This window comes from Manihot esculenta, chromosome 8 (genome assembly GCF_001659605.2).
Source record: "Manihot esculenta cultivar AM560-2 chromosome 8, M.esculenta_v8, whole genome shotgun sequence".
NCBI classification, from domain to species: domain Eukaryota; kingdom Viridiplantae; phylum Streptophyta; class Magnoliopsida; order Malpighiales; family Euphorbiaceae; genus Manihot; species Manihot esculenta.
Genome location: NC_035168.2, coordinates 10,284,302 through 10,356,390, shown reverse-complemented (window position 1 = coordinate 10,356,390; position 72,089 = coordinate 10,284,302). Strand labels below are relative to the sequence as shown.

At 37.1% G+C, this 72,089-nt stretch overlaps 4 protein-coding genes across 7 annotated transcripts; 2 read left to right on the top strand and 2 right to left on the bottom strand.

Annotated features, from left to right (window-relative positions):
* The first annotated feature begins 572 nt into the window (after positions 1–572).
* On the top strand, positions 573–1,253 carry LOC110620219 (60S ribosomal protein L27-3). The gene has a single exon (XM_021763857.2). It carries the CDS (start codon positions 653–655, stop codon positions 1,058–1,060), a length of 408 nt encoding a protein of 135 aa, XP_021619549.1. The 5' UTR covers positions 573–652; the 3' UTR covers positions 1,061–1,253.
* A 23,567-nt stretch (positions 1,254–24,820) lies between these two features.
* LOC110621320 (UDP-glycosyltransferase 82A1) lies at positions 24,821–26,636 on the top strand. Its single transcript, XM_021765553.2, has 2 exons — positions 24,821–25,328; positions 25,618–26,636. The coding sequence occupies exons 1-2, from the start codon at positions 24,845–24,847 to the stop codon at positions 26,520–26,522; spliced, it is 1,389 nt and encodes a 462-aa protein (XP_021621245.1). The 5' UTR covers positions 24,821–24,844; the 3' UTR covers positions 26,523–26,636.
* Positions 26,637–45,341: 18,705 nt separating this feature from the next.
* Positions 45,342–47,236, bottom strand: LOC110620218 (calmodulin-7). Its single transcript, XM_021763856.2, has 2 exons — positions 47,045–47,236; positions 45,342–45,871 (listed from the first exon to the last, which is right to left on the bottom strand). The coding sequence occupies exons 1-2, from the start codon at positions 47,118–47,120 to the stop codon at positions 45,498–45,500; spliced, it is 450 nt and encodes a 149-aa protein (XP_021619548.1). The 5' UTR covers positions 47,121–47,236; the 3' UTR covers positions 45,342–45,497.
* Positions 47,237–58,886: 11,650 nt separating this feature from the next.
* LOC110621374 lies at positions 58,887–61,039 on the bottom strand. Of its 4 annotated transcripts, XM_021765639.2 has the most exons (4): positions 60,788–61,037; positions 60,259–60,693; positions 59,254–59,358; positions 58,887–59,223 (listed from the first exon to the last, which is right to left on the bottom strand). In XM_021765639.2, the coding sequence occupies exons 1-4, from the start codon at positions 60,921–60,923 to the stop codon at positions 59,015–59,017; spliced, it is 885 nt and encodes a 294-aa protein (XP_021621331.1). In that variant the 5' UTR covers positions 60,924–61,037; the 3' UTR covers positions 58,887–59,014. The 4 variants fall into 4 exon arrangements, with proteins under 4 accessions (XP_021621331.1, XP_043814830.1, XP_021621332.1 ...); XM_043958895.1 differs by having other exon boundaries at positions 58,887–59,358; positions 60,259–60,713; positions 60,788–61,039; XM_021765640.2 differs by having other exon boundaries at positions 58,887–59,358; positions 60,259–60,707; positions 60,788–61,039.
* Positions 61,040–72,089: the final 11,050 nt, after the last annotated feature.

Here is a 72,089-nt window from a genome sequence, read left to right as displayed (position 1 = left end):
TGCCAAAAATTTCAGTGATACAGATCAATCAGTAGAACATTTCATTGTGAGATATTTTAGAATATAATCTATACTAAAAATTTTTTAGACACGTTATAACGATCAAAAAAATTTTGAATTACAATAATTATATCATTGCAAATTTTATTATTAATGACAATTTTAAATATGTTTCGTTAAAAAGATTAATTTCTATTATTTTTTAAAAAAAATTATTTTTGTTGCTTTTTAATATTTTTATATTATAATAAAAATTTAATTTGATAAAATTAAAGTGTCAATATAACTTCTTAATAAATTTGTTAAATACAAATACAATTTTTAACAATTTTAATTTTTTAAAAAAATAAAAAATAAATTTATAAATTTTGTATTTAACAAATATATTTTTATCAATGCTAATATTTCATTCTTTCCCGCATATATAAATATTATAGGATTATTTTATTTTTATTTAGTAAATAGAAAAAGGTAATCCCAATAAGTAAAACAGAATCTATGAGGCCCAATGGACGCAGTAAAAACTCATCTATAGCTAGGGTTTCGATTGATACCACCTATATATAACATCATCCCACCCCTCTCTAGGTTTAGAGAGTTGAGCGAGCGAGAGTGACCACCAGAGAGGAAGATTCCAAGAAACGGCCGGAAAATGGTGAAATTTCTGAAGCCAAACAAGGCTGTGATCGTCCTCCAAGGCCGGTATGCTGGACGCAAGGCGGTGATCGTCAAGTCCTTCGATGAAGGCACTCGCGACCGCCCCTATGGCCACTGCTTGGTTGCAGGGATAAAGAAGTACCCAAGCAAGGTTATTAAGAAGGACTCTGCCAAGAAGACTGCCAAGAAGTCCCGTGTAAAGTGCTTTATCAAGCTCGTCAACTACCAGCACTTGATGCCGACCCGCTACACCCTCGACGTCGACATCAAGGACGTGGTCTCTGCCGACGCTTTGCAGAGCAAGGAGAAGAAGGTTGCTGCTGCCAAGGAGACCAAGGCGAGGTTCGAGGAGAGGTTCAAGACTGGCAAGAATAGGTGGTTCTTTACCAAGCTCAGGTTCTGAGCTTTATTTTCAGAGTGCTTAGAAATTTTTTCTGTGGCTTAAATTTTGTTCCGGAAAAATGGGTATTTCATGATTGTAAGACTTGTTTAGCAGTCATTCCTAACTTGGATCATGTTGTGTTTTATGTGCTTGTCTAGATCTGTTGGATGAGCTATTTCTCAGCATATACAATTTATTACTTTCTTTCTTCTTTTATGGGTTTTGTTTGATTTGGTACCATATTCTACGGCTCCAATTTTATTGCCTTGTTTACAATGCGTCTTTTTTTTTTTTTTTTAAATGGAAATTTATTTGATTCTGGAATCATTTGTTTACAGGTAAGGTTTCTATGAATGCTTATTGAAATGAGTCTGCTATTTGGGAATAGAATTTTTTGGTATGGAGGTGGGATGATATGAATCTTCTGTAATTATGCGAATTGCCCATTAAATTGCACTTTTCTTAGCCATTTTTAATTGTTAGATTGGTTTTGTTTTATTCTATTAGGTTAGTGGTTCTCAATTTATGATTCAGATTGTGGGTTTATTGCTTAGGTAGAACTGGAAATAGTTTTAAAATTTTGTGCGATTGGGAGTTGGAAATTGTTGTGCTTGAATTAAGATGTATTCTGCGGTATTAATCGGTCTATTGATGCTCTATGACTTGCTCATATGAAGAATCGTTTGGATGATGTGTTGATTATTGTAATTTTTATGCCTCCTGAAATAAGCATTTTTTTTTCTTTTTTGGATATGCTGATTTGTAACTCTGCCTGGAGAAGACGTATTGTCATGTTGCATCTGATGTAAAGTTTTGTGATCTCTCATTTTATAATAATTCAATTTAATTTATTTCTTGTTCATCAAATTTCTTGTTTAGAATAAAAAATTTTCATTGAATTATGATAATTTTCTTTTTACCTGTTTTTGTGCTTTTTTCTGCCATAATTCACTTAGTTCATGGGTTGATGACGGATGTAAGGTCCTCTAAGCTTAGTGTTATTTTAGGTGTAGCAGAAATGGTTTATTATTCAAGTTTCCTGAGATGTGGTAGATTTATTATCCTATTTTAATTTGAGTTTTATTACCTGTTTATAATCTGGTATTACTGCTTTTTTCGCATGTCATCTATTCTGGTTTCAAAGTAGTCTAGAAAATTGGAGCCTCACATAACTGGAAGAAAAGAAATCAAAGGGAAAGAGAACCATATAAGAACTACTTGTAAGACTGTTAGGCCACTTTGAAATGGACCTAACCGTGGCCGACGTGGGCTGAGATGGTGGTTGAGAACAGAACAGAAGTTTTGAGAGATAAGAAAGGAGAAAGGAGAGAAAGGGGAGAGAGAGAGAGTGACGGAGATTAGAATAACAGATATAGAGAAGAATTGAGTATTTTATTGATTATTCTGTAGTGTATTCTCTTACAATTCCATGAATGCCTATTCAGTTACAGCAGTTAAACCCTAATAACTGTTCCTACAAAATTACGATTTGGGCCTACACACATTTATCTCTCTCACCCATCAACTAAAGTCTAAATAAGATCAGAAGAGAGATATTGCTTGCTGTATCGAGTTCAGTGGCTGTTAACTATCATCTCCACTTTCACCATTCAATTCACGCTGCTCCTCATTCTTGGATCCATCGGACTGAGAATCCTCATTATTCTTGCCCATAATCAATCCTTTGAATTCGTTCAGCATCTCCTGCAGTCTAGATTTCAGTCTAGTATCCTATCGCCGCTTAGTTTCTAGCATCAAATTAGCCATATCTTTCTTCCATTCTTGAGATTTAGTACCTTCTATTATGACCGAGGACCATGAGCTCTAATATCAATTGATACATTTCTACCATGAGCTCTAATACCAATTGATACATAAGAAATGTAGAGGAGAAATAACTGAATAGAAAGGAAATTGCAAAAATAGCTAAATAGAGAATTTTCTCTAACGTTCATAACAGAAAACACACTATCTATAGTTACAACGTTCATAACAAAAAACACATGTTTCTATGTCCTATGCTAAAAGTGTGGATAGCTAAATCTGCATCATTTAACTAATTTTCTATACACAACGTGCTATTACTTGTTCTTATAGCTAAATTTGCATTGTTTAACTAATCTTTTATACGCATCGTTTCACTTGCTATTACTTCACCTTTCCTTATTTCTCATATTAGCTAACGCATCATATCAGAAACAGAAAGATGTCATTAGCAATCATATCAAGCATATGGTCCTTTTAAAAGACTTACGAATAACTCCATCTTGAACTTGGACTGTGTAGACTTTACCACGGTTGTTCAAAGACTGAAAGAAGTTTAGTTTGATTGATAAAATAAAATGGGTCTGTAGAAGTAATGATACATATGATAACCATGACAGAAAATAAAGATAATTGGTATCACGATGGTTGATAACATTCCACGGCTTTATCGAGGTTGTCTCAGTCTTTGTATATTACTCCTAAAATATTGCAAGCCTCAACACAAGGATTGAATTGGAAAGCAAGTTTATAGAACCCAATTGCCTGAAAATAGAAATTTAGATTAAAAAAAAAAAAGAAGCAACCTAAAACAATCTAAAAATAAAAACGGCTAAAGCTTGTTAACATGCAAAAAGCTATTAAGAAGGGAAGGAGAAAAGTATGACTTTACCACACAATGGGGATCTATTTTAAGAGCTTTATAATACTTTTGAATGCCCTCCTGTGTATTGCTAGAAATTTTTAAGCTTGTACCAAGATTTTGTTAAGACAATGACTAGGCATTCTACAACTGGTTTGTATGAAGGATCTACTCTCAAAGCCTTCTGATAATGACTGCACAATTACAATTGATCAATTCTTAAGGTCAACTCTCACCAATGAAAATTCCTAGGGCATATCATTTTGCAAAAGGACAACCTTACCTTTAGTACAAAAAACATCACAATTAAAATAGGACAAAAAATGCACAAGGGCAACAGGTCGTGTACTAGAATTTTGGATCCTTTTTCACACAACAAATTTGAAATCTGTTCTACACCAGTATTAGAAATCTTATTAGAAACTATGACCGGAGGAGTGTTCTTACTCCCTAGAAATACATATTTCAAGTGCGCAGGAAATGCTTTTGGCTCAATTTTTGGTGCTTGAAAAATAGAAGGGAGGAGTTTGTGATGAGTTTCGGGTATTGGAAGCGAGTTAGAAGCACTTACCTTATACTTTGGTATGTCCAATGAACGGATTGTTTCTACGATCTTGTAATACCCGGCTAGAGTCTGGCATCGGAATTTTACAGTCCGGTGGAATCTTGGATGTCGGAATCCTCTAGAAGGGTAAAAATTATGTTTTTCTAACTTGTTTTAGTATGTTGTAAGGTTTTAAGTGTAAAGAAAATGAGTTTTTGAAAGAAAAGAACCAAGGAAAAATTGCCAGGTTTGGCCGCCGAAAGTGAGGTTCGGCCGCCGAACATGCATGACTTTGGAATCACGTTTGGCCGCCGAAGGTGGTCTGGCCAGCCACCTATAAAAGGCCATAGGTCGGTGAATGGATAAGATTTTACTTTCCATTTCCACGGACATAGGTGAGACCATGATCTTCCTTGGGTGATCTTCATGTTTTCTTCAAATCTTTCAACGTTTTGATGAGTTTTCATGTTGTTTGAAGCTTTTGAGCTAAAAAAAAATCAAAGTTTTGAAGTTTGGAGACTTTGAGGGAGAGTTGCTCCATATCTCCACGTTAGGATCACCTATCCTCTAGATCTTCAAGAGGTAAGTGTAGATCCTTAATTTTTTTTCATGTTTTATGGAGTTTTATGGGTAGAGATGCATGATTAGGTTATGTAAGGTTTTTGGTTGATTGTTGGTGAAAGCATGTTTATGTGGTGAGTTGTGATGTTTGTTGGCGTTTTAAGTAGTTTTGGACCCCTTTGTGTATGTACTTGGGTATATGTTTGTTGTTGAGTTGTTGGTTGCATGTATGAGGAAGTTGGGAGGAAGTTTTGCATGAAACAGAGTAGGGTTCTGCCTACGGGAGAACCCAGTTTCTGCCGTCGAAGGAAGGTTCGGCCGCTGAACATGCTAAGGAGGTGGTTTCGGCTGCCTAAGCTCGCCCCCAAAAGTTTGGACTTTTGGCTCTAGAGGGAGTTTCGGCCGCCGAATGTGCCGCCGAAGGTAGGGGACTTTCGTCTCTGGAAAGGACTTTCGGCAACTGAAGGTGCCGCCGAAAATGCCTGAGTTTCGGCTCTGGAGGGACTTTCGACCGCCGAACCTGCCGCCGAAAGTGTCCTGTCCAGCCTTCTTTTGCATGTTTTCCTTGATTGTTTTCGGATGTTTTAGGGGGGTTTTTAGGGAGTTTTATAGAGATGTTTTTGAGTTAGTTTGGTCCCTCATTTGAGTCCACCTGTGTAGGAACGGACCAGAGGAACCGAAGAGATCAGCAGTGAGCACTGCTTCAGAGTTTTCAGAGTCAGTACACAGTTAGCCAGAGGTGAGTGGAACTAAACTCAATCTTTCTAATTGAGAAATCAAATGCTTTTAGCATGTTTCATGCACCATGAGTATGCAATAGGTTGATTGCATTATACTTCACCAATATGTGCATTGCATTATTTCTTGTATTTGCGAACGGACATAGAGCTTGTTTCATTAGCCCTCCCAGTAAAGTCCTAAGGAGCCCCATTGAGGGCCTGGCACAGTAAAGTCCTGAAGAGCCCCGAGAGGGCCGAGCACAGAGTACTTTGGTACTATTGATTGTATAATAAAGTCCTGAGGAGCTCCTTCGCGGGCCGGGCATTGAGGGATTTTTGATTCAGTTCGTTCGGTATGTGATTACTTGTGATGTGATGCATTCCATGTGAGCATGTTTATTAACATGTTTTTATTGTTCACTCACTGGGCTAGTATAGCTCACCCCTCTCCCTTAACCCCAGTCGTGCAGGATCAGAGTTCAGCAGGGTACATGAAGAGTAAAGAGGTGTGTAATAGCATAGTGTGGACATGTAATAGTATCAAGAGATGTTTTAGTATTATATAAAGTATAGTAGTGTGCTTGACCCATCTGTTTTGTCAATTCCTTTTTGTATACATGGTCTGTTTATAAAAAATGTGTTTTTATGTGTATGAAAAACCCAGGCTTAACATATTAAGAGTTTTAACCCGTCTAGAGCCATGATGAGAGCTCTAGTAAGGGGTTCTGTAGTACAGAGATAGTGCATGCACAGATTGAGCCCTGGTACAGAGCAAAATTTTATATGTTTTATAGAAAATGTATGATCATGTATGAGAATTTACAGGTACTCAGAGAGGATAGTAGGCTTGCTACGGAACCCGGCGACCTTAAGTCGATCTGGATTCTAGCGTCGGTAGCGGTCCGATTTTTAGGTCGTTACAGATTGGTATCAGAGCCCTAGGTTCATATGGTCGGACCTAGAGAGAGTGTCGGGCTCATAGAGGTTATAGTAGGTCAAGCACAATAGGAAATCATGTCCACTAGGATAGGATGTGGCGTCCTGTCTATATGATGATGTGAAATGCCATGATTTATGCATGTGCATTGTTGATATGTGATGTATGCTTGAGGGTTCATGTGTTTCCACATGGACCATATGATGTTAATGTGTTATGTTATGTGTTGTTTTCCAGAGTTAAGATGCGAGGAACTCGTTGATCTGCACGATTGACTAGAGTCCCACCAGTGAGTGAGGGTTCAGATGCTTGTCCTCCTGCGTTGCCAAGGGCAATGTCTCAGAGATCAAGCAGGGAGGGTACGTCAAGGGATCCTAGAAGGTCTTTTGACGAGAGCGGAAGAGGAACAGATAGAGGAGGGAGGTCAGATGAAGTGAGGGAGGCTATGGATGTGGATCCGAGAATAGAGGAAAGTATGGGTATGGACAGGTCGGGAGAGGGTATGGGAGAGTCTCAAGGAGGCACTCAGGCCTCGGGATTTGATTATCCACCCCACTATCCACCCTTTCCACAGGGCCCGGGATATCCGATGGAGGGTATGTCGGATTATTCCAGCTTTACCCCATATCCTACCTACATGCCTTATATGTCTTATCCTCCTTTTTACCCACCATATCCCATGTATCCACCCTCACCTTTCCATCCAAGTACAGCACATCCTGATCCCAGAGATACAGTACCTCCTTCTCCACCACCAGAACCAGTAGCCCCTGTTGTCCAAGCACCTCAACCTAGCTCATCTAAGGGAAATAAAGTGAAAATGACAGAGTATCTGAAGTTGGATTCTCCCAAGTTCAACACAGGAGATGATCCATTTGAGTACCTCAGATCGGTTAAGATGATAACCGATGAGTTAGGAGCTGATGATAGCAGAGCTATTGAGATGGCAGGGTTCACACTGAAATGCAAGAAAACTCGAGAGTGGTTCAAGAATTATGTGGACCTCAGGTTGAACAGCATGTCATGGGAAGAATTCGCCAATGAATTTGCTGGGTGGGCTTTTCCTGACAGTTCCAGAGAGATGAAAGTGATAGAATTTGAACAGCTGAGACAAACTGAAGAGATGAGTATTGATGAATACACTGATAAGTTCCTGGAATTGCTTCAGTATGTGGGTCAGGCTTATGACACTGACCAGAAGAAGGCAAGGAGATATACTATAAGACTTCATCCCAGGTATTCCTCCTTGATTCTTCCAGCAGAGAAGGAGAGTTTCCACTCTATCGTGGATGCCGCCAGAAAGATGGAGGGAAGTGCCATCATTCAGGGAACAGTAAAACAGCAAGTGGCACAGCCTTCGGGTTCTAAGACCCCAGTGCAGCAGCTTCTGGCAACAAGAAGGGAGAAAAGTTTAAATCTAAAAAGGGCAAGTTCTGGAACAAGATCAAGTCTAGTCTGGGTATGGGTAGTGGCTCAAGCTCTGGCACAGGCAGTTCAGTTTGTATGAGATGTGGGAGGCCGCACAGAGGAGTTTGTCGGTTGGGATCTACAGCCTGCTTTAAGTGTGGGCAAGAGGGGCATTTTGCACGGGAGTGTCCTGGAGGAGCTTTTATGGCACCAGCCCAGCAGATGACCTCAGTTAGTGTGGCTCAGCCAGCAGCTCCAGCCATGACTCAGAGCAGTGGCAGAGGCAGAGGGAGAGGGTCATCCTCTTCTTTAGTAGCAGGTTCCCGAGGTGAAGGTCCGGTAGCCCCAACACGGATCTTCACTGTGACACAGAAGGGAGGCAAACACGTCGAACACAGTGGTGTCAGGTAATTTCATCATTGGGTGTTCTGAGGTGTATGCTTTGATGGACCCCGGTACTTCTCACTCTTTTATTGCTTCGAGAGCCGTGGAGAGATTGGGTCTGCTAGTCTCTGAGTTAGAGTGTCCTCTTTGGGTCAGTGGACCCAAATGTGACCCATCAGTGGCAGAGTCAGTCTGTCGTTTCAGTCCCGTGTTCATAGAGGGTAGATGCCTTCCATCTGACCTTGTGGTTGTAGAGTTGACGGATTTTGATGTCATTCTAGGGATGGATTGGCTATCTACACATGGAGCTACCTTGAACTGCAGAGACAAGGTAGTCAGTCTCAGAGACCAGGATGGGTCAGCGTGTGTCTTCAGAGGAGACACGAGGGGTACACCTAGAGGTTTGATCTCAGCCCTTCAGGCTCATAGGTTGCTAAGGAGGGGTTGTCAGGGGTTTCTAGCTCATGTGAGAGAGCTAGATACTCAGGTTAGGGAACCAGCCGCAGTACCAGTAGTCCGAGAATTTCCAGATGTCTTTCCAGACGAGCTTCCAGGACTACCACCTGATAGGGAGATAGAGTTTAAAATAGAATTGATGCTTGGTACTAGACCGATCTCTATCCCTCCCTACAGGATGGCGCCAGCAGAGTTAAAAGAGCTGAAAGAGCAGTTGCAAGAGTTGGTAGATAAGGGTTTCATCCGCCCTAGTACCTCACCTTGGGGTGCTCCAGTGCTGTTTGTCAGAAAGAAGGACGGATCCCTCAGACTTTGTATCGACTACAGACAGTTGAACAAGGTCACTACCAAAAACAAGTATCCCTTACCTAGGATCGACGATCTATTTGACCAACTAGCTGGAGCAGGTTGTTTTTCTAAAATCGATCTGAGGTCCGGGTATCATCAGTTGAGAGTTAGAGAAGCAGATGTGCCAAAGACAGCTTTCAGGACTAGATATGGGCATTATGAGTTCTTAGTAATGCCGTTTGGGTTTACTAACGCCTCTGCAACATTCATGGACCTCATGAACAGAGTTTTTAGCCAGTATCTGGATCACTTTGTTATTGTCTTCATCGATGATATCTTAGTGTATTCCAGAGATGCAGAGGAGCATGTCCATCATCTGAGGACAGTTCTGCAGACTCTGAGAGAGCATGGCTTGTATGCCAAGTTCTCTAAGTGTGAGTTTTGGTTGAGGAGCATCTCGTTCTTGGGGCATGTAGTATCAACAGAGGGTATTGAGGTAGACCCCAAGAAGGTAGAGGCTGTAGCTAACTGGTCCAGACCCACCACAGTGACAGAGATCAAGAGCTTTTTGGGTTTGGCAGGTTACTACAGGAGGTTTATTCAGGACTTCTCAAAGATTGCTGCTCCTATGACCAAACTGACTAAGAAGAACCAGAGGTTCGTGTGGTCGGACCAGTGTGAAGAGAGCTTCGAAGAGCTAAAGAAAATATTAACATCAGCACCGGTGTTAGCTCTGCCCGTCAGTAATGAGGACCTCACAGTGTTCTGTGATGCGTCCCGAGTGGGACTGGGTTGTGTTTTGATGCAGAACGACAGGGTGATTGCTTATGCTTCTAGACAGCTGAAGAAGTATGAGTTGAATTACCCCACACATGACCTAGAGATGGCAGCAGTTATCTTTGCACTCAAGATGTGGAGGCATTACCTTTATGGGGTAAAATGCGAGCTCTTCACAGATCATAAAAGTTTACAGTACATCTTGAGTCAGAAAGAGCTGAATTTGAGGCAGAGAAGATGGGTATAACTGCTCAGTGACTATAATTGCAAGATCCAGTACCATCCGGGTAAGGCGAATGTTGTGGCAAACGCCCTAAGCCGGAAATCACTTGGTAGTTTATCCCATATAGCGGCAGAGAGAAGACCAGTGGTGATGGAGTTTTATAAGCTCGTTGACGAAGGGCTACAGCTAGAGTTGTCTGGTACAGGTGCGTTGATAGCACAGATGAGAGTGACACCTATGTTTCTGAAGCAGGTGGCTCAGAAACAGCATGAGGACCCTGAGTTAGTCAAAATTGCCAGGACTGTTTAGTCAAGCAGTAGTGCAGAGTTCAGATTTGACAGCAAAGGGATCCTCCGCTATGGGAATCGACTATGTGTACCAGATGACATTAGTCTGAAAGGAGACATTATGAGGGAAGCTCATAATGCCAGATACAGTGTTCACCCTGGAGTCACCAAGATGTATCAGGCTTTGAAAGGAGTGTATTGGTGGCCAGCGATGAAGAAAGAAGTGGCACAGTTTGTGTCCGCCTGTGAAGTTTGCCAGAGGGTGAAACTGGAACATCAGAAGTCGGCTGGAATGCTTAACCCATTGCCGATTCCAGAGTAGAAATGGGAGAATATAGCTATGGATTTTGTAGTGGGTTTACCGGCAGCGTCCAATAGGATAGACTCCATATGGGTGATCGTGGACAGACTGACTAAATCTGCTCACTTCATCCCTGTGAGGAGTAATTACTCTGTGGATAAGTTGGCACAGGTTTATGTGGAAGAGATAGTAAGGTTGCATGGGGTTTCAGTGTCTATAGTGTCGGATAGAGGACCCCAGTTCACCTCTAGGTTTTGGCGGAGTCTGCAGAGTGCTATGGGCATCAGGTTGGATTTTAGCACTGCTTTCCATCCACAGACTGACGGACAGTCAGAGAGGACCATCCAGACCATAGAGGATATGCTCAGAATGTGTGTGCTAGATTTTGGCGGTTCTTGGAGGCAACATCTACCCTTAGTGGAGTTTGCCTACAATAACAGCTATCATGCTAGCATAGGGATGGCTCCATATGAAGATTTGTATGGGAGGAAGTGCAGATCACCTGTTTGCTGGGAAGAAGTGGGAGAAAAGGCTCTTGCAGGGCCTGAGTTAGTAGAAATCACCAGCAGGGTAGTGCCCATTATCAGAGAGAGAATCAGAACTGCTGTGAGCAGGCAGAAAAGTTATGTAGATGTCCGCAGGAAGCAGATAGAGTTTCAAGAGGGTGATATGGTATTGCTGAAAGTGTCTCCAATGAAGGGAGTGGTTCGTTTTGGGAAGAAGGGTAAGCTAGCTCCACGATACATTGGACCCTTTGAGATCGTGCAGAAGATCGGAAATGTGTCGTATAAGCTGGATTTACCTACTTCTATGGAGAGAATTCACCCGGTGTTCCATGTTTCTATGCTACGGAAGTTCGTGTCAGATTCGAGTACGGTTCTTATTGAGCCTGGTGTAGAGATCCTTGGAGATCTCACCTATATAGAGCAGCCAGTGCGGATCCTAGACACGCAGATCAGAAAGCTGAGGAACAAGGAAATTCCGATGGTAAAAGTCCTTTGGAACCACCACAATATTGAAGAATGCACCTGGAAGACACGGGAGTCTATGCTCCAGCAATATCCATATCTGTTTTGAGGTTAGTTTTTCTCTTTTTATGTGTTTAATTGTTTGAGGAACATTCGGGGACGAATGTTCTTAAGGGGGGGAGAATGTAATACCCGGCTAGAGTCTGGCATCGGAATTCTACAATCCAATGGAATCTTGGATGTCGGAATCCTCTAGAAGGGTAAGAATTATGTTTTTCTAACTTGTTTTAGTATGTTGTAAGGTTTTAAGTGTAAAGAAAATGAGTTTTTGAAAGAAAAGAACCAAGGAAGAACTGCCAAGTTCGACCGCCGAAAGTGAGGTTCGGCCGCCGAACATGCATGACTTTGGAATCACGTTTGGCCGCCAAAGGTGGTCTGGCCAGTCACCTATAAAAGGCCATAGGTCGGTGAATGGATAAGATTTTGCTTTCCATTTCCACGGATAGAGGTGAGACCATGATCTTCCTTGGGTGACCTTCATGTTTTCTTCAAATCTTTCAATGTTTTGATGAGTTTTCATGTTATTTGAAGCTTTTGAGCTAAAAAAAAACCAAAGTTTTGAAGTTTGGAGACTTTGAGGGAGAGTTGCTCCATATCTCCACGTTAGGATCACCTATCCTCTAGATTTTCAAGAGGTAAGTGTAGATCCTTAACTTCTTTTCATGTTTTATGGAGTTTTATGGGTAGAGATGCATGATTAGGTTATGTAAGGTTTTTGGTTGATTGTTGGTGAAAGCATGTTTTTGTGGTGAGTTGTGATGTTTGTTGGGGTTTTAAGTAGTTTTGGACCCCTTTGTGTATGTACTTGGGTATATGTTTGTTGTTGAGTTATTGGTTTCATGTATGAGGAAGTTGGGAGGAAGTTTTGCATGAAACAGAGCAGGGTTCTGCCTACGGGAGAATCCAGTTTCGACCGCCGAAGGAAGGTTCGGCCGCCGAACATGCTAAGGAGGTGGTTTCGGCTGCCTAAGCTCGCCCCCGAAATTTTGGACTTTTGGCTCTGGAGGGAGTTTCGGCCGCCGAATGTACCGCCGAAGGTAGGGGACTTTCGTCTCTGGAAAGGACTTTCGGCAGCCGAAGGTGCCGCCGAAAATGCCTGAGTTTCGGCTCTGGAGGGACTTTCGGCCGCCGAACCTACCGCCGAAAGTTCCCTGTCCAGCCTTCTTTTGCATGTTTTCCTTGATTGTTTTCGGATGTTTTAGGAGGGTTTTTGGGGAGTTTTATAGAGATGTTTTTGAGTTAGTTTAGTCCCTCATTTGAGTCCACCTGTGTAGGAACGGACCAGAGGAACCGAAGAGATCAGCAGTGAGCACTGCTTCAGAGTTTTCAGAGTCAGTACAGAGTTAGCCAGAGGTGAGTGGAAGCGAACGGACATAGAGCTTGTTTCATTAGCCCTCCCAGTAAAGTCCTGAGGAGCCCCATTGAGGGCCAGGCACAGTAAAATCCTGAGGAGCCCCAAGAGGGCCGAGCACAGAGTACTTCGGTACTATTGATTGTGTAATAAAGTCCTGAGGAGCTCCTTCGCAGGCTGGGGATTGAGGGACTTTTTATTCAGTCCGTTCGGTATGTGATTACTTGTGCTGTGATGCATTCCATGTGAGCATGTTTATTAACATGTTTTTATTGTTCACTCACTGGGCTAGTATAGCTCACCCCTCTCTCTTAACCCTAGTCGTGCAGGATCAGAGTTCAGGGGGAGTTCAGCAGGGTACATGAAGAGTAAAGAGGTGTGTAATAGCATAGTGTGGACATGTAATAGTATCAAGAGATGTTTTAGTATTGTATAGAGTATAGTAGTGTGCTTGACCCATCTGTTTTGTCAATTCCTTTTTGTATACATGGTCTGTTTATAAAAAATGTGTTTTTATGTGTATAAAAAACCCAGGCTTAACATATTAAGAGTTTTAACCCGTCTAGAGCCATGATGAGAGCTCTAGTAAGGGGTTCTGTAGTACAGAGATAGTGCATGCACAGGTTGAGCCCTGGTACAGAGCAAAGTTTTATATGTTTTACAGAAAATGTATGATCATGTATGGGAATTTACAGGTACTCAGAGAGGATAGTAGGCTTGCTACGGGTCCCGGCGACCTTAAGTCGATCTGGATCCTAGCGCCGGTAGCGGTCCGATTTTCGGGTCGTTACAGATCTCCTCATCAAGTTGAGTTGTGTTATTATCTAGGCAGTCCAATGTCAAGTTTTCAGTTAGAACTACCTCCAACTTGTCTTCCTTGCTTAATTCAAATGCTTCTTGAGCAAGAGGATCAACAATATTTATGCTGCAAAGAGAAACATTATCATCAAGATGCTTTATTGCATCGTAGATATTAAATTTTACCTCTTCCCTGTCAAACTCCATTGTGAACGTGTCTTCATGCACGTCGATCGTCATTTTAGCTGTGCTGAGGAATGGTCTCCTTAGCAATAAATCGGTAGAGTTGGATGAACCGTCATCTTCCATGTCCAAGACAAAAAAGTATGTTGGAAAAATTAATTTTCCTACTTGAACCAAGACATCCTCCAATACACCCTTAGGATAGACTATTGATTTATCGGCTAGTTGGAGTGTGATTCCTGTTTGTTTTAAAGGACCTGTATCCAAAGATAAATAAATAGACAGAGGCATAACATTTATAGAAGCTTCTAAATCACATATTGCCCTCTTAACTTCAAAGTTACAAACTTTACATGATATGACAAACATGCCTTTGTCTTTACATTTTTGTGGAATTTTTTTTTTGAAGTACAGCTGACATATTCTCACCTATTTTAATCTTTTCATACCCATACTGTAACGACCCGAAAATCGATACCCCTCTGTAACGGTCCGAACCGCCACCGGCGCTAGGATCCAGATCGGCTTAAGGCCGCCGGGACCCGTAGCAAGCCAAACATACCTCCTATCACCTGGTCAAATCCCATACATGATCAAAACTTTAACATAAAAACTGAAACATATGATGTATAGACCGAACTTGACCTGTATGCAACATAACTGGAAACATAAAGAACCCCCTACTAGAGCCCTCGAAACAACTCTAGCTGGGACAACATAACATACATCAAGCCGGAGTCACATCCAAAGAACCAAACCTAACCTGTGCATGCATCAAAACCACAAACATAAGACCTCCACTAGGGTCCTCATCCATTACCATAGCGTGGTAAACAACACATGCCACAAGATTAGTTCAAACAACTCAACATCTAAAACATTACATACATCATGTATTGAACAGGGACTAACCAAGTCTTAGGGCCAAGCACAGTACTAATCCATAAACATAACTTCACTTACTTTACATTACATTCTCTTACAAATCATTATATCAATTTATAATACATGTCCACACTAAAAGTACTAAGCTAATACTATTACAAGACTTTTACCCTTGACGTCATCCTGGCCTACCTCTGACCTGCAAAACTGGGGTTAGGGGAAAAGGGTGAGCTAAAAAGTCCAGTGAGTAGAAACAAAGAAAACAGTTCATTAATCACATGCTTTCATGAAATGCATTATAGCACAAACAAATCATATCACGGATTGGACCCAACCCCAAAACATCCCTTCCAGTCTCAGTATGCCCGGCCCGGCCGGGTCTCACAACCTTCGTATGCCTGGCCCGGCCAGGTCTTACAACAACTATATATGTATGCCTGGCCCGGCCAGGTCTCACAACATCTCTAGGGCTAGTGGGGTCGTCCTTGGTCCAATCTCCATTAACAGTAAATAATGCAATGCTTCATATTCGTGTAACTAATGCAATCAACCTATTACATATAAACATGATGCATGAGCATGCTTTAGGCATTTGATTTCATAAAATAAAGATTAAGTTTAGTTCTACTCACTCCCACATGCATAGACTAGCTTAAACTTCCTACATCTCCTCACATGAACATATATAAACATACATAAGCATACATTGGGCATAAAACCCACATAAACCTAAACATGCATATCTACCCATACTCCACCATCAAATCCTCTTAAAACTCACTTAAACTTCATTAAAACCTAAAGGAAAGCAAAGATCCTCACTTACCTCTTGAAGATCGAGGGTTGCGTGATCTCTAACTCGGAGGTGTGGAGAATCCAAGCTCCAAAAGCTCCAAGCTCCCAAAACTTGATCTAAGCTTGAAAACTCTTCAAAATAACCATGGAACTCATGAAAACATGAAGGAGATGAAGAAAAACATGAAAACGGCCAAGGGAGGACAAAAACTCACCTGAGCTCGAGAATGGGGAGAAAACTCGCCCATTTCCGATCTGAGGGCCCTTTATAGGTGGCCTGGTTGAAGACCTTCGGTAGCCTAACGTGCCCCCTAAACTCATGCATGTTCGGCGGCCGAACTTGACTTTCGGCGGCCGAACCTTGGCTCGTTCAAACAAGACTTTCGGAGGCCAAAGGCGCTCTCGAAGCCTTTCCATGTTCGGCGGCCGAACTTCACTTTCGGCGGCCGAACCTGGCAAACGCCTCCTTGGTCTTTTCTTTTTAAAAACTCAATTCTTTTTCATTTAAAACCATGAAATCAGTAAAAAAAAAACTTTTAGAAAACACATTTTACCCCTCTAGAAGCCTCTGGCATCTTCAGAAATTCCAGATTCCAACGGAGATTCCGCCGGAAGGTAGGGATTCCGATGCCGGAATCTAGCCGGGTATTACACATACAATTTCCTTTTATTAGTGTAAGGATCTTTTAGAAATTTAGCATACCTAGGTATTTGTTTTATAGTTTCAAGAAGGGGTATATTCACTTGAACTTTGCAAAAAATCTCCAAGATCTCTTTTTCTTTCCTTTTCCTTTTGGGTTGAGCAAGTCTTTTAGGAAAAGGAGGATATGTTACCTGAATTAGGTGTTGTTCTACCTCTGATTTATGGGTTAGTTTTCTGCTAAAATTTTTAATTTTGCTTCTGGTTCCAGGCCTGTCGTATTGCCTTGGGCAAGACTCTTCAGGCTGGCAAATTCCAATTCTTTCCCGCTTCGCAATGTAATTGCGCTTGCATTCTATTTTGGATTTGGCACGATTTGGGAGAGCAGTTTCCCTTGAGATTCCAGCTTGCTCACTGATGTAGCAAGTTGGCTTACTTGGTTTTTGAAATTTTGAATGCTCAATTTCGTTTCTTGTTGAAAAGTAAGAGTGCTATTAGCAAGAGATCGTACAATATCTTCTAGAGACATACCTGATTTTGCATCTTGATAATTTGCTGTTGGTTGAAAATTTTGTTGTCTATTTCCATAACTAAGATTCGTATGATCTCTCCACCCTGTATTGTATATATTTGAAAATGTGTCATACTTATTTTGTTGTCTATTGAATATTCCAATTGCATTAACTTGTCGCTCACCTTCCTGAAGGGTAGGACACATATCTATGGGATGGTCGGCTTATTTGCAAATGCCATAAGTTCGTACATTATTTCCTACGGTCAATTGTTGAATTGCAGCGGTAAGTTGTGAAATTTTAAAATCTAAAGATGCAATACTTACCTCATTCGCATTCTTTGAAATGTCCTTATCTTGGCCATACTGTCTAGAGTTGACAACTAATTTCAAGATTAAAGTTTTACTTTCTTCAGGTTTTATTTTCGCAATGGCTCCTCCACTGGCAGCATCTATTATTCTCCTTTCTAATGGCAAAATTCCTTCATAAAAGTGAAGGTTGAGTTGTTATGAAGTGATTCCATGTTTTGGACAACTTGCATTAATTTCTTATAATGTTCTCAATATTCATGGAGAGTTTCATTTTTTTCTTTGTTTAATTCTACTTATTTCTTTCCTTATAGATGAAGCTTTAGTTGCTGGAAAAAAACCTTTCTAAGTCTAATTTATGCCCAAGTAGTGATTGATCCTGGGAGCAAATAGTAAAATGAATCCTTAGCAAATTCAATCAAAGTAAAAGGAAAAGCTACTAATCTGATTTGTTTGTCAGTTATCCCCAGTGGTCTCATACTTGAACAAACCATATAAAATTCTTTTAGATGATGATGTGGGTCTTTATTCTCCAACCCTTTGAATTTTAGTAACATATAAATCATACCTGTTCGCAACTCCAGGGGTGCATTTAACACTGGGTATGTGATGCAAAGAAGTTGCTCTTCGACAGTAGCTGCTCTGCGACCATCGTGTCTCTTCGGTGGGGCTAAAGGTTCGGTTAGTGTTGAAGAGGTGAGATCTTCGATGGTCTCGCGCAGAGATGTTCGGACAGGCGGTTGAGAGGTTCCCGAATTAGCTTGTTTTTGCAACTTGGTTGCTTCCCTCAACCGTTTTGCAGTCTTCTTGATTTCTGGATCAAATTGAATTTTACTATTTTCAGACCTGATCATAAAAATAAAAACAAACTGTTAAAGGTCCCTAGCAACCGGCGCCAAAATTTGACGGGCGTCGAATCTATCCATTAAAATTGATTTCCCTTTTTCTTAAATTAAAAGATTTTATAGATAGAGTAAATTAGTGTCAATCCCACAAAGACCTTAAAGTTGTCTAAATTAAATGACAAGTAGAATAAAAAAAAATAGTTTAAAGCAAAAAGAGAGAAGAAGAAAATTGTTATTTGAAGAAATTGATTCTAAGAAGAATTAAAGAATAAATAAAATAATGTGATTAGAATTATGAAACAAATAATTAATAAAGAAAACTCAGCCGAAGGTAATTGAAATTGAGAGGTTTGCAGTTGATCATTAATTAAAGAGATAGTTTATTTAATTATCTATTGTTTGTTTATAGTGTTCAAACAAGCGAATCCCACTAATTCTTCCTTATGATTAAATTAATATGCATAGTGCTTAAATTAATTTCTAGTTAACTAATAACCTCGTCAAGCGTGTAGATTTAATTAATTAACTGCTTTAAGAGAGAAGAATCCAAACTTGATCAATAATAACAAGTGAATTATTTAAATCAAATTAATTAATTATTTAATATAAACAAATATGCTAATTACTACTTGTATTACCTCAATTAAACAATTACGTATTTATTTGAATTAATTATCAATATGTTGTCTTCCTAGGAGGTTCATTAGGCCTCTTGAATTCCTAAGAGGACAACAATAGATGTGGTGTTCCTCAAAAATATAAATTAATTGAAAATAGAAATAAGATGAATAGAAATTAAGAACAAAACCTCACAACTTTAACTAAACCTCAATTTGATTAACTTTCAACTGAATAAAAGAGTTTAGTCTCTAAGGGCCATAATAGAATTGCAGAAAAATAAAAGAAAAAGGAGAAGAAGAATTCGACCAAGAAGGAGATGAAAAAGAGAGAGGAAAAAAGATGATATGAGATGATTTTCTACTTTTAAGGTAGCCTTTATATAGGTATTTTTCAAATAAAAAGATAATTATTCACAATTTAAAAGAAAAAGTAAACTAAATCTACTACTCCTATGATGATTCTTATCCTAATCCTGGTCTAATTGTGTTTGCATCTATCTGAAACTGATTTGATCTATATACAGTTGGCAAAAACCGAAATTCTAGAGTCTGTCCGTCGGCTTGGGCTATAGCCTTGAGCAAGACTGTACTCTCCAATCAGAAAAAAAACTCTAAAATGGCATCTTTAGGTTCATTTTCTCACTTTCAGCTCAAAACCTATCGAAAAATCAAAATCCAAGTAAAAACTAATTGTTTATGTCAAAATCATAGCAAAATTATGGAATTTAATATTGAAAAAGTAATGAGTTTTGCAACTCATCATTTTTTATTTTCTTTTTCATCTTTTTTATTTTTATTTTATTTTTTCATGGCATAATATAACTCTTTGAACCTCTAAAATTAATTCTAAATACATCAAAACTATGATATGATCTTTATTATCAGACTATCACTATTTCAAATATATATATATATGTGGTATATAATTAATGGTCTACATCTTCCAACTGCACCTACTCCAAAGATGAACACATATCCTGACTATTTATAATAGTCTTTGTCAGACTCGAAATTGGCATCACTATATCAATTTACGTATAAGCCCCTTTCTCTATAAATCAACAACATTTCTCTAGTTCTTCTCAAGTACTTAAGAATATTCTTTACTATTCTTTACTACAATCCAATGTTCCTCTCCATAATCTAATTGAAACCTACTCATGACACTCAGAGCATATGATACATCAGGTCGAGTATACAACATAATATACATGATGGATCCTATAGCTAATGTATATGGGTTCCTACTCATACTTTCTCTTTCCTATTGTGTTTTAAGATACATAAACTTAGAAAGGTATTTTCCATGTACCAAAGGTATAAAAACTAGGTATTTCCCATGTACCAAAGGTATAAAAAACTTAGAAAAATCCATGCTAAACCTCTTTAGCATTTTATATAGGTATGTTGACTGAGAAAGACCTAGAAATCTTCTTGGTCTATCTTTGTAGATCCTAATTCACATAATATAAGTTACTTCTCCTAGATCTTTCATTGAGAATTGCTTAGAAAAACATATCCTCACTGATTGTAGGATTGAGACGTCATTTCATATTAGCAATATATTGTCTAAATATAGTACAAGGAATAAAACTGTGCTCCCAAGAACCTTTTTGTATTACACAAAATTTATCCACATTTTGTGAGAAATCAAACTTTTTTACTATCTCATCAAAATATATATTTCAGCTCCTATATGATTGCTTCAATCTATAGATAGATTTTTGAAGCTTGCATACTTTGTTATTATCACTAAATATAAATCCATCAGGTTGTGTCATGTAAGCTTCCTCAATTAGTTTTCCATTTAGAAAAATTATCTTCACTCCATTTACCAAATCTCATAATCATAATAACCAACAATTATAACAACCTCAAATCCTTAAGGTTAAATCCTTAAGGTTATTGCCCGACTCAGGAGAGTATTCCTGTACTTAGAAAATAACTCATAAAGAGAAACTAAAATGCATAATAATTATAATGAATTAAAATTATTTGTGAACCTAAAAATTTATTTGATAGGAAAAAAATAATAAAATTAATACTTATTGGCAAAATAATAGACTAGCTAAACTAAGGGCTTGAAAATTACTACAGAAACATAGATTAATGAATTAAAAAAATTAATACATATATGATAAGTTAGTGGAATTCCCTTTATTTAGTTAGCAAAATAATCTAAATGTATAAGTTTTATTTATTTGACAAAATAATCTATTAATTTAAACTTTTTTTATCAAAAGAAAATTTTAAAAGGACCTCTAAATAAAATTTCTTATCCTTTCACTTTTCTTAAATTTAAACAAGTTGAAGAGCATTATTGACAAATATAAAGTGGCATCCAATAAAGTAATCAAATAAAGTAAATCCAACATCCCATCATAAGATCACTAACAAAAAAAATATTATAAGGATTGGTTTGATAGGACAAGAATAGATGAATCTAGTGTCACTTAGCTATGAAGATACCATAACTAAATCTTTATCTTTGGAGATAGACTATGCGCAAATCTACTCCTAACTTGGTGCATAACAGTTGGAGCTTTTTAAAGACTTTGTTGGGTGATTACATTATTACTCTTCTATGTAGTTATCATAAGGTGTTTTATTGAAAAGTTCATATTAGGAAGGAGCTTACTTGCTTTCTTAGTTTATTTTTTTGATTTTCTGTTTCTATTTATGTTCGTACATTACTTTCAACTTATAATAGCGTGAAAAAGAGGTTTGAATTAATTGGTATTTACAAGATTTATATCTACCTTATAGATATATTGTAAAGATTAACTACCTGCTTGTGGAATTCATCCTACATCGGTGGAATACAGAAAATCAGAATTATATATAATAGATAGCACGAAATTACTAAATAACTTGTATTAACCATTTTGGAGAGAGTAGAAAGTGAATCTAAAAATTATTTGGATCAGTTTAAACTAGACTGTTTCAATTGGTATCAGAGCCGCAGCCTAACTTGTGAAATTCTGTTCCACATCGACAGAATATGAAAAATCGAAAAGTTATATAAAATAATTAGCACAAAACTACTAAATAATTTAGATTAATCATTTTAGACTTATTTGAGCCGAACTGTTTCATATATATATGATTAATCGGTAGAATATGCTATGAGTTATGGTATTTACAAGAAAATAAAATTTGATTCCTGAGAATTATTTTCTAATAAATGTTGTCATATGTAACTTATAGATAAATAAACAAATAATAATTAAAGCGCTATCGTTCCTTGTCAAGTTCTAAATATTTATTATCCATATGGGCAAATGGGTTGACGACAGTGCTGAAATTGTCCACAACACACAACCACCCACCAAAAATAATATATATCATCCTTTCCTCATGAATTCAGCACGTTTATTTTTTCGGAAAAAAAAGAAAAGAAAAAAAAAAAGAAGAACACGTTTATTTTGTTGCCTTTCTCATCCTCTTTTCCTTTTCATAAAGGAAAGTAGCAAAATGGAACAGCTCATAGGCGGTATTGATGTAATCATCAATCTCACTTTCTTCATGAAAGTGGGCAATTTGGTTTGCTCTTCTTTTCCAGACAATTGATTGGTCTGCCTATCTTTTTACCTGAAAACCATGTCACCATCGAGATTTATAAATTAATTTTTCAAATAAACTAGTAATTCATTGGCAAGTTTTATTATATTTAAATTTATAAATTTACTTTTACATTTATTTTTTTTATTTTAAATTTATTATTATTATATTATCCAACAATCACCTAAAAAAAATTATAAATTATCGTCCAAACAGAATAACTATAAAAATTTAATGAGCCGATATTTCATTTTTTTTAAAAAATTAAAATTAATTAAGAAACATTGAAATCCTAATTCAGCCAGCTGTCCTATAACTTGAATCTACATAGGAAAAATAATCATGATTCAACTATAAAAACAACATAAATATTATCCATTTAAAATAAAAAATTTGTGAGAATTTAATTGATTTATTTCTTAATAATTTTACTGTTTAAAATGAAAAAAGTCAATTTTTTTAATTTAAACAATTTTATTTAAAAAAATAAACTTTTGCATAAATTTAAAAAATAAATGTCATGCATTTTTTATGAAATAAAAACAAATATGGACCATAAATCGTCAGTTACATATTTTTCAGACAGAAAATGTGAAGGAAAAAAATAAAAATAAAAATAAAAAATCAGAAACGGATGAGTGGTGATACAGCCAAGATTAGTTACAGATTCTAGAAAAGTGAAGGCCCCCTTGTTTTTAAATAAATGAATTAGAAGTTGATGAAAGGATTGAGGAGAAAATTTTAATTTAGATGATTCTAAAATATAAACTTAAATATTTAATTTTAAAAATATAAAAATATATCCATTAATTATATTAAAATTTATAAATTAAGATGTAATTATCAATTATTTAAAAATTTTTGAGAGAAAAATTAAAATAAAGAAAAAATAAACATTGAAAAGGAAATTAAAAAAAAAAAAGAAAAGAAAATTTTGAGTGACCATCAGCCTAACTTGCATCCCATTGTGTTGAGACCCACCGGCCAGCGTCACCACATGCTTGCTCTTTTTGATGCATTAACGGGTGACATTCTAGCTAATTAGTGCGTTCCACTTCATCATTTATTTACTAATAAGAAATAATCATTACATAATTCTTATAAAGAATATATTTATTTTTTTATTTTAATGAAATAAATAATTAATTAGTTTTTTTTTTTTTTGAAAATGAAATAATTAATTAGTTAATCTATATGTTAACCTCCAAGGGAAATAAAAAACATCATACACAAATTAAATTTAATTGAATTTTTTTTATCAATTCTTTTAATTGAAACGAGAGAATTTATTTTTTTTTAATTTAAAAAATTTATTTTGAGTCTAAGAAATATTGACATTTAAAGGAAAATAAGGGATAAACCCTACCTCTTCTTCCCCTTATTTAGATCTCCATTATATTTTTAAATAGCACTACAAAAAATTAAAATAGGAGATTATTAAAATCGTCTCTTAAAATTATAAAAATCGTTCGCTAAATTTTAGAGGACGACAAAAATCGTTCTACTGTTCATCCTTTTTAACAAGCATTCCTAAATTCTTAAGGGACGATTTTAAGAGTCGTCTCTATTTATAAGAACGATTGTCGTCTTTTTTTTTAACTAAATTCATTCCTATATTTTGATTATTTCAAATTCGGAATTAGATTCTTTTTAGGATGTTTGGTTGCATACAAAAGTTTTGGAATTGGAATCAAAATTGTTTTCAAATTTTTGATAATATTTTAATGAGATATCATCAATAAAATAAACTAAGTTGAAAATATAAGCTAGCTAATATTAGTCAAAGCTACTAATATCATTTTACTATATTGAAATTTTTATAATAAAGATAATAGATCATCAAACAATATATTTTGTAAAGGTTTGATTTTTATATAGGAGATGGCCTAGCAATATTCGGTTTAAATCGAAAAAATTGAACGAATCGATTTAATTTAATTTTTTTATTTGATTTATTTTTATTTTTAAAAATTTAAATTGTTTTGATTCGATTCAATTTTAATAAAAAAAATTGATAAAATTAAACCTTCCAATTAGTTAGCTATAATATGTTATTTTTTATAATATAAAAAGATTAGATAAGTTGAAATACTTTAATTTTAAAATACTGAAAATAAGTGTGAAAAAATAAAAAGCCTATAAAAAATCTAACTGATCAAACCGATTCAATTCAAATTAATTTCTATTCAAAATTGACTCAATTTAATTTTTATAAATATTAAAATTTCAACTTTTGATTTATTTAATTTGATTTAATTTTGAATCAAATCGATTGAATGCTCACTCTTTATATATATTATTTAGATTATTTTAATAAAATTAAATTATTTTTTAATTATTTTATTTATTTAATTAATATTTAAATTAATAGTGTTGATGGACGAATGTCAATTATGGTGACGATATTTTTTAGTAATAAATATTAAACACGTTATTTTATTTAATTTATTAAAAAATTAATTACATTTCATAATTTTTCTGTACAATTAAAAAATTATATATATATCAGTTAGAAAAAACTATAAATCATGCAATATGTTAAAGTGAATATATTATTATAGAGTATAGAAAAATAAAAGGAACCCTTTATTTAGCTGGAAATGAAAACGAAGAAAGAAAAAGCATGAAAAAAAAAAAAAGAAAGTTAAAAAAATCCATACAATGCTGCACGTGGTCGGCTGACCATCTTCCCCTTCTATCTATTAATTTCGTTTGGCATTGAAATCAAATGCATCAAACTCATAATACACCTTTACTCCACTACGAGACATGGGAAATATGAAGCTACTAAAGAGCTCCAAAATCATTCTAGTTCCGTATCCAGCACAAGGCCACGTTAATCCCATGGCTAAGCTAGCTTTGGCTTTGCTTAGCCGGGGATTTGATCCGGTGGTGATCACCCTTGAGTACATACACCATAGGATCATATCAAACATGGATCCTAAGGGAAAAATCATGTGCATGGCAGTACCAGATGGTCTGGAAAAGGACAACGTACCTTCTGACTTCTTTGCCATTGAGAAAGCTATGGAAAACCACATGCCAAATCACTTAGAGAGTCTTGTTCGTCAAATTGATGGAGAAGATGGTGCCGTGGCGTGCATGATCGTTGATTTGTTAGCTTCGTCTGCAATCGAAGTGGCTCGTCGATGCGGTGTCCCCGTTGCTGGATTTTGGCCTGCCATGCTAGCTACTTACCAGCTGATCGCAGGCATACCGGACATGATCAGGACGGGCCTTATTTCTGATACTGGTAAGACGATAATATCTACCTACCACAGTTACTTCTTTTTCTTCTTTAGTGAGCAATTGGGCAATGTGCTTTTTAATTAACGAAAAACATCATTTGAGATTCAGTGTTATTTTTAGCGACCTTATATTTATTACACTATCCGCAATAGAATGATAAATATTATTTTTTTATATATATATAAATTAATAAAGTATAATTAATATAGCTAAAAATAATAATTTATGTTATTTTTACTAATATTTCTTTTATTTAAATTGATCTATTGCTAAATTATTTTCACAATTGGTAGGAAATCCGCAACGTCCAGGTCCAATATGCTTGCTGCCTAATCAACCTGAGCTATGCACTGGCGATCTTCCATGGTTAATCGGAACTCCGGCCGCAAGGAAATCAAGATTCAAGTTCTGGACAAGAACCCTGAGTCGATCAAGAAATCTTCAATGGCTCCTTGTGAATTCCTTTCCTGAGGAAAGTCTTGAGGATAAACCACACAAGAACCCCAGCATAAGTAAGAATGAGCCATTTGTATTTCAAGTTGGACCCTTGAGTAAGCTTGCAACAATCAAGAATCCTAGCTTCTGGCAAGAAGATATGAGCTCCTTGCAATGGCTAGACGACCAAAAGCCTGAATCAGTAGTATATATCTCATTTGGCAGTTGGGTTAGCCCCATTGGAGAAGCGAAAGTGAGCAGTCTGGCATTGGCACTTGAGGCAATGAGACAGCCTTTTATCTGGGTTCTGGGGCCTGCGTGGCGAGAAGGGTTGCCAGAAGGATATCTAGAGAGAGTGACAAAGCTAGGAAAAGTGGTATCATGGGCACCGCAAATGGAAGTTTTGCAGCACAAGGCAGTGGGATGCTATCTCACACACTGCGGATGGAACTCAACCATGGAGGCCTTACAGAGCAAAAAGCGACTCTTATGCTATCCAGTAGCCGGAGATCAGTTTGTGAATTGCGCCTACATTGTAGAGAAATGGAAAATCGGAGTGAAGATGAATGGATTTGCGCAGAAAGATGTAGAAGAGGGGATAAGCAAGTTGATGAATGATAATGAAATGAATATGAGGTTAATGAAGCTATATGAGAGGACAATGGGAGAGGAAGCTAATTTAAGAGCGATGGCTAATCTTGCTACATTTTTTGATGATCTCAGTGAGCTAACAAATAAATATCACCTTAGGTTGGCACCCTAAATTAAAGAATTTTTTTTATTTTTTTGTTTACATATTGGCAATAGCAACTTCATGAAAGACAAAGGAACCCATGAAATTATTAGCTAATTTCGAATGGTGATATTTTCATTTTTATTAATTTGGTTGTTTGAACTTTCATATTAGCTCTTATTGCTATTTTCATTTTCAATTATTCACACGTGTTTTTTTATAAATTTGCTGCAACCCTTTACAAAGTCAAAATATTTTCATAATACTATTTTAGAGTTTGAACTTTTTTCTCAGCTAGTGAAAGGTGGAGGATTAACTAGAGTCACCATTCCAATAATAATTAGAAAAGTTAAAAGGATGTGAATGATAAGTAAAGCCTAGTGTATTAGACCATTCAACTTTGTTTTGAGGGAGTGAGTAGGAGGAGGGGGAAATGTTATGGACCCTATCATTTGAAATTTATACGCGGCTTAGAATAGGCATCGATGCTCCTACACGAATGTTTTATAGTCTTTCTTATTATATTTAAATTTGAAATTCTTTTCAAGCAAACACAATTTTATGATTATTATACAACATAAAAAGCATGCAATCAATCATTTTATTACGAGATTTTTCTGAATTAGTAATAGATTTTTCAGTTACTAATCAATGGAAATTGCTTACCAACCTGTTTAGTAATGGACTTATATCCGTTACTATGAATCTCGTTACTATCGCATTATTAATTCGTTATGAATTTTATAATTAATTTATAATGAAATTTAGTAATACATTCAAAATTCATTAGTAATTTGATAAAATTTTAAGAAAATATGTATGAAAATTAAATTTGTTACTAAATTTAGTAACGGATAGAAATTTGTTACTAACTTGATAAAATAAAAAATAAAAAAATATATCAAAATTATATTTTGTTACTAAATATTAAAAAGTATTAAAAAATTATGTTAATTTATTAATTTATTTCATTATATTTTACATTAAATATTAATTTAATTATGATAAATTATTAATTTCATCATATTTTATAATAAATGTTAATTTTAATATTTTTAAATTTTATTAATTTTATGAAAAAATTATTATAAAATTACATGATAAAAATTTAAGAAAATGAAAAAATATGAGAGAATGGAAGAAAATGAGATATAAAAGAGAAAATAAGGAAAAAAAGAAAATAGAAGAAAATAATGATAAAAAAATGAGAAAATAAGAAAAAATTAAAAACTAAGAAAAAAAAAGAAAAAAGAGAAAAAAAAAAAGAAAATGGAAAAAAATGAGAGAAAAATGAAGGGAAAATGAAAAAAAATAAAAGAGAAAATAAAGAAAATAGAACAAAATATAAAAAAATGAAAGAAAAAAAATTTAAGAATATGAGAGAAAAGAAAGAAAATGAAAGTGATATTATACGATGATCGCTCAAAATAAGTTATGAATTGTTACCATGAAACAGAGTATGTGGCAAGGATTTGATAAGTAGCTAGGCAATACGATCCCATCAAAGGAAAGGAAGATCTGGACACCTTAAACACTCAGTTTATTATCAAGACTCGCTCATTCCTGGATAAGTCGAGTCCTAGCATAAATTACCATTATTAGGCACAGTCCAGCATATCCCCATTATACATCTAATCGCGGGATCACTGACCTATTAGTTGGTGAGATCCCCTATTAAGTAGCCAGCTACATCATCGTCGAATTATCAGGAAATGTTATATTTATCTCAATCTTTTTATAGTACAAAAGGAGAACGAACACAGAGGCAAAGGTACGTAATTTTCTTACACAACTACTCTCAAGTTTTACATTCGCCTTATTCTCCAATTTACTAACTTGAGCATCAGAGTGGTTGCCGTTGGCACCCATCACATCACGTTCTCGTTCTTGTAGGTTTAGCCAATCACAACACAATTCTATTTTCCGATCGCATCATTTGGTTTCTTTGCCAAAGTGTGCAATTTTTCAAACTGAAACCGTTGAGTCAAGTGTTGTTTACATGCCGCCATCATTTTGGCTAGAAAATCTGCCTCTTCGTTGTCATCTCTGGCTACCTGGTGAAACTCGCAGCTACTCTGCCCATCTTAAGGACCAAACCTCATATTTAACAAGGTTCGGTTCTCGGACTTTAAATTATTCCTGACACTAATTAATAATCAATTGTGTGTCACTGAAAATAATAAATTTCTGTATACCTAATTCCTTGATGATTTTTAGGGCTATTATTATAGTTTCGTACTTGGCTACATTGTTGGTAACGTTGAAAGTGAGTTTTACCGCATATCGAAATTTTATACCAGTTTGAGACTGTAACATGATCCCTATTCCAAAATCTTTGTCCCCGTAAGTTCCATCTGCCCAAACTTTCCACTCCTCCATAGGTAATTCCGAAGGCTTTAACAGTGGAGCTATTTCCACGATAAAACGGCTACTATCTGGGCTTTCATGGCCTTTCTTAAAACGTACCTGATATCAAAGGCTAACAATATTATCGCCCAGATGGATAGCCGCCTTGACAGCTCTGGCCTATGTAGAACCTTTCATAGAGGATAGTCTGTCTTGACTTCTATGGTGTGTGACTCGAAGTATGGACGTGGCTTTGTGGTTGACATTAGGACTATAAACGCTAACTTTTCAAGAGGAGGATAGTTCAACTCTACTTCCTTCAAGACTTGGCTAGAATAATATACTAGACTTTGTTTCCTATTATTCTCACGAATGAGTATCGAACAAACTGTTTTCTACATCACAGACAAGTATAGAAACAAAACCTCGCCTTTGACAGACGAGCGTAACAATGGAGGAGATGATAAAAAAAGTTTTCAAACTTTCAAATGCCTCTACACATTCTTTTCCCCATACAAACTTACCTTTGCCTTTTAAGTCTCTGAAGAACAGGAGACACCTTTTGGCCGAGCACGATATAAACTGATCCAGGGCTGTGACTCGCGCATTCAACCTCTGTACTTCATTAATGGTTTTAGGCTTCCATATTTTGGATGGCGCTAATCTTCTCAAGGTTTGCTTCTATGCCTCTTTCTGAGATTATATACCCCAAAATCTTCCTAAAATTTACCCCGAAGGTGCACTTTTTAGGGTTTACTTTCATACTCGCCTTGTCCAGTACGTCAAAGACTTTCCAGATATCATCTAGATAGACTTCCAAAGATTGGCTCTTTACCACCATATCATCCATATACATTTCAACTGTTAACCCCATCATGTCATAAAAAATGCTTGACATCAGCCTTTGGTAAGCCACCTTCACATTTTCTAATCCAAATGGCATCACCTTGTAGCAGAAAACTCATTCATCTGTTATGAAGACAGTCTTCTCTGCATCCTTGGTATCCATCATGATTTGATGGTAACCTGAAATGGTATTAAGAAAGGAAACCACCGCATGACCCGAGGTCAAGTCTACTAATCTGTCGATACACGGCAACAGATAATGATCTTTCGGACACGCTTTATTCAGGTCAGTAAAATCTACGCACATTATTCATTTGTCGTTAGCCTTCTTCACCAAGACCACATTGGCGAGCCATGTGGAATACTGGACTTCCTTTATTAATCCTATACTTAATAGCTTGTTAACCTCTTCTTTGATCACCAGTTGCCTCTCCGATGTGAGCATTCTTTTCTTTTGTTGGATCGGTTTGATGGCTTTGTCAACATACAGCTTATGAGTGATGAAAGCCAGATCTACCTCTGTTACATCTTTCAGAGACTAAGCGAAAGTGGTTACTCAACACTTTAGCAACTATATTAAACGAGTCTTTGTTTCATCGATAAATGCAGTACCAAACTGTACCTTTTGATCCTTACCTAATTGGACCTCTTCTATTGGGTCTGCTAACTCTGACTTTACGTGTAATACCCGGCTAGACTCCGGTATCGAAATTTCTACCGTCCGGTGGAATCTCGGATGTCGGAAGCCTCTAGTAAGGTAGAAACATGTTTTCATAAAATGTTTTAATGTATTTCATGGTTTTAAGTAAAAAGGAAATGAGTTTTTGCATGAAAATAATCTTGGAGGAAGACCCAGGTTCGGCTGCCGAACCTCAAGTTCGGCCGTCAAACATGCATGCACTTCGGGAGAGCCTTAGGCCCCCGAAGGCATAAGTGAGGAAAGTCCAGGTTCGGCCGCCGAACTTGCATGCGTTGCGAAGGCACGTTCGGCTCCCGAATGTGGCCTGGCCAGCCACCTATAAAGGGGTCCCTTAGCCGAAATGGGCGAGCTTTTCTCCCTATTGTCGGCCAAGGTGAGCTCTCCGCCATCCCTCACCGATCTTGAGTTTCTTCCTTCAAATCTTTCACGATTTTCACAAGTTTTCACTTTGTTTTGAAGATTTTCAAGTATAAAGTAAGTTTTGGAGCTTTGAGGTTCAAGAAGCTCAATCTCTCTCATCTCCGAGCTAGGGTCGTTTTCCTCTCGATCTTCAAGAGGTAAGGGCCGATCTTGAGCTCACTATATATTTTAAACAAGTTTTAAGTTGATCGATGGGGTAGAAATGCATGTTTAGGTTATTGTTAGGTTTATGGGTTTATGTATGTTTATGAACAATGTGAGTTGTTTGATGTGTTGTAGTTGGGGTTTTTGATGGTTTGAAGCCCCTAGGAGCTTGTATGCCTGTTTGTGTATGATTGGGAGTGTTGTAGAATAGGTTTATGCATGTTTGAAAGGTTTGGGAGGCGTTTGTGCATGTTGGAGCTGAGTTTCTGCCACTTTAGAGAAACTCAGGTTCGGCCGCCGAAGGGACTTTCGGCCGCCGAACCCACTTATGGAGGCAGCCTTCGGCTGCCGAATCCAGCCCCTGAAAGAGGACTTTCATCTCTGGAGGGCAGTTTCGGCCGCCGAAAGTGCCGCCGAACATGAAAGAGTTTCGTCTCTGTCTGGGAGTTTCGGCCGCCGAAGGTGCCGCCGAACCTGCCTGACTTTCGGCTCTTGAGGGACTTTCGACCGCCGAACCTGCCGCCGAAAGTGCCCTGTTCAGCCTTCCTTTACATGCTTCCCATGGATGTTTTGAGGTGTTTTAAGAGGGTTTTTGGGGGATGTTTTAGAGTCATGTTCTAGTATGTTTGGTCCCTCATTTGAGTCCACCTTTGTAGGTTCGGACCCGAGGAACCGAGGACCCCAGCAGTGACAGCTGCTTCAGAGTCTTGTCAGAGTCAGCCAGAGGTGAGTAGAATAAACTCTTACGTTTTAAATAAATGAAAAACTTTAGCATGAATCATGCATCATGAATGCCATGTGATATCCTAGGTTGCTTGCATTAGAATTCACGAATATGTTGCATTGCATATCTTGATGTTGATGTGGGTGGATATTGGATGACCCATTGGTCCTCAGTATGATGAGACACGATATGATATGATATGGAAGTCCAGGTGTGGCCTGCACTACGCCCCCGGCACAGTTGGACATGTATGTTATGAGATATGTAAGAGAAAGACCAGGTGTGGCCTGCACTACGCCCCTGGCACAGTTGGATTATGTAGAGGACCCTTGGTGACAAGTCCATCCTTGATGTGATATGGTTGTGATGTGATGCATTACTTGATAGCATGTGTTTTAATTGTTTTTATTATTCTGCTCACTAGGCTCTTGTAGCTCACCCCTTTTCCCTTATCCCCCAGGTTTGCAGGTACAGGGTAGACCAGGAGGTCGGCAGGAGTAAAGTCTGTTTTTATGTAATAGTTAGAAGTTGTGGACATGATGAAATTATAATGTAATGTTTTATGTAGTCATGATATGTAAAATGATATTGAGGATTAGAGGTTGTGCTTGACCCTATGTGTATGTTATTCCTTTTTAATGCATGATCATTATTATTGATGAGATCAGTATTCAAGCTTAATGTATGTTATTGATACCCCATTGGAGCATGTGATGAGGGCTCCAGTGTGAGGTTTATGGTTATGTTAGTGTGCATGCACAGGTTAAGCTTGATTTATGAAACAAAAAGTTTACATGTTTATGTATTTGTATGATCATGTATGGGAATACACAGGTTTACAGGTTGTATGTCAGGCTTGCTACGGGTCCCGGCGGCCTTAAGCCGATCTGGATCCTAGCGCCGGTAGCGGTCCGATTTTCGGATCATTACATTACGTGAGATTCTAACTTCTCTAGAAAGTCGATAGGCATTATTACTTTTCTGAGACTTTTTAAGGTGTCCGTAACATTCTTTGGCCAACCTCGGGTTGTCTCAGATCCCTCCTAAAGCTGGTAACTTAAGGCACATAGCACCCATATTAATAACAATACTGTGGCAGTTTAGAACTGGGCAGCCGAGTATCGCATTGTACGCAAATGGGATATCTACCACCACAATCTGCATACAACTCTCGCCTATATTTTTCGTCACCCAACACTAGGGAGAGGTTGATGGTGCCCAGTACTACCATGGTCTTATCTCCTAATCCTATTATTGGATAGGAAACTTTTAACAAGGCTATTTTTATCTAAGCCTAACTTGTTAAGAATATTTAAAATGAGAAGGTTAACAAAACTACCTATATCCACCAATACTCGCCTTACCTCATACCTATTTAGAAGGATCTTTATGACCAGCGGTCGTTTTGAAAGAATCTAATCGCTTTGTTTGCAGGACCGAATCTTACTTCCTGCTTGGCCATGGCTCATGTTCAACTGACAGGATATCTTCTGCTGCTCGTTTATTTTTCTTTCTTTACCCTTATTAGGTCCTCATGCAATGAAATGTATGACTATGGCCATTTCAAGAGAGAGAGAGAAGAGAGGTTTCTTTTTTAGAGAAAAAAAATAAGAGACCAAATTTAATCCAAATGAATAGAAAAGATTCTATGGATCTTCCCAGCAATAGAACCAAATGATGCAACTGAAAAATAGAGTTGTGTTGTGATTGGCTAAGCCTATGAGAAAGAGAACGTGAGGTGGTGGATACCCACTGTAATACCCGGCTAGACTCCGGTATCGGAATTCCTACCGTCCGGTGGAATCTCGGATGTCGGAAACCTCTAGAAGGGTAAAAGTATGTTTTTATGATATGTTTTCATGTTTTTAATAATTTTAAGTATGTTTTTACATGAGTTTTGTATGAAAAGTCCTTGGAGGAAAACCCAGGTTCGGCCGCCGAAAGTCAAGTTCGGCCGCCGAGCATGCATGCGTTTTGGAGGCACGTTAGGCCCCCGAAGGCATAAGTGAGGGAAGTCCAGGTTTGGCCGCCGAACCTCAAGTTCGGCCGCCGAACATGGCATGCATGCGGAGGCACTTTCGGCCCCCGAACGTGGCCTGGCCAGCCACTATAAAAGGGTCCCTTAGCCGAAAACGGGCGAGTTTTTCTCCCCGTTGTCGGCCAAGGTGCGTTCTCCGCCACCCCTCACCGATCTTGAGTCTTTTCCTTCAAATCTTTCAAGTTTTTCACAAGCTTTTACTTTGTTTTGAAGATTTTCGAGTTTAAAGCAAGTTTTGGAGCTTTGAGGTTCAAGAACTCAAAATCTCCCACCTTCGAGTTTAGGACGTCTCTCTCTCGATCTTCAAGAGGTAAGATTCGATCTTAAGCTCATTTTATGTTTAAAGTAAGTTTTATGCAAGATCTATGGGGTAGAATGCATGTTTAGCTCATAGTTAGGTTTTTGAGTTAATGTTATGTTTTGAGCAATGTATGTTGGATTTGTGTTGTTGTTGTGTGTTGTAGTTGGGGTTTAAGTTAGTTTGAAGCCCCTAGGAGCCAATGTATGTATATTTGCATGATTTGGATGAGTTATATGCATGTTGAGGGATTTGGGAGGCAAATGTGCATAAAGGAGCCAAGTTTCTGCCCTTTGGCAGAAACCAGGTTCGGCAGCCGAAGGAACTTTCGGCCGCCGAACATGGCTGGGGAGGCAGGCCTTTCGGCTGCCGAAGTTGCCCCCGAAAAGAGACTTTCGTCTCTGTCTGGGACTTTCGGACGCCGAAGGTGCCGCCGAACCTGCCTGGGTTTCGGCTCTGGAGGGACTTTCGGCCGCCGAAGGTGCCGCCGAACTTGCCCTGTTCTGCCTTCCTTTACATGTTTTTGCATGATCGTTTGAGGTGTTTTAGGGGGTTTTTGGGGGATGTTTTCAGAGTAATGTTCTAGTTGTTTGGTCCCTCATTTGAGTCCGCCTGTGTAGGTTCGGACCCGAGGAACCGAAGACCCCAGCAGTGAGTTCAGCTGCTTCTGAGTCAGTAGAGCTTCAGCCATAGGTGAGTGGAATGACTTTTATGCTTTAAATAAATAAATCAGTTTTAGCATGATTCACGCATCATGAATGCCATGAGATATAATAGGATGCTTGCATTAGAATCACGAATATGTTGCATTGCATATTATGTTTGATGATGTGGATGAATGTTGAATGATCCTTTAGTCCCCATATGTTATGATGATGATGTTACGGCACGGAAGACCAGTGAGGCCCATTCTACGCCCCTGGCACCATGTAAGAGAAAGACCAGTGAGGCCCATTCTACGCCCCTGGCACAGTTGGTCCATGTTATGTTTTGTTATGTAAGAGAAAGACCAGTGAGGCCCATTCTACGCCCCTGGCACAGTTGGACCATGTAGGGGGCTATTGGTGATAAATTCATCCTTGATGTGATTAGCTGTGATGTGATGCATTTCATGTTATCATGTGTTTTAAATGTTTTATTATTCTGCTCACTGGGCTCTTGTAGCTCACCCCTCTCCCTTAACCCCCAGGCTTGCAAGTACAGGGTAGACCAGGAGGTCAGCAAGAGTAAAGAAGTCTTGTGTATGTAATAGTTAGAATGTGGACATGACAAATTGTATAATGATGTATAGATATGTAATGTAACGATGTTGAGGTTAAAAGTGTGCTTGACCATAGTTATTGTAATCCATTTTTGATACATGATCTTAATGTTTATGGATGTCCATGTTTTGCCAACTCAACACATGTTATGCCACCCATTGGGGGCATTGATGAGATCCCACAGAGGGGTCAAGTTTATGTTTATGTATATGTTCAGTGCATGCACAGGTTGAGTTTGGCGTATGATAGAATGTATGAAAGAGAAGTTTTAAATTTTTATGTATGTTCTTGATCATGTATGGGATTAAACAGGTTTCCAGGATGTATGTTTGGCTTGCTACGGGTCCCGGCGGCCTTAAGTCGACCCGGATCCTAGCGCCGGTAGCGGTCCGATTTTCGGATCGTTACAGAATGGTATCAGAGCCCTAGGTTCATATGGTCGGACCTAGAGTGTCGGGCTCATAGAGGTTATAGAAGGTCAAGCACAATAGGAAAGATCATGTCCACTAGGATAGGATGTGGAGTCCTGTCTTGTATGATGATGTGAAATGCCATGATAATAGGCATGTGCATTAATGATATGCTATGATATGTGATGTAGTGATGAGGGTTCATGTGTGCCCACATGAACCATATGATGCTAATGTTTATGTGATGTGTACTGTTTTCCAGAAAACAGGATGAGAGGAACTCGTCGATCTGCACGATTGACTGGAGTGCCACCTGAGGATGAGGGCACGAGCGCCCGTCCTCCTACATTGCCTAGGGCAATGTCTAGCAGGTCCAACAGGGACAGAGCAGTAAAGGACCCTAGAAGGTCTTTGGATCTGGGTAGAAGCAGATCAGTCAGAGGAACAGTTCAGGGAGGAGCATCAGAGGATATGGGGGATGATATGGATGTAGAGCAGAGGAGGGATGGCAGTTTGGGAGTTAGTATGTCAGAAGAAGGAATGGGAGAGTCCCAAGGAGGCACTCAGGCCTCGGGATTTGTTCAGCCACCCTACTACCCACACTTCTCACAAAACCCTGGGTATTCGATGGGAGGCACATTGGACTACCACAACTTTAGCCCTTATCCCACACAGATGCCATACCCACCCTACTACCCACCATATTCACAGTACCCAATGTATCCACCTCCACCTTACTATCCAAATCCAGCAAACCCTACCCCAGGGGATGCTACACCTCCTCCTCCAGCAGAACCAGCAGCCCCAGTTACCCAACCTCCTAGACCTATCTCAGCCAGTGGGAGCAAGGTCAAGATGACCGACTATATGAAGTTGGGTGCCCCCCAATATGAAAAAGGGGATGACCCGTTTGTGTAGCTGGAGAGGGTCAAGGTGATTACAGATGAGATAGGGGCTGATGATAGTAGAGCCATTCAGATGGCTGGGTTCACGCTTAAGTGCAAGAAGGCACGAGAATGGTTCAAGAATTATGTGAACCCGAGAGTGGACAGCATGTCTTGGGAAGAGTTTGCAAACGAGTTTGCGGGATGGGCTTTCCCCGATAGCTCGAGGGAGCTAAAAATGATTGAGTTTGAGCAGTTGAGGCAAACTGATGAGATGGGTGTAGAGGAGTTCACAGACAGATTTTTGGAGCTGTTGCCTTTTTCAGGGCAAAGCCTTGACACGGATCAGAAAAAGTCAAGGAGGTATATCATGAAACTCCACTCCAGATATTCCTCCTTGATCCAGTCAGCAGATAGGGAGAGCTTCCATGCCATAGTGGATATGGCCCGGAAAATGGAGGCCAGTGCCATCGTTCAGGGAACAGTTAAGCAGTCAGTGGCACAGCCTTCTGGTTCTAAGACCCCAGGCTCTTCTTCTTTTAGTGCAGCAGCTTCAGGCACCAAGAGGTGGAGCAGTACCACCAAGAAGTCGAAGAAGAACAAGTTTTGGAACAAGGTTAAGTCCAGTCTGGGACTAGGGAGTGGCTCAAGCTCTGGTGCGGATAATGCAGTTTGTGCAAGGTGTGGTAAGCCACACAGGGGAGTATGTCGGTTTGGGACGACGACCTGTTACAGATGTGGTCAGGAGGGGCATATGTCTCGAGATTGTCCAAGAGCAGCCCCGATGGCACAGTCCCAGCAGACAGCTTCAGGCAGTGTAGCGCAGCCAGCAGCTCCAGCCATGACGCAGGCCAGTGGCAGAGGCAGAGGGAGAGGGGCAGCCTCTTCTTCAGCAGGTTTCAGGGGTGAAGGTCCATCAGCTCCAGCACGGATCTTCACGATGACTCAACAGGAGGCAGATGCATCTAACACCGTGGTGGCAGGTAACTTAGTCATTGGTTGTTCAGATGTGTATGCCTTGATGGACCCTGGTGCATCTCATTCTTTTGTTACACCGAGAGCCTTCCAGAGGTTAGGGTTGATGATCTCTGAGTTAGAGTGTCCTCTCTGGGTCAGTGCACCCAAGTGTGATCCATCAGTGGCAGAGTCAGTCTGCCAGTGTAGTCCTGTGTTTGTTGAGGGAAGATGCATGTCCGCCGACCTTGTGGTTCTAGACTTGACAGATTTTGACGTCATTCTAGGGATGGACTGGCTATCTACCCATGGTGCTACCTTCGACTGCAGAGACAAGGTAGTCAGGTTCAGAGGTCAGGATGGATCTGAGGTTGTCTTCAGAGGAGACAAGAGGGGTACACCTAGAGGTCTGATATCAGCTCTTCAGGCTCGTAGGTTGCTTAGGAGGGGATGTCAGGGGTATTTGGCTCATGTGAGAGAGCTTAACAGTCAGGTTAGAGAACCCGCCTCGGTGCCAGTGGTTAGAGAGTTTCTAGACATCTTCCCAGACGAGCTGCCAGGTTTACCACCTGCTAGGGAGATAGAGTTCGAGATAGAATTGATGCCTGGAACCCGACCGATCTCTATCCCTCCCTACAGGATGGCGCCAGCAGAATTGAAAGAGTTGAAGGAACAGTTGCAAGAGTTGGTAAAAAAGGGCTTCATCCGACCGAGTACCTCACCTTGGGGTGCTCCAGTTTTGTTTGTGAGAAAGAAGGATGGATCCCTTAGACTTTGTGTCGACTACAGGCAGTTGAACAAAGTCACTACCAAGAACAAGTACCCTTTGCCAAGGATCGACGATCTATTCGACCAGCTAGCAGGAGCGCGTTGTTTCTCCAAAATAGATCTGAGATCTGGGTACCATCAGCTGAGGAGCAGAGATGAGGATGTGCCAAAGACGGCTTTCAGGACCAGATATGGGCATTTTTGAGTTCCTTGTAATGCCGTTCGGGTTAACCAACGCCCCTGCAGCATTCATGGATCTCATGAACAGAGTGTTTAGCCAGTACCTGGATCACTTCGTTATTGTCTTCATAGACGATATCTTAGTGTATTCCAGGAATGCAGAGGAGCATGCCCATCATCTGCGGTTGGTCTTGCAGACCTTGAGGGAACATGGCTTGTATGCCAAGTTCTCTAAATGTGAGTTCTGGCTGAGGAGCATTTCGTTCTTGGGGCATGTAGTGTCAGAGAATGGGATAGAGGAGGACCCCAAGAAGACAGAAACTGTGGCTAACTGGCCTAGACCCATTTCAGTGACAGAAATCAGGAGTTTCTTGGGTTTGGCAGGTTACTACAGGAGGTTCGTTCAGGACTTCTCGAAAATAGCAGCTCCTCTGACCAGACTAACCAGGAAGAATCAGAAGTTTCTGTGGACCGACCAGTGCGAAGAGAGTTTCGAAGAGCTTAAGAAGAGGTTGACTTCAGCACCAGTTTTAGCTCTGCCATCTAGTGATGAGGACTTTACAGTCTTTTGTGATGCGTCCCGTGTGGGACTGGGTTGTGTGCTAATGTAGAATGAGAGGGTGATTGCTTATGCTTCTAGGCAGCTGAAGAAGCATGAGTTGAATTACCCCACACATGACCTTGAGATGGCAGCAGTCATCTTTGCACTCAAGATGTGGAGACACTACCTCTATGGGGTAAAATGTGAGATCTTTACAGATCATAAAAGCCTGCAGTACATCCTGAGTCAAAGAGATTTGAACTTGAGACAGAGAAGATGGGTAGAGTTGCTGAGTGACTATGATTGCAAGATTCAGTACCATCCGAGTAAGGCGAATGTCGTGGCAGACGCCCTAAGCCGGAAGTCACTAGGCAGTCTATCCCACATCACGGCAGAGAGGAGACCAGTGGTGAAGGAGTTTTACAAGCTCATTGATGAAGGCCTACAGTTGGAGTTGTCTGGTACCGGTGCTTTAGTGGCCCAGATGAGAGTGACACCCGTGTTTCTGGAGCAAGTGGCTCAGAAACAGCATGAGGACCCAGAGTTAGTGAAGATTGCCAGGACTGTTCAGTCAGGCAAGGACAGTGAGTTCAGATTTGACAGTAAGGGGATCCTCCGCTATGGGAGTCGACTGTGTGTACCAGATGACATAGGGCTAAAAGAAGACATTATGAGAGAGGCTCATAATGCAAGATACAGCATTCACCCCGGAGCCACCAAGATGTATCAGGATCTGAAGAAAGTTTATTGGTGGCCAGCAATGAAGAAAGAAGTGGCACAGTTCGTGTTAGCCTGCGAAGTGTGTCAGAGGGTGAAGCTGGAACATCAGAAGCCGGCTGGAATGCTTAACCCGCTACCTATTCCAGAGTGGAAATGGGAGGATATAGCTATGGACTTCGTAGTGGGGTTACCGGCAACATCCAACAGATTAGACTCCATATGGGTGATTGTGGACAGACTCACTAAATCTGCTCACTTCATTCCTATTAGGAGCAACTACTCTGTGGATAAACTAGCGCAGGTGTACGTTGATGAGGTTGTCAGGCTGCATGGGGTCCCAGTGTCTATAGTGTCAGACAGAGGGCCCCAGTTCACCTCCAGATTTTGGCGGAGTCTGCAGAATGCCATGGGTACTAGGTTGGATTTCAGTACTGCCTTCCACCCCCAGACTGACGGACAGTCAGAAAGGACCATCCAGACTATCGAAGATATGCTCAGAATGTGTGTGCTGGACTTTGGCGGTTCTTGGAGGCAGCATCTACCTTTGGTGGAGTTTGCCTACAATAACAGCCATCATGCTAGCATCGGGATGGCTCCATATGAAGCTTTATATGGGAGGAAGTGCAGGTCACCTGTTTGCTGGGAGGAAGTTGGAGAAAAGGCCTTGGCAGGGCCTGAACTAGTAGAGATTACCAGCAGGGTGGTACCCATAATCAGAAAGAGAATCAAGACTGCTGCGAGCAGACAGAAGAGTTATGCAGACATCCGCAGAAGGCAGATAGAGTTTCAGGAGGGGGATCTGATATTGCTCAAGGTGTCTCCAATGAAAGGAGTGGTTCGTTTTGGGAAGAAAGGTAAACTAGCCCCACGATAGATCGGACCCTTTGAAATCTTGCAAAAGATTGGGAATGTGTCGTACAAGCTAGATTTGCCTGCTTCAATGGCAAGAATCCATCCGGTTTTCCATTTTTCAATGTTGAGGAAATTTGTGTCAGATCCGGGCAAGGTTCTTAGTGAGCCTGATGTGGAGATCCAAGAGGATCTCACCTATGTTGAGCAGCCAGTGCGGATCATAGACACCCAGATCAGAAAGCTAAGAAACAAGGAAATCCCGATGGTGAAAGTCCTATGGAACCACCACAATATGGAAGAATGCACTTGGGAGACACGGGAGTCCATGCTCCAGCAATACCCTTATCTTTTCTAAGGTTAGTTCTTTGTGAGTTCTATGTGTTTTGTATGTATGTTATATGTGTGCCATGCTATGTGCTAGTTGAGGAACATTCGGGGACGAATGTTCTTAAGGGGGGGAGAATGTAATACCCGGCTAGACTCCGGTATCGAAATTCCTACCGTCCGGTGGAATCTCGGATGTCGGAAACCTCTAGAAGGGTAAAAGTATGTTTTTATGATATGTTTTCATGTTTTTAATAATTTTAAGTATGTTTTTACATGAGTTTTGTATGAAAAGTCCTTGGAGGAAAACCCAGGTTCGGCCGCCGAAAGTCAAGTTCGGCCGCCGAACATGCATGCGTTTTGGAGGCACGTTAGGCCCCCGAAGGCATAAGTGAGGGAAGTCCAGGTTCGGCCGCCGAACCTCAAGTTCGGCCGCCGAACATGGCATGCATGCGAAGGCACTTTCGGCCCCCGAACGTGGCCTGGCCAGCCACTATAAAAGGGTCCCTTAGCCGAAAACGGGCGAGTTTTTCTCCCCGTTGTCGGCCAAGGTGCGTTCTCCGCCACCCCTCACCGATCTTGAGTCTTTTCCTTCAAATCTTTCAAGTTTTTCACAAGCTTTTACTTTGTTTTGAAGATTTTCGAGTTTAAAGCAAGTTTTGGAGTTTTGAGGTTCAAGAACTCAAAATCTCCCACCTTCGAGTTTAGGACGTCTCTCTCTCGATCTTCAAGAGGTAAGAGCCGATCTTAAGCTCATTTTATGTTTAAAGTAAGTTTTATGCAAGATCTATGGGGTAGAATGCATGTTTAGCTCATAGTTAGGTTTTTGAGTTAATGTTATGTTTTGAGCAATGTATGTTGGATTTGTGTTGTTGTTGTGTGTTGTAGTTGGGGTTTAAGTTAGTTTGAAGCCCCTAGGAGCCAATGTATGTATATTTGCATGATTTGGATGAGTTATATGCATGTTGAGGGATTTGGGAGGCAAATGTGCATAAAGGAGCCAAGTTTCTGCCCTTTGGCAGAAACCAGGTTCGGCAGCCAAAGGAACTTTCGGCCGCCGAACATGGTTGGGGAGGCAGGCCTTTCGGCTGCCGAAGTTGCCCCCGAAAAGAGACTTTCGTCTCTGTCTGGGACTTTCGGCCGCCGAAGGTGCCGCCGAACCTGCCCTGTTCTGCTTTCCTTTACATGTTTTTGCATGATCGTTTGAGGTGTTTTAGAGGGTTTTTGGGGGATGTTTTCAGAGTAATGTTCTAGTTGTTTGGTCCCTCATTTGAGTCCGCCTGTGTAGGTTCGGACCCGAGGAACCGAGGACCCCAGCAGTGAGTTCAGCTGCTTCTGAGTCAGTAGAGCTTCAGCCAGAGGTGAGTGGAATGACTTTTATGCTTTAAATAAATAAATCAGTTTTAGCATGATTCACTCATCATGAATGCCATGAGATATAATAGGATGCTTGCATTAGAATCACGAATATGTTGCATTGCATATTATGTTTGATGATGTGGATGAATGTTGAATGATCCTTTAGTCCCCATATGTTATGATGATGATGTTACGGCACGGAAGACCAGTGAGGCCCATTCTACGCCCCTGGCACCATGTAAGAGAAAGACCAGTGAGGCCCATTCTACGCCCCTGGCACAGTTGGTCCATGTTATGTTATGTTATGTAAGAGAAAGACCAGTGAGGCCCATTCTACGCCCCTGGCACAGTTGGACCATGTAGGGGGCTATTGGTGACAAATTCATCCTTGATGTGATTAGCTGTGATGTGATGCATTTCATGTTATCATGTGTTTTAAATGTTTTATTATTCTGCTCACTGGGCTCTTGTAGCTCACCCCTCTCCCTTAACCCCCAGGCTTGCAGGTACAGGGTAGACCAGGAGGTCAGCAAGAGTAAAGAAGTCTTGTGTATGTAATAGTTAGAATGTGGACATGACAAATTGTATAATGATGTATAGATATGTAATGTAATGATGTTGAGGTTAAAAGTGTGCTTGACCATAGTTATTGTAATCCCTTTTTGATACATGATCTTAATGTTTATGGATGTCCATGTTTTGCCAACTCAACACATGTTATGCCACCCATTGGGGGCATTGATGAGATCCCACAGAGGGGTCAAGTTTATGTTTATGTATATGTTCAGTGCATGCACAGGTTGAGTTTGGCGTATGATAGAATGTATGAAAGAGAAGTTTTAAATTTTTATGTATGTTCTTGATCATGTATGGGATTAAACAGGTTTCCAGGATTATGTTTGGCTTGCTACGGGTCCCGGCGGCCTTAAGTCGACCCGGATCCTAGCGCCGGTAGCGGTCCGATTTTCGGGTCGTTACACCCACGACAGTCACTTGGACGCTCAAATCAGTAAATTGAAGAATAGGGCGAATGTAGAATTTGAGAGTGGTTGTGTAAGAGAAATACAAGGAGAAGGTTCGGTCCTAATGGAAAGGATCAAAGATTCGAAGGGCAGCTGCGAGCTTCGCCAGGTGGTTAGAGGCGACAACAAAGAGGCGGATTTTCTAGCCAAAATGGCAACGGCAGGTGAACAATACCTAACTCGACTGTTCCAGTTTGAGGAACTGCCCATTCCAGCAATGGACATGGAGGTGTCTTTTCCTATAGAGGAGGGAGAATCATGGATGATGCCCATATACAAATTTTTTTATAAGATGACCTTTCAACTGATGAATTGTCGGCCAAATAGGTAATAAGAAAGTGCTCTAAATATGCACTAATTGATGGCTGGTTATATAGAAGGTCTTCAACTCAGCCATGGCTGCATTGCGTTACAAAGTAGGAAGGCTAGGAAATCTTAAAAGATATTCATGAGGGTGATTGTGGGAGCCATGGAGAATCTCGAACGATCGCCCGAAAAGTATTTAGACAAGAGTATTACTGACCGATGATAATACAAAATGCGAAGCAGTTTATCCGAAAACCATTCAGACAAGGGTATTGCTTACCGATGTTTAAGTATAAAATGTTATGGGTGTATAATGAATATGCCTTGACACCACTAGTTAATTAATGGAGTGACGTAACTGATGCAAGATGGTAAAGAATGCATCTTGAGCTTTTGAGCATTATAATCTCTTAAATTTTTCAGATTATGAATAATATTATTTTTGCGTTCTGAATAGTATGACCCAAAAAGTGATCGATACTTTTTATAATATGTCCTATCTAATTTATGAATAATCAAACAAAGAATACCACATGTTATGCTAGATGCTATTAGTCTATATAGTAAAAGATTATTTATTTTTATTAGGCAAAAAGTATATTTTAGTCTATAAAATATTAGAAAATAGTCATATAAATCTTTAATTTTTTTAGTTCAAATAAACTATTACACTATTAAAATTAAATAAATAAGTCTTTTAAATTTGAAAATAGATTAATATTCTATAAAGGAATATATATGCTCTTCCAATTTTAGAGAATAAATAAGTTATTTAAATTTTAAAAATAAATAAAAAATATATTATAATTCGCTTTAATTGAAATCCAAACAACCCATACATGAAAATTTTCAATGTATAAAGTTCTTATTAGTTATCTTTAGCTCCTCATTTATCACATCGTATTATGAGTATTTAGTGTATTATAGATTAAATTAATAAATTGGTTTTTATTGAATGGTTTAAAAATCTATTATCATTATATTGATTGTGATCTAATGAGATATTATTGTAATTATTCTTGTGAGATGTGAGTAGGCAAGATAAGCTCATAGACATCATTAAAGGATATTAGCCACGAAACAGTACGATAGAATATGAAAAAAATATATATATTTGAATAAGAAGTAAGTCTTATTTGATATATTTTAAAATTTTGAATGTTTTATTATTATTTTTTTAAATTTGTAGCATTTATATATTTAAAGATGTATTTAATCTATTTTTCAAATTTAAACTTCTTATTTGATTTATTTTAATAATTGAAATATTTTTTTGAACCTATAAAAAGTATAAGAGTTTATATTCAATATTTTAAGGGCTAAAATAAGCCCTATGCATATATCAATTAATATTAATCAAAGATGAAATAGATTTGTGTTCTTAAATTCAGCATTTTTGTTTCTCTAGATGCTAATTGGCATGAATCATTCTCCATGAGATTGATTACTAAGGGCATTATTATCTTATTCTTTTATTTTCTGTAATTCTCTTTGTTAATTTTTTTTATTTAAATCCTATAATTGAGAATCGAGAATAGAGAAATGATGGGATGTGTTTTGCATTGCTGGAATTTTGAATGCACCAAGCTACTTGGATTTTTTTTGGTACAATTATATTCAATTAAGAATCGAAATTAAAACCAGAAGACTATATTATAAAGAAGATAATGCCCCGATAATAGGCTACTTTAAAAAAGAATTTAAATTGCCAAATATGATTGAGTTCAATAAATGGTTAGACACATTAAAAGTAATAACCAACATTGCATGACCATAAATAAACCACTACCCTTTTAAGAGCTTGATTCAACATCATCAAATAAAATCATGACAAAAATAAAAAGGGAAAATATGATTCTTTTCTTAATCTATTAAGAATCGTTTAGTTTTGGTAGTACTAAGGATGATCACTTTGCCATCATGACCTTCACAAATTCCTCATAATTTATCTGGCCATCACCATCTACATCTGCCTCCCTTATCATTTCATCAACTTCTTCATCAGTAAGCTTCTCACCAAGGTTTGTCATCACATGGCGCAATTCAGCAGCAGAAATAAAACCATTCTGATCCTTGTCAAAAACTCTGAAGGCTTCTTTCAGCTCCTCCTCAGAGTCAGTGTCTTTCATCTTCCTAGCCATAAGATTCAGAAACTCAGGGAAGTCAATAGTTCCATTTCCATCTGCATCAACTTCATTAATCATGTCCTGGAGCTCTGCCTCGGTGGGGTTCTGTCCCAGTGATCTCATCACAGTTCCAAGCTCCTTTGTGGTAATGCAACCTGCCGTTGCAAATTAATTAATAAAAAAAAACGCACTAAACTTCCATTTGATCTCTACTATCACAGAGGCCTATCATGACAGTAATCTTTCTATAATCATTTGATTGAATGTAATCATCCTGTAGAATTATAAACACTAAAGTTTCAATCTTCTAAAAGGCCTTAGCAATTGCAACTACAAATAGAGTGTTCAAATATGCTTTCTAGCATATTGAACAATACTTATTGAGAAATTTTGTCATGATGAACGAAATAGAACAAGAAGAACCAGAAACTCCTCAATTTAGATTATAAGAGACTTTCAGTATTAGAAACAAGGTAAGTCATAGACACATGTCAAATCAATAGTGCAAATCAACTACATGGTCTAGACAGGGTAAATGTACTCATAGAAGAACACTTTGTGCTGACAAACTTAAAAGAATTCATGACGAATATAAGAACCAAAAGCACTAAAAGTACCAAATTATTATTAATTCCGTTTTGTGAACTGTAAAAATTCATCCTATAAGACAAATTGATAGGGATAAAAAAAAAAAAAAAAGCAAAAATTTAAAGACAAATAAAAAGCCCAAAGAGAAGGCAATCTACTTGTTAATAAAATTAAGAAAATCCCTAAATATTTAGCCAACTTCATACACAAGTTCTTAAAGTAGACTATATTTATAAAAGCAAGTAGTTTATATTTTAGACACTCATCAGCATTTTATTATACTTTTTTCTTTTATGTACAAGTAAAACCTTGGATCTAAAGTTTTAAACAGAGGAATAAATCTTTAAGCAATTAAAAAAATAATATTAGCATAAATCTCACAAATTTGAGCCTTGGAAGAAAAAAAAACACAAATGTGCATATCATTTGATTGGAAGAGTAATAAATTTATTAATGTGATCGTAATTACTGCAATTATTATAATCATGCATATATGGTTTTGCAATTTCTTGATTTTTTTCCCTCAGTAAACAACGAAAATTGCATTTTCACTGCTCGAACAATAAATTTTTTGAAAAAAAATTATACAACCATCAAACTATCCAAAATCAGAGCGAGAGAAACATCAACAACATGAGAACATACAAAAACCTAAGAAAATTATGGCAAATAAAGGGAAAAAATAACAAAATCCAACTTAGATCTAGGAGTATGTGTGTATATATAGGGAGGAATAGAACCGTCTCCATCTTTGTCGAACAAGCTGAAGGCTTCCTTGAACTCGGAGATCTGGTCATCGGTAAGTTGATCCGCCATTTCTAATTTCTTTTCCTTTTCGTTTCCTTTTTCAGATGTGATTTTCGTAAAATTTTAAGAGAACGACAAATGAGAGAAAACTACGTTAGCGAATCAATTTTAAAAGACTGAAGGGATCAGACAGATGGCTATTTATTATTCTTTTTCATTTATTCTTTTCCTTTTCGTTTTCTTTTTCAACTCTTTTATTTAACATCTAATATTCTTTTTTATACTTACTGTTTTAGTTTTTTATATCATACTAATAACTACTCCACTACCTTCAATGTTAAAAATTTAGCACAGAGTTTTAAACCGGTAGGAAGTATGGTGAAATGAATTTAAAAGATTTTAGGTTAAAATTCTGTTATCTTTCTTTTTTTTATTTGTAGGTTTAATAAAAAAAAATTATAAAAGAATTTAATTTTAGTATAATAAAGAATTACTCATTTGTAACTTTGATAAAAAAAATTGTAAAAATTTAATTTTAATGTAATAGAGAATTACTTTACAACTAATATAATATAAAATTATTTTATAATTGATTATAATAAAAATAGGAATAAAAACATTGATAAACCGAAATTTAAAATGAAACGTAACATAAATAGTAGGGAAAGAATATAATTCATTATAAGATTTTTCAGTATTAGTAACGAATTTTAATAAAGATTCGTTATTAATCTATGAAAAATCTATTACTAAATCGTTTAATATAACGAATTAGTAACAGATTTGCATTTATTATTGTGAATCTTGTTGTCAATATAATAAAAACATATTAGTAATTCGTTATTAATTTTATAACAGATTTATAACGAAATTTAGCAACGGATAATTTGATAAAAATTTAAAAAAATAAAAAATATTAAAATTAAATATATTACTAAATTTAATAATTGATAAAAATCTATTATCAATCCATTACTAATTTAATAAAATAAAAAATAAAATAAATAGAAATCTATTATCAATCCATTACTAATTTAATAAAATAAAATATATCAAAACAATATTTCATTATTAAATTTGTTATTAATTTTTAAAAAATATTTAAAAAGTTAGGTTAAATTATGAATATTTTTACTATATTTTACATTAAATATTAATTTAGTTATGGTAAATTATTAATTTTGTCATTATATTTTATATTAAATGTTAACTTTAATATTTTAAATTTTATTAATTTTATAAAAAAAATATTATAAAATTACATGAGAAAAATTTAAGAAAATGAAAATATGTGAGAGAATGAAAGAAAATGAGATATAAAAGAGAAAATAAAGAAAAAAAAAGAAAATATAATGATAAAAATAAAAAGAAAATAAGGAAAAGGGAAAAATTAAAGAAGATGAGAACTAAGATCCCCTTATATAAAAAAATTTCACTATTAAAATAATATTTTGAATAGAACTAACTCAATACATTAACCTTAACGTAAAATTAATGATTTTACATACCTATACAAAATGTATTTTGTATTAGGCTTCATTAGAGGATCTATAGCTATTTTATGTGTAGAAATGCACACCATATTTATTTCTTTATGTGCAACTATATCCCTAATATAGTGAATAGTGTTATTTCTTACCATTTCATGATATGACAAAATAATTTAGTAAGAATATATAATTGGAGATAGATTTATGATAATCTAAATCTTTTCCTCAATTTGCATCTATACAGCCTTTCAATTGCAAACTATTTCCTTGACAATAAAATGAATAATCTTATGTATTTTTAAGATATCTCAATATTCATTTCACTACTTTTTAATATGCTTGTCTAAGGTCAAATTAGTATCAACTTATTATGCCTATTACATGCAAACATCAAGTCTCGTACATAATATATAATACATTATACTTCTGACAATACTGACATATGGAACATTTCATATGAACTCTTACTTTTAGAGTCTTAGGATTTAATCTATGGCCCAAAACTTTCTTTTTAGAAATCGACGTATCTATGGGTTCGCAGTCTTCTATATTAAGTCACTCTAAGACTTTCATAATGATTGGTTTTATAAAAGAGACAATAATCTTGTCGAGCAAACTCTTGAAATCATAACTTATAGAATATATACAGCTTTCCCCATATTTTTTATCTTAAAAAAATGATAACTATTTCTTAATGGCTATATATACTCACTATCAATTTTAACTATTAATAATGATAAAATTATAAATTTGTTCTTGGACTTTTAGTGTACTCATAATGGTACTTGTTAATGAGAGTAAAATCATATGTAACAATCTAGCTAAAAGTGGCCTAAATAACTTTTGGATCCATTTTTTATTTGGTCCAAAATAGCTAATTTAAATTATTTAATAGTTTTCAAGTTAGGTAATATATATTACCATGCCAATTTATAATTAGTCGATGTGGGATTCTCTCATGGCATAAGTGTTGGGTCCTACACTTTCCCCGTTAAATATGCAATGTCCCCATCGCAATCCTATTGTGCTAACTCGAATATAATTATTAAGCCAGGACTAAACCCTTGAGTATTATGTTTCGCTGATGCCTTAGGCAACTCCATCTCATCTTCTACAGGTAGCTCCTTTCTCGCAAGCCCTTTCGCACAATTTTTATGACCTAAGGTGGGTTTGATACTACTTGTAACAGTCCGATCGAAACTGATCCAAATAACTTTTAAATCCATTTTTCACTTGGCTTAAAATTATTAACCCAAGTTATTTATTAGTTGTCAAGCTGACTAATATATATTACCATACCAATTTGTAATTGGTTGATTTGGGATTCTCTTATTTCCACAAAAGCTAGGTCTCACATCATAAGACATGATTGTAGTACGAAATCTAACGTACCACTACCTTGAAGACTATTTATGGCCATAAATTGGCTTCAATAGTCTACACAATCTGTGTTCTTATCCATTTACAATGAAACTTGTGGGTTATTTCATGTAAATATCTTCTTATAATTCTCCATTAATAAGAAACAGTCTTCATATCTATTTGATGTACTTCAATATCTAAGTTACTAACTAATGCCAAAATTTATCTTATCGAGATGAATTTTACCATAAAAAGGTTTCCTTACAATCTATTCCTTCTTATTGTGTGTATCCCTTAACTACCAAATAAACTTTGTATATGTTAATATAGCTGTCAGCTTTATGCTTAATTTTGAGAATCCACTTATTCCTTATTTTTTTATGTCCTAGTGGCAACTCTACTAATTCCCAAATTTTATTTGATTTCATTGACTCCATTTCCTTTTTTATAGCTTCAATCTATTTTTTCTTAGCTAAAGATCTAAGAGACTCATTTATATTTCTTGGCTCATCTTTATTAAGGGTAGCAATAAATACTTTCCCTTCGATCTCAACGTGATGATTAAAAATCCTTGGACAACTCGTTCATCATGGCTAAGATTGATTTTTTTTTTTACTCATCAATAGGTGTGGTACTACTGCCTCGAACCAAGCTCTATGACTAGACTTACTTTAGACTATAATTGTGAAACCGATGAATATATTTATCTTTATCTAAATTTACTCCCACTTGGAAGTATATCCATCAAAATTTTTATAGCGGAAGTATTCTGGTCGTGAATTTTAAATAGAGATAAGCCTTATTCTATCATTTTCTAGAAACTGTGATATTATGTGATTCAAATTTAATTATACTTTCATTCTCTTTCCCTCTAAAGAAATATATCCTTTTAATCTTTCAAAGTATCTTAGAAGGATATATTTCTTTCCTCTTGGACATAATTTGTCAACTTTATGGAAAGATTCATAAGTATTAGCTGCACAACCCTAGGGGTGAGCAGTATTCGGTTTAAACCGAAAAAACCGACCGAACCGAATTAATTTCAAATTTCGGTTTGGTTTTTTATTCAATTCGGTTCGGTTTGATTTTTAATTTTAAAAATTTCGGTTATTTCGGTTCGGTTCGATTTTGATCAGAAAAAAATTGAAAAAATCAAACCGAACCGATTAGTGATAATAATATGTTATTTTCAATAATATAGAGAAATTAAATTATATTAAGATTAAAATATTTTAATTAAATTTTAAAATATTAAAAATAAAGTGTAAAAAATAAAAAATTTATTAAAAATCGAAACCGATCAAACTGAACCTAATCGAACCAAATCAGACCGATTCGATTCGATTCGGTTTCTGATCAAAATCGGTTCGGTTTGGTTTTTATAAATACTAAAATTTTAGTTTTCAGTTTATTTGGTTTGGTTCAATTTTGAACCGAATCAACCGAATGCTCACCCCTACACAACCCTATGGTTTTAAATTATACAATCAAGTATGTGTATAGTCTATAACTCATATGGAATGGAAGTTATTAATTTTATGGGCATATGATTTAAGCACAACGGTGGCCGTTAATAATACATCAACCCAATAGATGATAGGCAAATTAGTTTGTGCCATTATTGATCCAACTATTTCTAATAGGAAAAATTACTCTAAGGTCTCTAGATTTTAGGAAAATTCATTAAATGGTCATTATAATTTTAGAGATAATTAAAATATCCTTCGGTACTTAAAAATATCACGATTTAGTCCTTTTGTTAAAAAAACTACAGTTTTCATTTGTCCATAGGGAAAAGTCAGTTTTGACCTTATTTAAAATTACACTAACTCGTCTGTAAAATTCCCTAATAAGAAAGCCTTGTCCATCTTGGAAATATTGGGAACAACAACTTTTAAGGCATAGAATCGTTAATTTAGCTTCTCTCAATGCTACCTCTCTGCCACAACATGATTAAGGGGTCCTTCTCTTCCGTTTGCTGGCTTTCCACCCCGTTTACAAGGCCTTCAGCCATCAATCATGCTAGGTCGTTCTTCTTTACATGATGCTTCAACATCTCAGTGCCTTGATTCCACATTAACTGGCCGGGCAACCACAAAAGGCCTGAAAATTGCCCTCGAAAAGTCAATTTGCACATTCACCTACTTTTGTGCCTAGCATTAATTCAGCCTAAACTCTTCTCTAACCCTATTTACAAGATCTTATAGATTATTTATTGTATCTTGTGAATCATAAACCTCTGCAGTACTCCCTTGTTTCAAACCAAAATTATATGCCCAGCTTGAACCATGAAGGCCATTTCGATTACCTAGAAATGCAAGCATATTCCCATTTTGATAAACATCCCATGATGGCCTCTCTTCCATCTTTCGAATAGCTAGTTTCTCTCTAAAATCATGTCCATAACCATGACTTGAGTTGTTCGACTCCTGCCCAAAGATCTTTAGAATTCTTTCAACCCTCTCCACAATACCCATATTCGAGAACAGGGAATTCAAATTTAAACTATCACAACCCTCTCCACAATACCCATATTCGAGAACAGGGAATTCAAATTTAAACTATCTTCAGTTGATGTAGCAGTAAAAGATGGGAGACTTTGGAACCAACCCCTAAAGCTTCCACATTTGTTTCCCTACAGTAGTAGTATGGCCGATTAGGATTTTCTGCAGATTCAAGTATTCAAACACCAGCTCTTATCCTACACTGAAAGTTCTGGTTGTTCAATCTCGTCTCTAATGTCCTTCCTGTACCACTTGATTGAGACATACTCATTCACAATAATGAACCCAATCAAGAGAGCTAAAAAAGAATTGAGAAAAGAGAAGAGCAAAGAGAGAAGGGAGAAGGTAGAAGAGAGAATGGCAACAAGAATGTAAAGAGCGAGAGCGAGAAGTAAATTTTGAGACTCCAAAGTTAGGGTAAAATGATAAAAAAAAAAAAGGGAAGGAGGCATTTTTGAAATTATAATAAACTCTTCTTTGACCATATTTTCTAACCTTTGATCAAAGAAAATCTTGACAAAAGGACTAAATCGTTATATTTTTAAGTACCAAGGGACATTTTAATTATCGCTAAGAATTTTAAGGACCACTTAATAAAATTTTCTAAAACTTAGGGACTTTAGAGTAATTTTTCCTTTCTAATAGGGTTTTATTTCTCCTTTCTGTCACTTAATTTCTTAAATTACTCTGATAGATATTCCATATCTCGATCGATCTTTAAAGACTTACTTTTTATATTTAATTGATTTTCAATTAAATTCAAAAATTTAATAAAACAACTTAAAACCTTAGCTTTATGAGATACCAAATAAATATAACTATACTGAGTGTAGTCATTAATTATGAAATAGGTACCTCCTATGTCTAGCCTTCACATCCATTGGATCACATATATGAAAATAGATTAATTGTAATAGAAATTCATCTTTTCTTCTCTTTCAAAATGGTTTTCTAGATTTTTTTAAAATTAAACAATATTTACATATTAACATTTCCAATTTGTCAATATTACCTAATAGGCCCTGGCTAATCATTGCATATGTTTTTGACCTATATAGTCAATATTATGTGCCACATATTTATATAATTTATAAATATATCAAAAGATGTAGAATATGACAACGTATATTATAAGAGTTACTTATAAAATCTAAACCAATAAAATATTTTAAAAATATTCAGGACCAATACAACTTGTACTTAAGTTCTTACAAGTTTATACCTTCTTCATGAAAATTAATAAAAAAAAAATCAAATTTCAACCAACACCGAAATAGAAACTAGATTCTAACAAATTTATAAAGCAAATAGAATATCATATATGAGCATAATCCACCTACCACACACAGTAAGCTTATAGGTGTCTATACCATTCACCTCCACTTTGGAGTTATTTGCTAATATATATGCATTTCGTCCCTTGAAGAATTCATTGAAATTCCATAAAAATATCTTGATCCTTCAATATATGGTTTATGACACATGAATCTACTATCCATAAAGGATCATATTTATCTAATAAAACACAAGTAGAAACATGTATTACACTAATAAGTGTAAAAAGGCTATTACCTTTTTGGATCAATGCAATAATGAGCAAATGTCTCTTGTTGCTACAGTTAAAAAATTTGACCTTGCAATGTTTTTTGTTTTCATTATGAAAGGACCTTTGCCCTTCTCCTTCTTCTATTTCTTAATGGACCTAGATTTTTCCATCTCTTGTTGTTTTCCACTTTGATACTTGCATTTATTCCCCTTTTCTCCTTGGGAATTAGAGCTAGCAATGTACACTTTTGTATCTATTTTGTTAAAATACAAATGTTCCTCTTCTAACTCTAGATAGCATATAGCATCTTCAGTATCCTTAATATGGATGTTGTAGGTCAAATACATTCTCATATGTTCTTAGGTGTTGGGCAAATAATATAGATAGCTTGAACTTGTTCATTAGTAAAAATATTACTATAATCCTTTAGCTTATTCACTATGTTACTCATGGCTCTAAAGCATTTTCTCATGATTAGGATGTTTTTTCTAAGTGCCAAACTTAATAGTGAGAGCTCAAAGTTTAGTGATCGATATTGCCCCTAAATTTTTCTTTTAGTGCATGCTACATCCCTAGCCAAGTCATTGAGCTCATGCATAATATTAATATCCATATTGCTAAACAAGGTAATATGAACAGTTGAATTCTATTTTTTTTAAAGCATTATATGTCTTACAATCCTGCCAGTGTTATACCATATTGCCCTTTTTTTTATTTTCTAAAGCTAGGTTAAGAGTTTCTAGAGAATCTTATTCCTTAAACATATACTGAATGTTCATTGTTCATATTCCATAGTTATCCTCATTTAGCTTCTCTACCTTGTTAAGTTTAACTACAATGGTTTTAGGAGCAAATGCCATTCTATGTCTGAATTAGAAATATTTATGCACATGAGTTAATATCTAAGTTTATATATACATTAATCTTAATAATAAGGGTAAATTATACTTTAGTCCCTAGATTTTAGAATAACTATGGATCAATCCTTGTATTTTTAAAATTGAACACTTAAATCCCTCTATAATCAGTCTGTCCAAATTAGAGGTCCCTCCATCCAGTTTTGCTATTAAAAGTATGGAAATGTCTTTATTACACTTTTTAAATAGATAAACTACACTTGAGTCTTTGAATTTTAGTATAATTAATGGATCGATCCCTATATTTTTAAAAGTATACACTTAAATCTTTTTATAATCAGTTTGTCCTCATCTATTATAATTTAAACATTTTGATCCTTCATTTTTTATTTGAAAGAATATTTAAGTCCTCATTAACTTTTGTCTATAATATTTCATTTAATTATTTTTAACACTTTTTGCTCTTTAATTTCCATTCATTAAAATATTTCAATACTTATTCTTTAAAATTTTTAGAAGATAATTACAATCTCAGCTATTTTTAAGTGGTACCAAGTAATCTTTAAGTAGGTTGTAAATTTTTATACAAAGTATTTTAGAAAGAAATTGTACTTTCAGAAGAAATTTGACCATCCACTAGATTTGAACTAATATTTATAATGGATGGAATAACTGTAATTTTAGACGGAGTAAATATAGAGAGAGTTAAGAATTAAGTTTTAAAAATACAAGGATTGATCTATCATTTATGCAAAAACTTAGGTATCAAAATATAGTTTATACAATATAAAATTATTCACCCATATCGGAAAGAATTTCATTATTTATGAGGATATTTTAGCTATTTGAAATGTTTATTCTGCATTTGACTAGTTGATTAACGGAATTATAGATAGAAGGACCTCCAATTTGGACAGATTAATTATATAAATATTTAAGTGTTCGATTTTAGAAGTATAAGAACTGATCAATTAATTACGTTAAATTTTAGAAACTTATACTAATAAAAATTAATTACGTTAATAGTTATCTGTTATCCTATAATTAGATTTAGATTCAAAGTTCACTATGCTCTTAATTATTGTCTAAAATTCTAATGTACTATAAAAATTAATGCAGTTAATTATATTAAGGTTCGTGTCTTTAATTACTCATAATTAATTGTATATTATACATATCCAATATAATGAATATATATAATATCAACATATGAAATTAAATATAAGATGAACTTCATGAAATAAAATTACGCATATTTAACATTATGAAACAAATAAATGAAACATTGTTTATCATTTTAAAAACTATATGTATCTAACATAAACTCTAGTCACTGGAATAGACGTTACAAGAGATATTTTTAGGTTTTATTTCAACTCAAAGTCAACTCTAAAAATTTTTTACTTAAAAAGTAAACCTACTCCTTAGTCTTAATAGTCCCATTAAAAGATATGATGCCTTATTTGTAATCTACTTGAAATATTCACTTATAGATTCCATAACTAGGCACCAATAGAATTTATTAATCTTCTTCGAGGTGAAATCTAAAATTCTTTTAAGTTAGAATTGGATAATACAGTTTCTTAAAGCAGCATATCTCTTTGTCTTGTAAAAGACCACGGTTCTCAATGATTGCTTGCATTTTAATATTTAGATAGATGATAAAATGCATTAAACGATCTAATTTATCTAAAATATTTGTTAGATCTATCTCCAAGACAATCAATTATCTAATTATCTCATCTATTTCAATTGGGTGATTGGAACTAACGATTCTACATAAAATATAAATGACTCATAACCTTTGAGAAATTCACATAATTTTTCTATAAACATATAAATAAAATAAATATAAAAAAATAAAATAATAATAATAATATTAATAGTGAAAAAAATGGACATTTTTCAAAAAAATAGAATTTGATAAATTTCTTTTAATAATAATAATAATAATAATAATAAAATATTATTAAATAATTAGCAAAAATACTAAAAAAATAAAATTATTTTCACCCATCTATACTTTTTTATTAATTTTTGGACAAAGCATTATTTTAAAAAAAATCAAAATATATTAAACTAATATCTTTTAAAAGAAAATAAAGAAAAATTGTTCGCAGCCTAGCCTGCTAGCACCCCTCGGCCTGTGCCTAGTGCGTGCGGCCTAGCGGACTCTCGAAACCTCTTTTAGTCCTTAATTAGTTCTTTTTCAATAGGTGCTCTAAACCATTTTATGATGTTAGCTCAGGTTACCTATTACCATGACTAAAATAAGACTAAAATGAGCTTCTAAAATTTTAGAATTCATATAAGTTGGATTTAATTTTAATTAATTGTACATTATTAATCTTTAATTTAAAAATTATGTGCTATATCGTAGGAAAGTTTATTCCACCTATTTTTTTATGTTATTAATTTCACACATCATAAAAATTCAACTTTTAAGATGTGATTATTAAAAAATGTAAAATAATTTTAATTCATAAAAAAGTAAAAAAAATTAATTTTAATTTACCAAACACCTATAAAATATATGAAATAAAAATTTTAACGATCGATTACAAAAATATAAACTTTGATAATATTAAAACAGCAAAACAGAAAATTTAGATTTCAAAAATAAATAAAAACTCAAAGTTGATGCATAATTATATATATTCACAAGTTAAAAAGTTACCTTAAATCCTAATGCTTCTCATCAACTTTGAGTTTGGAAATAGAAGCATAGTTCCACGTATTATTTATTGATTGCACCTTTTCCATTATAAACGTAAAAAAATTTTATTCTATGAACAAATACAGGATAAGCTTGAGAAATTCTATTTCTTTTCTCTCATCAGAAAACCCATTCGAACTCTCAAATACTTAATATTCAAACTTTTTCAATCTAAAAAGAAAACAAGAGTTTTGTTTTTACTCAAATTTATTAACCATTCCTTTTTTATGAAAAAATAACTTCTATACGGTTGAGTGGTTAGCTCACGCGTGAAATTGTTTATAATTGGATTGAGCTTAAACCAAAAAAATTAATTAAATTGAATTAAATTAAAATTTTAGTTTTATTTTTTATTTTTTTAATTTAATTTAATTTTTAATTTTAAAAATTTTGATTATTTCAATTTGATTAAATTTTAATAAAAAAATAATAAAATCGAACTGTGTAATGGTAATACTATATTATTTTTGATAATATAAAAAAATTAAATTATAATAACATTAAAATATTTAAATTAAATTTTAAAATATTAAAAATAAAGTGTAAAAAATAAAAAAATTATTAATAAATTCAACCAATCAAATTAAATCGAATTGAATTAAATCAAATCAATTTAATTTAAACCGATTTCTATTTAAAATCAATTCAATTTGATTTTTATAAATATTAAAATTTTAATTTTCAATTTATTTAATTCAATTTATTTTGAATAAAAAAATTGAATGTTGGCTCTAATTGCATGACATTAAATTGTGCAACTGCATACGTATATATATAATTAAAAATTAAATGTAAATTTTTTTCTAAATAAAATATTTAGATTTTATTTAAAATTTGAATTATGGATGAATAATTTCCTTCTATTACTATTATTATTATTTAAACAATTTTCTTTAAAATATCTACATCTAACATTATAATAAAGCAAACTACAATTAAATACAATTTACGATATGATCTCTGAATTTTCAAAAATAAATAACTAAATCCAACTTCCTTTTAGTTTAGTCTTATTTAAATAACATGTATTTAATAATTAATATAAAAAAATTATTATTTATTCTCGTAACAAAACTAATATGTTAATTATTATATTTTAAAAATACATTAAATAGTCCTAAAAATTTATTTCTCTTAAGGTTTAGCATTATAACTGTCGTTAACTTCTCTCAAATTAACAATATTCAGTTGAATTTTTAAAACCATGGTTGCCATTTGGTGTATTAGACTATAATAATAATAATAATAATAATAATAATAATAATAAATATTTTCTTTAAAATATTTGCTACAAAAATAATGAAATTAATAAAATATATAATAAAATAATAAAAGATTAAATAAGTAAATCAAGGTATCGAATTTCAAAATGGAAAGCTTTATAAAGAAGTATTAATGATAAAACACAACGATCAGTCTGAAACCTACAAACAATCTTCTTTCCTGAGAAAATGTTGATTTTTTTTTTCTTTTAATACTGTTTATAATTTAATAGAAACGCAGTCTTCTCTTACATGATTCAAGCGGCAACGCTGGGTAAATGTAACAAAAACCCATTTCTCTAACAATCTCTTCAATCAGGTCTCTGAATATGTAATCTTGCAAAGCCAACCCTATTCTTCCAATTTCTCTACTCTGTCCCCAAGCAATATCCTTGCATACTTCATTCACACTCTCCACCATGGCTTTGCTGCTCCATAAAGGCGCAGCTAAATTTCCGCTGCTCCTTTCACTTGGAATCATCATTTCGCTCTTTATTCTCTCTATCATACTTACGTTGGTGATATCCTCATCCCCTGCGCTCATGATCTTCCATGGTTGTGGCGCTCTTCCTGTACCACAATGCACATGCATATAAATATATTTATTCAAGAAATCTTAATAAAAAAAAAAGGCAAATTTACATTTTAAAAGTTAATTAAATTAAATTTGTTAATAAATTCAAAACCTTTTTAAGCAAAATTTTTAAAATGAATTATATATATATGTATATATTGAAATATATTGTTAATTTATATAAATAAATAAATAAAAAGTGTGGAAAAGAAAGTGTATGGTCTTACTCACAAACAAAGCAGTAATTGTGTCTCCCACTATAAGAGTTGACATACAACAGTGCTTCCGCCCAAAGCAAGAAGCCATGATTGTATAATTGGAATCCTAAACAATGGTCTTTCAAGCTTTGTCCTTTAAATAATTAGGATGGACCAATCTTATCTATTTTCCACTCGCTTGTGCCAACTTTAATCTTTCTTTTCTTATTTTCATTTTTTAACTATAATAATAAAAAAATAAACGACTTTTTTTTTTTAAATATTTTTCTTCCATAGATAAATTTAATATTTTTCAAAATAAACTAAGTCTAAAAAATTAAAAAAAAATATTTATCACTAAATTAAATTTTTTATATATATAAAAATAATTATAAAATATATTTAAAGATTTAGACTGATATATCTAAATAAATCTAAAAGATCTCAAATTAAATTTAAGAGTTCGAAATGAATTATTGCAAACGTCTATAGAGAAATGGAAGAAAGAAAACAAAACTGGGCATTAAAATGTATTGTAGTTTTGTAGCAACGACAAGTTGAAAGTGTTTGGGTTCGCATATGAATAATATATATATGATTTCAAAACAAAAGACAAAAGCAATTAATCTCTTTAGACTCTTCAGGGTGCCAAATAAAAATAAAATTAGTTAATGATAAAAAAAAAAAAAAAAATCTTACCTATATTTGTGTTGTGACGTTTTGAATAAGAGCAGAAACCCGACCGAGTGAACTCGTCCAATACTGACACAGGTCTCGCCGCTTCTAGCTCATCTCTTCCACGGTAATATACTTGAATTTTATCACCTCTATCACCTACGCATTTCACCACCTCAATCAATTTCTTTAGAGTCTGTAAGTCCTCATCACATTTCTCCAGTGCTCCTATGAGTCTTCGTCGCTTCTCTGCCGCTATTGTTGCTGCCGGAATGTCGTTTAGCCCCATAAGCCTTGCCACCAACGCTGGCGGCGAGGATCTCATCTCATCCGGCATCACTGGACTTCTGGGAACAAGGTGGTCAGTGTGGGTGCTATTTTCTTGTGGTGGAGAAGAGGAAGAAGGCTGGGAAGATGACATTGCTGGTGAAGGGAAACCATTTTTCTCCGGTTCTTTCCCTAACAAATAATTTCTAATACTAATTAATTGCTAATAAAAGAGTAGGAAAAAAAAATTTTGACTAGCAAATAAAGAAAAGAAGAGAAAACATACTGGAAGGGAGAAATCTCCGGCGATTATGATATTTGCAAACGAGCTGAAAAATGCCAGACATACATCCAATGGTCTTTGTCGATGGGGGAGTTTCCCGTCGGGATGATGAAGAAAGGAGGAGATCTTGCCGGTTCATTCCTCTACGTGTTTTGCTAAAGAACAATATATTGTATGTGATATAATATATAGTGTTCTCTTTGAATCTACTGCTTCTTGTTTTTCTTGAACGTCTGCACTTATACTTTGGTAACACTAGCGGACAGAGTAATTAAATTGGAAGTAATGGGGGTGTATTTGGTTGGTTGGGTTTGAAAATTGAAAAATCTAATTTGTAAAAAGTTACTATGAAAATCAAATTGAATTAAACGAATCGAATCGATTCATTTTGGTTTGATTTAATTTGAAAAAGTGAGAATCTAAATTAATTTTTTTTTTCAATTTCTCTAATTTTATGATCAAATCAATTATAATGTCACTCAAATTCAATAAATTCATTGATAATTTCTTTAATCCAAATGCAAAATAACTAATTTTCATTCTCATTTGCTCCCAAATATACCTCATCATATTATAAACATAATAATTATTATTCACCTAAAATAAAAGAAATAAAAAATAAACTTGATGCTACATAACATCCACTTAAAGTAAATTGTGAGCTGTCACCACATGTTAGGTCCACGTGGTAAGGATCTGATAAGTGGAAAAAAATGCAGTCCAGTCCAAAGGAAGTAAGATCCAGATATCATAATGACTCGCGGTTGTCGAAGCCGGTCAAAAATAATATTTCCGGTTATCAACAATTTTACAACTGCAGATAGTGGTAAAGGATCGAATCCACAGAGAATTGAAAACTGACAGAGCATATTTTAGACCATATTATCATAATCTTAATGATGTTTATTTGCACTTTTTCTACCTAATTTGGTGGTTTTGTTCATGTTTTGCAGAAACTAGGTGTGAAAAGACAATCTGGAGAAAATGCTCTTAAAATTGCCAAAAAAGTGCCAAATATGGAAAGTTCCAGAAAATGAAAGTTTTCATATATGAAAAGTTCCAAATAAGGAAAGTTTTCACATATGCAAAGTGCCAAATAAGGAAAGAGTCAGAAAGCACAGTTAGCAAACTGTCCGAAATTTGAACTGCAGAATCTTTCCTGTCTTATTTAGAACATGTGCCAAGAAAGGAAAGTTTTCAAATAAGTCAAGTTTTCAGAAAAGGAAATGTAATACCCGGCTAGACTCCGGTATCGGAATTCCTACTGTCCGGTGGAATCTCGGATGTCGGAAACCTCTAGAAGGGTAAAATCATGTTTTTATAAAATGTTTTAATGTATTTCATGGGTTTAACCAAGAAAGAAATTAAGTTTTGAATGAAAATAGTCTTGAGAGGAAGACTCAAGTTCGGCCGCCGAACATGCATGCACTTCGGGAGTGCTTTAGGCCCCCGAAGGCATAAGTGAGGGAAGTCCAGGTTCGGCCGCCGAACCTTATGTTCGGCCGCCGAACATGGCATGCATGCGGAGGCACGTTAGGCCCCCGAAAGTGGCCTGGCCAGCCACCTATAAAAGGGTCCCCTTGTCCGAATGGGCGAGCTTTTCTCCCCATTTTCGGCCAAGGTGAGTTCTTCGCCGTCCCTCGCCGATTTTGAGTCCTTTTCTTCAAATCTTTCATGATTTTCATGAGTTTTTACCTTGTTTTGAAGATTTTGAGCAAAGAGCAAGTTTTGAGGTTTGGAAGACTCAGGAGCTCTTTTCCTTTGGGTTCCAAGTTTAGGTCATCTCTCTCTCTCGATCTTCAAGAGGTAAGAGCCGATCTTGAGCTCATTGTATGTTTTAAACAAGTTTTAAGTTGATCTATGGGGTAGAAATGCATGTTTAGGTTAGTTGAACTTTGTTAGGTTTTATGTGATTATATGGACAATGTGTGTTGGATATGCATGTTTGATGTGTTTGAGTTGGGGTTTAGGATAGTTTGAGACCCTTATATGTTGATGCAAGTGTCTATGCATGATTTGAGAAAGTTGGATGCTTGATTGGAGGGTTTGGGAGGAAAGTGTGCATTGAAAAGCTGAGTTTCTGCCCTTTTAGGAGAAACCAGGTTCGGCAGCCGAAAGGAATTTCGGCCACCGAACCTGTCTGTGAGGCAAGCCTTTCGGCTGCCGAAGCCTGCCCCCGAAAATGGACTTTCGTCTTTGGAGGGCACTTTCGGCCGCCGAAGGTGCCGCCAAACCTGCATGACTTTCGGCTCTGGAGGGACTTTCGGCCGCCGAACCTGCCGCCGAAAGTGCCCTGTGCAGCCCTCCTTTGCATGTTTTCTATGATTGTTTTAAGGTGTTTTAGGGGGTTTTTGGGGAGTATTTTAGAGTCATGTTCATGAATGTTTGGTCCCTCATTTGAGTCCACCTGTGTAGGTTCAGACCCGAGGAACCGGGGACCCCAGCAGTGAGTCAGTCGCTTTAGAGTCAGTAGAGCTTCAGCCAGAGGTGAGTGGAATAAACACTTATGTTTTAAAGCAAATAAATATAGATTTGAGCATGTTCATGCATCACGAATGCCATGTGATATTCTAGGTTGTTTGCATTAGAATTCACGAATATGTTGCACTGCATAATTTGATGATGATGTGGATGGATGTTGGATGATCCTTAGTCCTCAGTATGATACGGTATGGTATGGTATGGTATGGTATGGAAGTCCGGTTGACCCATTCTACGTCCCGGCACTATGTAAGAGAAAGACCGGTTGACCCATTCTACGTCCCGGCACGTTGAAATGTTATGATATGTTATGTTTAAGAGAAAGACCGGTTGACCCATTCTACGTCCCGGCACCTTGGAATGTAAAGGACTATTGGTGACAATACCATCCTTGATGTGTTTTGTTTGTGATGTGTTGCATCTCATGAAAGCATGAAATTTAGATTGAATGTTTATCTATTCTGCTCACTGGGCTTTATAGCTCAGCCTTCTCCCTTAACCCCCAGAGTTGCAGGTACAGGGTAGACCAGGAGGTCAGCAGGAGTAGAGTCAGGTTGTTTGTAATAGCTAGATGTGGACATGAATATGAATATGATGTAATGTATAAGTAAAGTATTGTAATGTTATGTATTGATGCTTATGGGAGTTTAGAATTGTGCTTGACCATAGTATTATGTAAATCCCTTCTAGTACATGATCTTAATGTTTAATGATGGTCACTGTAAACCAAACTCAATTTATGTTATATCACCCCATTGGAGCTTTGGTGAGACTCCAAAGAGGGGTTAATGTTTATGATTATATTTATGTATAGTGCATGCACAGGTTGAGTTTGGTGAATGAATGAAAGAATGAATGAATGTAAGGAAAAGTTCAAAATTTTTTATGTATTTTGTTGATCATGTATGGGATTAAACAGGTTCATAGGAAGAATGTTTGGCTTGCTACGGGCCCCGACGGCCTTAAGCCGATCTGGATCCTAGCGCCGGTAGCGGTCCGATTTTCGGGTCGTTACAGGAAAGTCTTCAAATGAGGAAAGTGCAGAAGCAAAAGTAAATAAGGAAAGCTCAGTCAGAAGATTATTTGAAATTCGAATCGCAGATCTCTCTTTCCTTGTTCAAAGATGTGCACACACTGCAGCAGTCATATCTTCCAATTTAGGCAGCAAGATCTCATGAAGGCACACTTGCCTCTCCTGCGTTCAGCTTTCAAAATTCAAACGAAGGCTCCACCTAAAAAGGAAAGATTGGACAGATGCACATTCCCTTCTGCATTCAATGACCGCGCGCCAACTTCCTTCTGCAGCATGATCCGTGAACCACTCTCTATTCAGGAAGGAGATCTCAATGCACTTGGCCTTTATTTAGTCTAGATTCAATATTCAAAAGAAGCTCCACCTAAATAGGAAATCTGGACAACTCGTACTTCCTATTCAGAAGCATCTGCAAGCCTGCCTCTTCTGCAGAGCACCATCTGCGCGCCTCCTTCCTATTCAATGCCATCCGCACGCACACCTCTCTCCTGAAGGTCAAGCCGCGCCATCTTCCTCTATTGGCAGCCTTGAATCACTCTTCCTTCCTTTTCAAGCACAAGCATTATGGGCAGCCTCTACACTAATTAGGAAGCAAGGAAGACCTAGGGTAGCACCTAATCTCTATAAAAAGGTACTCTCATTGACAGCCAGGAATTTTTTTAGACTCTCAGAGACTCTTCTCCTTCTTCCATCCGGATCAAGCAAGACCGCCGCGCCTCCACCTCCTTCGGCTTCTTCTTCTCTTCTTCTACCTTTCTTTTTGGTTATTTTGTTTCAGCCATGAGTGGCTGAAACCTTTTTATTCTAGTTGAAGAATAAGTGAAGCTTTAGTTGTATTGTGGATTGAGAGACTTGGACTACATTGTTAATCTTTTGTTATTCAGTATTCTTGTGATTTCATGCTTTGAGATATTATTGCTTTGTTATTTAAGATCTACATTGATTCTTTGATGCAAAGTAATATATTGTTAGTTTGAATGATTTTTAGTCCGTAATTGCTTGAATTGTTCAAACAGAAGAACACTTGGTGCACAACCAAGGAAATTGCATGATCTAGTGTTGTCTCCATACATTTGGGTAACTAGAATTGGTTCTCTCTATTTCTTAATGCGATTGACTGTTGTAAAAGGCCTAAGACTCAAAGACGTTCTTTGACAACTTGTTAATTAGTAATTAATTAGAGGACTTTCCCTAATTGATTTAATCTTAAGGAGAGATAATGGAGGTGAGAAGCTTCTTCAATCTCCATGGCCAATTTATTGAATCAAACAAAGGAACATATGAGTCAATGATCAATCCCATCAACTAAAGTGAATCTGAATCTTCAACTAGAGCTTTCACCATTATTGTTTCATTCTTAATTTACCATCTGCTTTCTTTTTAATTGCTATTTTTATTAGTATTGTAATACCCGGCTAGACTCCGGTATCGGAATTCCTACCGTCCGATGGAATCTCGGATGTCGGAAACCTCTAGAAGGGTAAAACCATATTTTCATAAAATATTTTAATGTATTTTATGGTTTTAAGCAAGAAAGGAATTGAGTTTTGAATGAAAAAGACCAAGGAGGCATTTCCAGGTTCGACCGCCGAACATTGGATGGTTTAGGGGGGCAAGTTAGGCTTAGTGTATTCCAGGAATGCAAAGGAGCATGCCCATCATCTGAGGTTAGTTCTGCAAACCTTGAGGGAACATGGCTTGTATGCCAAGTTCTCCAACTGTGAGTTCTGGCTGAGGAGCATTTCATTCTTGGGGCACGTTGTGTCAGAAAATGGAATCGAGGTAGACCCCAAGAAAGTGGAAGCTGTAGCTAACTGGCCTAGACCCACTACAGTGACAGAGATCAAGAGCTTCTTGGGTTTGGCAGGTTACTACAGGAGGTTTGTCCAGGACTTCTCTAAGATTGCAGCTCCTATGACCAGACTGACTAAGAAGAACCAAAGGTTTGTGTGGACCGACCAGTGTGAAGAAAGCTTTGAGGAGCTCAAGAAGAGGTTGACTTCAGCACCAGTGTTAGCTCTGCCAGCTAGTAATGAGGACTTCTCAGTGTATTGTGATGCGTCCCATGTGGGACTGGGTTGTGTGCTAATGCAGAATGAAAGGGTGATTGCTTATGCTTCTAGGCAGCTGAAGAAGCACGAGTTGAATTACCCTACACATGACCTTGAGATGGCAGCAGTAATATTTGCACTCAAGATGTGGAGGCATTACCTTTATGGGGTAAAATGTGAGATCTTCACTGATCATAAAAGCCTGCAGTACATCCTGAGTCAGAGAGAGCTGAATTTGAGGCAGAGAAGATGGATAGAACTGCTCAGTGACCATGATTGCAAGATCCAGTACCATCCGGGTAAGGCGAATGTTGTGGCAGACGCCTTAAGCCGGAAATCACTTGGCAGTTTGTCCCATATTTCAACAGAAATGAGGCCGGTAGTGAGGGAGTTCTTCGAGCTCATCAACGAAGGTCTGCAGTTGGAGTTGTCTGGTACAGGTGCTTTGATAGCCCAGATGAGAGTGGCACCCGTGTTTCTGGAGCAGGTGGCTCAGAAACAGCACGAGGACCCAGAGTTAGTGAAGATTGCCAGGACTGTTCAGTTAGGCAAGAACGAAGAGTTCAGATTTGACAGTAAGGGGATCCTCCGCTATGGGAATAGATTGTGTGTACCAGATGACGTGGGACTGAAGGGAGACATTATGAGGGAAGCTCATAATGCCAGATACAGTGTTCACCCTGGAGCCACCAAAATGTATCAAGATCTGAAGAGAGTGTATTGGTGGCCAGCTATGAAGAGAGAAGTGGCACAGTTTGTGTCAGCCTGCAAAATATGTCAGAGGGTGAAGCTGGAACATCAGAAGCTGGCTGGAATGCTTAACCCACTACCTATTCCAGACTGGAAATGGGAGAATATAGCTATGGACTTCGTGGTGGGGCTACCGGCGGCGTCCAATAGATTGGACTCCATATGGGTGATTGTGGACAGACTGACCAAATCTGCTCACTTCATCCCTGTCAGGAGTGGCTATTCTGTGGACAAGTTAGCGCAGGTGTATGTTGACGAGGTTTTCAGGTTGCATGGGGTTCCTGTTTCAATAGTGTCTGATAGAGGGCCCCAGTTCACCTCCAGGTTTTAGCGGAGTCTGCAGAACGCTATGAGCACCAGGTTGGATTTTAGCACTGCTTTTCATCCACAGACGGACGGACAGTCAGAGAGGACCATCCAGACAATAGAGGATATGCTCAGAATGTGTGTACTGGATTTTGGCGGTTCTTGGAGGCAGCATCTACCCTTGGTGGAGTTTGCCTACAATAACAGCCATCATGCTAGCATAGAGATGGCTCCATATGAAGCTTTGTATGGAAGGAAGTGCAGGTCACCTGTTTGCTGGGAAGAAGTTGGGGAAAGGGCCTTGGCAGGGCCTGAGCTTGTAGAGATCACCAGCAGAGTGGTGCCCATAATCAGAGAAAGGATCAAGACTGCTGCAAGCAGGCAAAAGAGCTATGCAGATATCCGCAGAAGGCAAGTAGAGTTTCAGGAGGGGGATTTGGTATTGCTCAAGGTGTCTCCAATGAAAAGGGTGATTCGGTTCGGGAAGAAAGGTAAGCTAGCTCCACGGTACATTGGGCCCTTTGAGATCTTGCAAAAGATTGGGAATGTATCGTATAAGCTAGATTTACCTCCTTCAATGGAGAGAATCCATCCGGTTTTCCATGTTTCTATGCTACGAAAGTTTGTGTCAGACCCGGGTAAGGTTCTTAATGAGCCTGATATGGAGATCCAAGAGGATCTCACTTATGTTGAGCAGCCAGTACGGATTCTTGACACTCAGATCAAAAAGTTGAGAAACAAGGAGATCCCGATGGTGAAAGTCCTTTGGAGTCACCAAAACATTGAGGAGTGTACCTGGGAGACACGGGAGTCTATGCTCCAGCAATATCCTCATCTCTTTTAAGGTGAGTTTTACGTGCTTTGTTGTGTGTTTATGTTTTATGCCATGCTATGTTTGTTTGGTGAACATTCGGGGACGAATGTTCTTAAGGGGGGAAGAATGTAATACCCGGCTAGACTCCGGTATCGGAATTCCTACCGTCCGGTGGAATCTCAGATGTCGAAAACCTCTAGAAGGGTAAAACCATGTTTTCATAAAATGTTTTAATGTATTTTATGGTTTTAAGCAAGAAAGGAATTGAGTTTTGAATGAAAAAGACCAAGGAGGCATTTCCAGGTTCGGCCGCCGAACCTCAAGTTCGGCCGCCGAACATTGGATGGTTTAGGGGGGTAAGTTAGGCTTCCGAAAGTTTCAAAGGTTCGGCCGCCGAACTTGCATGATTTTTGGAGGCACTTTAGGCTGCCGAAAGGTGGTCTGGCAATCCCTATATAAGGGCTCCATGGCCGAAACGGGCGAGTTTTCTCGCCATTTTCGGCCACGGTGAGTTCCTGCTCTCCCATGCTTGATCTTTGATGTTTTTCCTCCGATCTTTCACGTTTTAACAAGCTTTATGTTGATTTGAAGATATTTGAACAAAAGAGCAAGTTTTGAAGCTTGGAGACTAAAGAGTTGGTTTCTCCCCATCTCCAAGCTAGGGATCGTCTTTCCTCTCGTTCTTCAAGAGGTAAGAGTAGATCCATAGTTCATTTCATGTTTTAAGCAAGTTTTATGAAGTTTCTTGGGGTAGAAATGCATGTGTAGGTTTATGATGAGTTTTTTGTTGAATGTGTGTTTATGAACAATGTATGTTGAATATGCATGTTTGATGTGTTTTGGTTGGGGTTTAAGTTAGTTTGAGACCCCTATGTGCTTGTTGGCTTGAGTTTGCATGTTGTAGACTAGGAAAATGCATGTGTGAATGAGTTGGGAGGCTTTTGTGCATGTTGGAGCTGAGTTTCTGCCCTTTGGAAAGAACTCAGGTTCGGCAGCCGAAGGCTCTTTCGGCCGTCGAACCTGCCTGTGGTAGCATGTATCGGCTGCCGAACCCTGCCCCCGAAAGAGGATTTTCGGCTCTGGAAGGGAGTTTCGGCCGCCGAAGGTGCCGCTGAACATGCATGAGTTTCGTCTCTGGAGGGAACCTTCGGCCGCCGAAAGTGCCGCCGAAGGTGCATGACTTTCGGCTCTGGAGGGACTTTCGGCCCCCGAACCTGCCGCCGAAAGTGCCCTATTCAGCCCTCCTTTGCATGATTTCTATGATTGTTTTAAGGTGTTTTAGGGGATTTTTGGGGAGTATTTTAGAGTCATGTTCATGGATGTTTGGTCCTTCATTTGAGTCCACCTGTGTAGGTTCGGACCTGAGGAACCGAGGACCTCAGCAGTGAGATAGCTGCTTCAGAGTCATTAGAGCTTCAGCTAGAGGTGAGTGGAATAACTCATTACGTTTCAAAGCAAATAAATAAACTTTGAGCATGATACATGCATCACGTATGCCATGAGATATACTAGGTTGTTTGCATTAGAATTCACGAATATATTGCATTGCATTATTTGATGTTGATGTGGGTGGATGTTGAATGATCCTTTAGTCCTCGTATGATATGATATGATGATGATACGGTATGGAAGACCAGTGAGGCCCATTCTACGCCCCTAACACAGTTGGAATGTTATGTTATGTTATGCTATGGTAAGAGAAAGACCAGTGAGGCCCATTCTACGCCCCTGGCACGATTGGACTATGTTGAGGACTATTGGTGACAAGTCCATCCTTGATGTGATTTGTTTGTGCGGTGTTGCATTTCATGAAAGCATGAAATATAAATTGAATATGTTATTATTCTGCTCACTGGGCTTTATAGCTCACCCCTCTCCCTTAACCCACCAGGTTTGCAGGTACAGGGTAGACCAGGAGGTCAGCAGGAGTAGAGTTATGTTATTGTAATATCTAGATGTGGACATGAATATGATGTAATGTAAAAGTATAGTATAGAAATGTAATGTAATGATGCTTATGGAAGTTTAGAGTTATGCTTGACCATAGTATGATTGTTAATCCCTTTGTGGTACATGATCTTAAATGTTAAATGATGGTTATTGTGAGCCAAGCTTAATGTATGTTATGTTACCCCATTGGAGTATTTGATGAGGACTCCAGTGTGAGGCTTTATGTTATGATTTGTGCATGCACAAGTTAAGCTTGGTGAATGAATGGAAGAATGGGTGAAAGAATGATAGAATGAATGAATGAGTGAATGAATGACCAAATGAGAAAGTTTTAAAATTTTTATGTAATTGTTGATCATGTATGGGATTAAACAGGTTTATAGGATGAATGTTTGGCTTACTACGGGTCCCGGCGGCCTTAAGCCGATCTGGATCCTAGCGCCGGTAGCGGTCCGATTTTTGGGTCGTTACAGATTGGTATCAGAGCCCTAGGTTCATATGGTCGAACCTAGAGTGTCGGGCTCATAGATGTTCTAGAAGGTCAATCACAATAGGGAAATCATGTCCACTAGGATAGGATGTAGAGTCCTGTCTTGAATGATGATGTGAAATGCCATGATTAGATGCATGTGCATTAATGATATGCTATGTATGTGATGTATGTGATGCGAGTTCATGTGTTTGCACATGAACCATTTGATGCTAATGTTTATGTGTTGTGTGCTGTTTTTCAGTAAACAGGATGAGAGGAACTCGTTGATCTGCACGATTGACTGGAGTACCACCGGAGGATGAGGGCATGAGTGCCCGTTCCCCTGCATTGCCAAGGGCAATGTCTAGCAGGTCTAGCAGGGAAAGAGCAGTGAGAGACCCTAGAAGGTCTTTGGATATGAACAGAAGCAGATCAGTAAGGGGAAAAGTTCAAGGAGGAATGTCAGAGGATGTGGGGGATGATATGGATGTGGATCAGAGGAGGGATGGCAGTCTTGGAGTGAGTATGTCGGAGGAGGGTATGGGAGAGTCCCAAGGAGGCACTCAGGCCTCGGGATTTGTTCAGCCACCCCAGTACCCACCCTTTTCTCAGAATCCCGGGTATTCGATGGGAGGTACATCGGATTACCCCAACTTTAATCCTTACCCTTCTCACATGCCATACCCACTTTTCTACCCACCATACCCACAATACCCTATGTACCCACCCCCGTCCTTCTACCCAGGTACAGCAAACCCTACCCCAGGGGATACTGCACCTCCTCCACCACCAGCAGCACCTACTGTCCCAGAAACCCAAATGCCTAAACCTAGCTCATTTGGAGGGAGCAAGGTCAAGATGACCGACTACATGAAGCTGGGTGCTCCCCAGTTTGAAACAGGTGATGACCCGCTTGTGTACCTTGAGAGGGTCAAGATGATAACAGATGAGATAGGAGCTAATGACAGTAGAGCCATTCAGATGGCTGGGTTCACACTGAAATGCAAGAAGGCCCGATAGTGGTTCAAGAACTATGTGAACTCGAGGTTGGACAACCTATCATGGGAGGAGTTTGCAAATGAGTTTGCAGGATAGGCTTTCCCTGACAGTTCAAGGGAGCTGAAGATGATTGAATTTGAGCAGTTGAGGCAGTCAGATGAGATGAGTGTGGATGAGTATACAGACAGATTCTTGGAGCTGTTGCCATTTGCTGGGCAGAATCTGGATACAGATCAGAAGAAGTCAAGGAGGTATATCATGAGGCTCCATTCCAGGTATTCCTCCTTGATTCAGTCAGCAGAGAGGGAGAGTTTCCATGCCATAGTGGATATGGCTCGGAGGATGGAGGCTAGTGCAATAATCGAGGGGAAAGTTAAGCAGTCAGTAGCATAGCCTTCTGGTTCCAAGACCCCTGATGGGGCCAAGTTGGACCCTTCTTCTCTGAGTTC

What these genes read in the sequence shown, in the direction of transcription:
- LOC110620219 (XM_021763857.2), top strand. Translation starts at nt 653, where the DNA reads ATGGTGAAATTTCTGAAGCCAAACAAGGCTGTGATCGTCCTCCAAGGC.
- LOC110621320 (XM_021765553.2), top strand. Translation starts at nt 24,845, where the DNA reads ATGGGAAATATGAAGCTACTAAAGAGCTCCAAAATCATTCTAGTTCCG. An exon ending in GGGCCTTATTTCTGATACTG is followed by an intron (nt 25,329 to 25,617) that starts GTAAGACGATAA and finishes CACAATTGGTAG; the next exon opens with GAAATCCGCAACGTCCAGGT.
- LOC110620218 (XM_021763856.2), bottom strand. Translation starts at nt 47,120, where the DNA reads ATGGCGGATCAACTTACCGATGACCAGATCTCCGAGTTCAAGGAAGCC. An exon ending in GTTCGACAAAGATGGAGACG is followed by an intron (nt 45,872 to 47,044) that starts GTTCTATTCCTC and finishes TTGCAACGGCAG; the next exon opens with GTTGCATTACCACAAAGGAG.
- LOC110621374 (XM_021765638.1), bottom strand. Translation starts at nt 60,923, where the DNA reads ATGAACCGGCAAGATCTCCTCCTTTCTTCATCATCCCGACGGGAAACT. An exon ending in CCGGAGATTTCTCCCTTCCA is followed by an intron (nt 60,694 to 60,787) that starts GTATGTTTTCTC and finishes ATTATTTGTTAG; the next exon opens with GGAAAGAACCGGAGAAAAAT. An exon ending in ACGTCACAACACAAATATAG is followed by an intron (nt 59,359 to 60,258) that starts GTAAGATTTTTT and finishes ATTGTGGTACAG; the next exon opens with GAAGAGCGCCACAACCATGG.